Source organism: Hemitrygon akajei, chromosome 15 (assembly GCF_048418815.1).
Source record: "Hemitrygon akajei chromosome 15, sHemAka1.3, whole genome shotgun sequence".
Lineage (NCBI taxonomy): Eukaryota > Metazoa > Chordata > Chondrichthyes > Myliobatiformes > Dasyatidae > Hemitrygon > Hemitrygon akajei.
The window spans coordinates 59,787,513-59,859,601 of record NC_133138.1 but is presented as its reverse complement, the minus strand read 5'-3'; the positions used below and the strand labels follow the sequence as shown (position 1 = coordinate 59,859,601).

The 72,089-nt window shown below is 39.5% G+C and overlaps 1 protein-coding gene across 2 annotated transcripts; it reads left to right on the top strand.

Moving 5' to 3' along the window:
• Nucleotides 1-12,025: 12,025 nt before the first annotated feature.
• pde6a (phosphodiesterase 6A, cGMP-specific, rod, alpha) lies at nucleotides 12,026-67,268 on the top strand. 2 transcript variants are annotated; one of them, XM_073067651.1, is made up of 22 exons: nucleotides 12,026-12,632; nucleotides 15,756-15,908; nucleotides 19,870-19,959; nucleotides 21,935-22,075; nucleotides 22,182-22,256; nucleotides 22,344-22,408; nucleotides 31,204-31,270; nucleotides 31,420-31,467; nucleotides 31,606-31,755; nucleotides 31,834-31,977; nucleotides 32,108-32,173; nucleotides 32,560-32,706; nucleotides 35,040-35,147; nucleotides 43,692-43,801; nucleotides 43,887-43,974; nucleotides 52,610-52,710; nucleotides 52,856-52,963; nucleotides 53,189-53,252; nucleotides 54,499-54,573; nucleotides 54,811-54,894; nucleotides 60,872-61,028; nucleotides 62,439-67,268. In XM_073067651.1, the coding sequence occupies exons 1-22, from the start codon at nucleotides 12,165-12,167 to the stop codon at nucleotides 62,492-62,494; spliced, it is 2,565 nt and encodes an 854-aa protein (XP_072923752.1). In that variant the 5' UTR covers nucleotides 12,026-12,164; the 3' UTR covers nucleotides 62,495-67,268. The 2 variants fall into 2 exon arrangements, with proteins under 2 accessions (XP_072923752.1, XP_072923751.1); XM_073067650.1 differs by having other exon boundaries at nucleotides 62,436-67,268.
• The last annotated feature ends 4,821 nt before the right edge of the window (nucleotides 67,269-72,089 follow it).

Sequence of the window (72,089 nt, the reverse complement as noted above, 5' to 3'; positions counted from 1 at the left end):
AGTTTGATTTCATTTGATTGTTAGTCTTTCTGTGTAGTTTTTCACTGATTCTGTTTATTTTTTTGTTCTACTGTGAATGCCTGCACAAAATAAATCTCTGTAGTATTTGGTGACATATATGTACTTCGATAATAAATTTACTTTGGACTTTGATGTTCCCAATATGCAGATGTGCCTTTCTGTCTTAACTTCCCCTTCCAGATTGCATCTGTCCTTTCCTTCCTCTCGGTGACTGAATATCAAGAATAAATCTATTCTTGAAAGTTCATTTTTGTAAGAGACACTAGGCAGCACAGTTTTCCTCTAAATCTGCAGTTTCCTACCACATCCCAAAACTGTGCAGGTTAGTAAGTTAACAGGCATTTATAAATTGCCCTAAGTATGGAAGATTAACATTGGGGTGTGATTTTTGAAAACAGATGTGGACTAAATGGTTTCAAGTGCACTCATTCCAGGACATTATAAATTATGAAAACACTAACTCTCACCATCTCTTTCTGTAGGACAGCATAATGTGTAACACTAGAGAAAAAAGAAAAAACCAAAGTCAGATCAGCCAAAATGTAAGGCTCCAAATTGTATGAGCGACAACAGGAAAACAGTAGCCTTGCAGAGTTGATAGAACAGAGCATTCCAGATCTGGGGTTTTCCTCAGGTAGGATTTTAGACTGTGCTTCCATTGAACTTCAGAAAATACATTTTGGCCCAGATTGTGCATTAGTAATGATGGTGAAAATATCAGCGATCACTGCTGTGGTATAGTAAGATGAGAACATTTGTGCTTTCCTGGTTTAGCATGGAATTACCTATATTGTTATCAGTGATTCAGCCTTTCATGGCAAATTGTGATGCCTGTATCTTATTCAACAGCCATCAAAGAGTGAAACTATTATCCATACTAGATATTTACAAAGTAGACCCACTGTAAATCTTTGTCTTAGTTGTAGGTCTAAGACAAAGATTGATGTACTACATGGATACAGTGTGTTTCTCTCATTGAAATTATAAAAGATTGGAAAATAAAAATAACATGGGTTATTTCTGTGAAATTTCTGCTTCAAAGTACATTTATTATCAAAGTACATCCTTGAGATTTGTCTCCTTGCAGGCAGCCAGAAAATTATATTGTATGTGTATGTTCCATTCCTTATTTAGCATTCTGAATAATAGGTAAAACTTTAATATTGATTCCTAGTTTATTAAATGTGTAACTTCTTTACTGAATCTAATAACATGCTTAGCTTACTGGCATCATATATGCTGAACATCTGGGGTCTATTGGTGAAAGTGAAGTTCCCACAACAGAGAGTAATTATTTACACTGCTTTATTGATAACTAACTTCAATATCAGACAGTATTCTGATCCTTGCCATTGCTTCTACCCAGCATCTCAAAATCAAAATCAAAGTAAATTTATTATTGAAAAGACTAACAAACAACCAGTGGACAAAAGAATATAAAAAATAAATAATACTGAAAACAAGAGTCGTCATCGTTGTCATCCTTCATTCCTCCATCTATTTATTCTCAGACGTAGTGCCCTGTGCCTTGAAAACAGCTCAGATGAGGGTACAGTTGGCCCTCCTTATCCACGGAGGATCGGTTCTGGGACCCCCAGCGGATACCAAAAAATACGGATGCTCAAGTCCCTTATATAAATGGCGTAGTATTTATCATATAACCTACGCACATGTTCCCGTGTAGTTTAAATCATCTCTAGATTACTTATAATACCTAATACAATGTAAATGCTATGTAAATAGTTGTTGAACTGTATTGGTTGGGGAATAAAGACAAGTAAAAAAGTCTGTACATGTTCAGTACAGACACAACCATCATAGCTCTTCTGGGAACGCTGATGCTGCCTCTGCATCAGCCGAACCCGATTCTCCGGTGATCTTTAAGTTCCTGAGGCTGTAGTGCTTTACATAGCTAGCCAGCCATCCCTTACTAGCCTTAAACTCCTTCCTCTCACTCACAACACAAGTAGCGAATGAATGAGACGCGAGGCGAACAATGCTTAACTTCCGGGTTTTCCCGATCTGCGGTTGGTTGAATCCGCGCATGTGGAACCCGCGGATAAGGAGGGCTGACTGTATTTCCTCAGAGAAATGCTACAAAAATAAAATTCTCATTTTGTCTTAAAGTTCCTGTAAAACCTCACCTCCTCTTACCTCTTCTCAAAACTTACAGTATCCCACCATGTTTATGAAGCTCAGATTTTTGCACTTCCAGCCTTTTGTACATTCAACTTTGCATCCTTCACATTTAGCTGCTTACCACTTAAGATCCAGAACTAATATACTACCCTTCTCTGCTTCTCCATGTTTTTATCCTTCTTTAACACCTTCCTAAAAGCTGCCTCTTTGCTTTAGTTTGATAAACTTCTCTATTACCTCCTGATGTGGCTGAATGTGAAATCTTGTTTAACATGCTGTCATACAATCTCTTTATGGAGCTTGATGTTAAATGTTGATAACTCTCTTGGGATAGGAGGTGAATTTTACTGAATAAACAAAATATTTTTTAAAATTCTGAAATCCCTTATTCTGCAGTAAAGTCATTGTATGAGAAAATTGGTGATTTTGTTCAGATACTGTCACGCTCAGCGTCACTTCTGTACGCAATGACTGGCATTCAGCTGCGTTATATTGCAGGTCTGAGGTTTCTGATTGTGAATGCAAGTCTCTTGCACCTCAGTCTCCTGATAAATCCCGACTAGATGGATAAAAAAAGAATATGTCAATAACTAAACCAGAAACACATTATTCTTCTGTTTTGCTCCTACACTAGTTATACATTATTGGAGAAGAAGCCCTTACTGTTAATGATTCACCTTCTAGCTGCGAAGAACTCTGAAGCTGAAAGAGCAAACATGGATTTTCTGTGATTTCATGACCAGCAGGATTATACAGTTGAATGCCAAACACTACTTACTCTGAATGAATAAGAGGAACCACTAGCTGCATCTCAAAAAAACCTATCAGAGGTAGAATGTTGTGTTTTTTTTTGCCCTGTGGATAATTTATCACAGTCTTTGAACCTTGCTTTTAAGACAAATTATTGCTCGCTTAGTACTTATCTGAGTACTTAGCAATCCATGGAGGTGTTTTGTGTTTTGTGCCAAACTTTTCTGCAACAATGTTCAAAAGTGGCATTAACTAGGTCCTTGAAGAAGACCAAGCTTGCAGATGTTCCATAAATCAGACTAAATGGCCACAAACCAACTGAAGATGGTTGCCTTTATGTTTGACATTCAAAGTGAAATAGTTGACAACCACACACAAGTTACTCTGAATGAAGAAAAAGGCAGACATAGCTGCAGCATAAAAATACCCCTCAGAGGGTGCAACTTGTTGCCTGCTTTTGCTCATTAGATCATCTATCTTTGCCGTTCTCTATCCTAAGGCTAAGATAGACCTGTAGAGTTTCTCAAAATCCAAGGTGGAGGAGTATGCCTCATGATCAACTCCTCTTGGTGCACAAATATATCAGTGCTGTCCCAATTCTGCTCACCAGACCTGGAATATCTCGCAGTTAAGTGCCATCCATTTTACCTACAACGAGAGATGTTGTTGATCATTTTGGTTGCAGTATATATTCCACTTTAGGCCAATGTTAATCAGGCTTTAGATGATCTGAGCAATATGATCAACATGCATGAAACAGCACGTCATCGCTTTGGGGGATTTTAACCAGGTCAGTCTGAAAAAAAATCACTAAACAATTATCATCAAGAGATCACTTGCAATACCAGAGGAAGCAGCACACTGGACCATTATTACACCACCATCAGGAATTCCTACCGTGCTATTCCACACCCTCACTTTGGGAAGTCTGATCACCTGACTGTACTTCTACTCCCTGAGTGTAGGCAGAGACTGAAGACTGCAACACCAGTAGTGAGGACCAAGAGGGAAACACAGGGAAACACTTACAGGACAGCTTGGAATTGGTAGTCTGGATCATATTCAGAGATTCATCTTTGAATCTGGATGAATATGCTGCAGTTGTTACTGACTTCATTAAAACCTGTGTGGATGAGTGTGTGCGTACAAAGACTTGCTCTAGATTCCCGAACCAAAAGCTGTGGATGACCCAAGAGGTGCATCAACTGCTGAAGGCTAGATCTTTGACATTGAAGGCTGGCGACCCAGATCTGACTTGTAGAGGGCTATTTCAAGGGCAAAGAGACAATTTTGAATGAGGTTGGAGGCAACCTTGGACAACTCTGGCAGGGTTTGCAAGACATTTACTCCCTACAAAACAAAACCCAATAGCATGAACTGCAGCAATGCTTCACTACCAGATGAACTCAACGCCTTCTATGCCTGCTTTGAAAGAGAGAATATATCTACAGCTGTGAATATCCCTTCTGTACCCGGTGACACTGTGATCTCTGTCTCGGAGGCCAATGTTGGGCTGACTTTTGTTACGCCTGTGCCCCAACTCTGAGAAGCCGAAGGGTACAAAGTAGCCCCCTCCTTTTTGAGAATCGCAAGATCGCTATTAATTCAGGTCAGGAGACCCAGGAAATGAGAGAAAGACACGCAGAATCCACAAGGGGTTTGGAATGTCCTGGCCCCTCAGCGATACAAAGCCACAGGAAACAGCCATTGTCTCTTGGAGATGGAATTGTGTATTGAGCACTATGCTATTCATCGACGCCCTCAAGGAATGAGCAACGTGGGCTAGTTGGGGGATGGCATCCTCCCAACCTGATTGACATCTGAGACCCCGTGAGTAAGGATAAAAGAGGGTCTAGGGAACAACCCCTTCAGACGCACCAGGAGAAATGCTAGAAATCCCGTGACAGCGTTTAATAGCGACAGCCGGTGAAAGGCCCACGTGCGTCCTTTCCCGTTGCCCGGGATTGAGGCCCTACCATGGAAGGCGGCTTAGCTAAAGAAGAGATCACCACCGACAACATTTCGAAGGATCGATATCATAAAAAGGAAAACGGGCAAGTTTTAAAAATCCGTCTCTCTCTCCAACCAAAAGCTGCAGCCTGAATGAACTGAAGTGACTTTTATATTTCCATCGGACAATACATTATCCCCTAGACAACGATAGAGCTATTTCTAATTGATTATCATTATACCCGCACTTTTAGATTTAGTATTGATGACGTATATTATCTGTACGTTTGCATTGATATTATTTTTGTGTATTTTTATCAATAAATGCTGTTAAAAATAGTACCATCAGACTTCAACGGACCTCTCTATCTTTGCTGGTAAGTGACCCAGTTACAGGGTACGTAACAACTTGGGGTTCTCGTCTCGAGATTTGATACCAAATTGGGGAACCAGTGAATCGGGCTTGTAAGTCCAAACTTGGATCTGGTACGTGGGTAGCCAGACGGGAAACCAGCAAAGATGGACGTGGATGAATTTATAGAAAACCCGACTCTGGAGGTGCTAGAGGCGGCCACCAAATCGGACTTGATAAATATTGCGAAGGGACTAAACCTCGCAGAGGTGAGGTTGTCAATGAAAATGCGGGAGGTGCGAAGGGCCATAACTCAATATTATATTGGGAAGAATGTGTTTGCAGCTGAGGTATTGGAAAATATCCCTGAAAAGGTACCAGCTAGTGGGACGGCTCAGTTAGAGTTGGAGAAATTAAGGTTGGAACATGAAATTAAATTAAAGCAGCTGGAAGCAGCTGAAAAGGAAAAGGAAAGAGCTGAGAGAGAAAAAGAAAGGGCCGACAAGCAAAGGGAGCATGCGCTCCAGCTAAAGGAGTTAGAGGTGAAAAGGGAGCATGAAATTCAGTTAAAACAGCTGGAAGCAGCTGAGAAAGAAAAGGAAAGAGCTGAGAAGGAGAGGGAGGCAGAGAAACAGAGGCAACATGACTTGGATATGGAGAAGTTAAGGCAAGAGCGAAGAGCTCAAGGGTCAGACCGAGAGGAGCAGTTTAATGTTAGTCGGGAGTTGAGGTTAGTACCTCCGTTCGAGGAGACAGATGTTGATAGTTATTTCTTGCTTTTTGAAAAGGTGGCAGTGAATCAGAAGTGGCCCAAAGAGCAGTGGGTGGCGCTGTTACAGAGTGTGTTAAAAGGGAAGGCACAATGGGCATATGCGGCATTGTCCATGGAGGAGGAGGAGTCGGAGAATTATGAGAAAGTAAAGGAGGCCATTCTCCGGACTTACGAATTGGTACCGGAAGCGTATAGACAAAAGTTCAGAAATTTAAAGAAAGGGTGGAATCAGACGTATACCGAGTTTGCCTACGAGAAGGATGTGCTCTTGGATCATTGGTGTACAGCAGAAACAGTGGAAGAGGATTTTTGGCATCTCAGGGAGTTAATTACGATTGAGGAATTTAAAGGTTGTGTTTTGGAGGATACCCGGATGTATTTCAATGAGAAGCCGAATAAGTCCATCTCCGAATTTGCTAGTTTCGCAGATGAATATGCCCTAACCCACAAGACAAAGTTTCCCTTGAATAAAAGTTACCAGAGAGACCGTGGGAATGATAGAGAAAGCCCACCGGCTGAGGCAGAGGTCCCGCCAGGAGCTAGTGGTAAGATTGAGGAGAGGCAAGATGGAAAGGGATTTCCGGGCTTGACCTGTTTTAATTGTGGAAAGGGGGGACATATTGCATCTAGGTGCTTTGCTCCGAGGAAGGAGACAGGAAAATGGAAAGCAGCCGTCCCTATAGGATGTGCCGTGGTGATCAGTAAATCGACAAGAGAGTCCCGGGTAGACAGAGTACGCGAAGGGTCTGAGACTTGTATGTCAAACGGAACCGTGTCTGTGAGAGAGGGAGACCCACCAGTTCCCGTGCGGATCTGGAGAGACACGGGAGCTGAACTGTCATTGATTAGCTGTAAGGTACTGGAATCGCAGGACGGGAATGGTAGCTGTGAAAGGAATAGGAAAAGGGACAGAAACGGTGCCCTTGCATAGGATCATTATGAATTGTGAGCTGGTATCTGGACCAGTTGAAATGGGGGTGCGATCAGAATTCCCGAGAACTGACGCGGACGTCCTTCTGGGTAATGATTTGGCCAGTGGTAAGGTTTGGTCAGCAATGAAGCTAACGAGACAGCCGGTGGAGGTCCCGCCCCTAGATTCCAAGATCTATCCCGCATGCGCGATCACTCGCAGCATGTCGAGAAAGGCAGCTGAGAACGAGAGCAGTTTAAATCCGGCCAGTATCGATTTGGCCGAGATGTTTTTACCGACCCTGTACCATGAGGGTTTAGAGGGTGGTAAAACGAAGAGTAGTAAAGTGAAAGAGAGTAAGGGAGAGGAGGTAGATCTTCCCTTAGTGAGGAGACAATTTATAGAGGCACAAAATAAAGATGAGGAACAGATAAAGCTGTTAAACGGTCCAGGGTTGGACATGGATGATCTGTCTGGTTTGGCAGAACTGTTTGAAGAAGTTGAAAATTCTAAAGGTGTTCCCGATAATTAAATGAGGGCAGTCCCAGATGAAAAGGGTGCCCTTACCTTGAAGAAGTCTGCTGGGTTGGCAGATGAGGTTGTTTCAGCCCATGGGGTTGAGTGTACTCCGGAAGGGAGTTGCCCAGAGAGTAGCTGGGAGGATCAGGGGAATTTAGAATTTGAACAGCGTACGGGTATTGAAAGCCTGGAAGAGGCAAATGTCCCATTTGAGTGTGTCCAAGATGTGGATGCACGTGGTACTGAACCTAGTAATGGAGCTCAGAAAAAGTCTGAGGTATTTGATTCAGTTGAAAAGGAATGCAGTCCTTGTGGGTCAGATGGACTTGGTTCAGTGAAGAAAGGGTTAACCTTGGTAATAGTGGGAAGTGAGAGTTCCCAGGTGTTTGTGCTCGAAGGTATGTTAAAAGTTAGTGAGGAGATAACAGGTGGTGAGGTGAATATTATTATTGAAGAAAAAGGGAAAAGTGTAGTTTCCAAATCGAATGAAGAAAATTTAAAGTCTGGATTGATGTCAGACACAGCAACCAGGCTACAGAGACAATGGCTTGGTACCGTGGTGCCTGTGAATCAATTACAGATTGAGTTGGAAGGTAAAGGGGCCCCACACGCTATTGTTATTCCTGAGTGTGGTGTGAAACCGTAGAATTCGAAATGCTGTTTGAACAAAGAGGGATCGCTGGCATTGAGACCTAATCGCCTGAAGGGTCCTGAAGAGAAAACTAGCAACTTGCATAAAATTAAAGAATTGTGTGGAAATTCGGAAAATGGTCTAAGTTTGGAACACATTGTTGATAAAATAACTCCTATGAAAGGAACGGGCGAAAGCCTATTTTGCCAGGGTGCACGAGCTCACCACGTGGGAATTAACCGGAAAAGAGGCGAGGGTTAATGGGACGCCATTTTTAAATAGCAGAAGCCGGTTTTACGGGATTTCGACAAAGCATGTGAATAATAAAGACAACCCCCATGGAAGCCTGACTGTTAAGTTTGAAAGTAACATAAAGATTAGTATTTGCATGAACTTTTGTAGTATACCCGTAAGCTAAGATCACAACTCTTTAGTTTTTGTTTGCTAAAGAAAATAAGAAATAAAAATAGGTGGTTATTAAATTGGAGTCTGATGCTACAAGACTTTAGTAAGGCACAAGATGTTAAGTTATTAAAGGAAGTGACAATGTAATCGGTAACTGTTTAGATGCTGAATTGAATGTATAACTGTATTACTCCGTAGAGAAAAAAAAACTTTTGTATTGTGTTAGATTCTAAAATCCTGTAAGACTCTGTATTACTTCGTTTTTACCAATGGTAAAAACGCGTTGATGAAAGGGGGTGTTACACCTGTGCCCCAACTCTGAGGGGCCAAAGGGTACAAAGTAGCCCCCTCCTTTTGAGAATCACAAGATCGCTATTAATTCAGGTCAGGAGACCCAGGAAATGAGAGAAAGACACGCAGAATCCACAAGGGGTTTGGAATGTCCTGGCCCCTCAACGATACAAAGCTACGGGAAACGGCCATTGTCTCTTGGAGACGGAATTGTGTATAGAGCACTGTGCTATTCATCCTCTTGGCATCCTCCCAACCTGATTGACATCTGAGACCCCGTGAGTAAGGATAAAAGAGGGTCTGGGGAACAACCCCTTCAGACGCACCAGGAGAAACGCTAGAAATCCCGTGACAGCATTTAATAGCGACAGCCGGTGGAAGGCCCACGTGCGTCCTTTCCCGTTGCCCGGGATTGAGGCCCTACCATGGAAGGCGGCTTAGCTAAAGAAGAGATCACCACTGACGCCATTTCGAAGGATCGACATCATAAAAAGGAAAATGGGCAAGTTCTAAAAATCCATCTCTCTCTCCAACCAAAAGCTGCAGCCTGAATGAACTGAAGTGACTTTTATATTTCCATCGGACAATACATTATCCCCTAGACAATGATAGAGCTATTTCTTATTGATTATCATTATACCCGCGCTTTTAGATTTAGTATTGATGATGTATATTATCTGTATGTTTGCATTGATATTATTTTTGTGTATTTTTATCAATAAATGCTGTTAAAAATAGTACCATCAGACTTCAATGGACCTCTCTATCTTTGCTGGTAAGTGACCCAGTTACGGGGTACGTAACATTTTAAAGAGAGTGAACCCTCACAAGGCAGAAGGCCCTGATGGAGTACCTGGTAAGGTTCTGAAAACCTATGCCAACCAACTGACAGGAGTATTCAAAGACATTTTCAACCTCTCACTGCTATGGACAGAGATTCCCAATTGCTTCAAAAAGGCAACAATTAAAGCAGTGCCTGAGAACAATAATGTGGACTGCCTTAATGACTATCGCCCAGTAGCACTCACATCTACAGTGATGAAATGCTTTGAGAGTTTGGTCATGGCTAGACTGAACTCCTGCCTCAGCAAGGACCTGGACCCATGGCAATATGCCTATCGCCACAATAGGTCAACGGCAGATGCAATCTCAATGACTCTTCACACGGCCTTCGACCACCTGGACAACACAAACACCTATGTCAGGATGCTGTTCGTCGATTATAGCTCAGCATTTAATACCATCATTCCCACAATCCTGATTGAGAAGTTACAGAACCTCAGCCTCCGTACCTCCGTCTGCAATGGGATCCTCGTTTCCTAACCGGAAGACCACAATCTGTATGGATTGGTGATAACATCTCCTCCTCACTGACTATCAACACTGGTGCACCTCAGGGGTATGCACTTAGCCCACTGCTCAACTCTCTTTATGAACATGTCTGTGTGGCTAGGCATAGCAGAAATACCATCTATAAATTTGCTGACGATACAATCGTTGTTGCGAGACTCTCAACTGGAAACGATAGGGCGTACAGGAGTGAGATATGCCAACTAGTGGAGTGGTTTCACAGCAACAACCTGCCACTCAATGTCAGTAAGACAAAAGAGCTGATTATGGACTTCCAGAAGGTTAAGATGCAAAGGAACACATAGCAATCCTCAGAGAGGGATCAGAAGTGGAGAAAGTGGGCAACTTCAAGTTCCTGGGTGTTAAGATCTCCGAGGACCTAACCTGCACCCAACATATCAATGCAGCTATAAAAAGGCAAGTCAGCAGCTATACTTCAATAGGAGTTTGAAGAGATTTGGTATGTCTACAAATACACTCAAAAACTTCTATAGATGTACCGTGGAGAGCATTCTGACAGGCTGCACCACTGTCTGGTATGGAGGGGCTATTGCACAGTACCGAAAGAAGCTGCAGAGGGTTGTAAATTTAGTGAGCTTCATCTTGGGTACTAGCCTACAAAGTACCCAGGACGTCTTCAAGGAGCGGTGTCTCAGAAAGGCAGTGTCCATTACTAAGGACCTCCAGCACCCAGGGCACGCTATTTTCTCATTGCTACCATCAGGTAGGAGGTACAGAAGCCTGAAGGCACACACTCAGCGATTCAGAAACAGCTTCTTCCCCTCTGCTGACCAATTCCTAAATTGACATTGAACCCATGAACACTACCTCACTTTTCCCACATATATTATTTGTTTTTGCACGATTTTTAATCTATTCAAAATATATATACCGTAATTGATTGATTTATTTATTTCTATATTATGTGTTGCATTGAACTGCTGCTAAACTAAGAAATTTCACGGCACATGTCGATGATAATAAACCTGATTCTGATTCTGATTCCTGTTTCTCTGTGAGTGCCCATCCCTCTCTATTGGCGGTGGATAAACAAATTGGGTCAAATTATGTACAGAGTAGCAATTGACATCACTGCACACACTCATCAGCTTCTCCGCATGCATGCATTATACGTGCAGAAGTTTAGAAATGATATTGTGAGCTGTGTCATCTTTGCCGAACAGACAACAGTGTCCAGTGATCAGATCTTAGATTTAATTTCTCTGTTCTGTTGTGATATGCAGAAAAACATCTAGGCCATGGGCCTTCAAAATCTTGTGGTTGTGTTATAAATTAATACTGGTGACGTGAATTTTTTTCAAGGCATATTTAGGAATTAAAATTAAGTAAGCAATTAATGCACTTCTACACCATTGCTCTTACAAGAATAACATTGTCTCTTTAAGGGCCACCCTCACAAGTAATCCTCAGATAAAAGCCTTTTATCCTATTTTAAGTATTTAAATCAACAAGGATGACAGGAGGATTAGCAATGCAACCTTGTTACAAAAACCTGCTATTCTTTGTTTAGTAGATGATGAAATATGTTTTAATTTAAATTAAGTACAAACAAGGTATAAAAATATATCCCGGCTGTCCTTATGTAAATGGCTAACCTTGTTCTAACTTCAATAGATTTCCAAGCAAGGTTACCATTTGCTAGATTAGTGTATTATTGCATGATGGGATAAGTATTATGGTTTAGATATTAGATATATTTACATAGAATTTGTTTCAATATTGGGGTATAACATGGGGACAGCACCTACAATTTGATTTATGCAGATGTGCATATTTTAAATTAAAATTTCGCTTTGATACTTTCAATTAATTGTTGGCTTAATCAACGTCATCCTAATCCTACTTTCACCTTCAGCATCACTGAGCAAATGCAATTGAAAGTGGCACACCTAGCATTAGTCCCAACAAGGGAGTTACTAAGCTTAGTGCTTTCATGAATCCTCGTTCTTCCCTGAAGCCTGGAATGAAGGGAATGATCATACAATATTAGATCACTTCCAACAGTTTATTCTGTTTCCGTGTGTAGAACAGTTGAAGATATACATATTTCAAAATGAGTATGTCTAAGGAAGATGTGGAAAAGTTCCTGGATAATAATCCAACTTTTGCCAAGGAATATTATGACTTGAAACTACGTCCTTTACATATTGCTAACTTGCTGGGAACTCAAGAAACAACTATAGACTGTAGCACCTTCCGCGAGTTAAACAACGTGGAGGAAAGTGAAATCATTTTTGAACTCATCCGAGATATGCAGGATATTAATATGGAGAAGGTAGTGTTTAATACACTCAGGAAGATTGCCTTTCTCATTCAAGCAGATCGAATGAGTTTGTTCATGTACAGATCCAGGAATGGTACTCCTGAACTTGCCACAAGGCTGTTCAATATTCAGAAAGATTCTGTTTTTGAAGATTGTTTCGTCCCACCAGAATGTGAAATAGTTTTTCCTCTTGACACTGGGATCATTGGTTATGTGGCTCAAACAAAGAAAACAATCAACATCCATGATATATCTCAGGTACTGTATGTAGTATTTTAGTTTTGAGAAAACTCTAGCATAATAAAGAACATTTAAAATAGTGAGAAATCATGTATTCTGGTGTATCATCATTTAAAGATTGAGAGAAAGAGTGCTACCAGGTGAGGATTAGAGGATTCTCTGTGTTACTTGGAGAGAAAAATAATGTGCAAATAAATTCTCAAGGAATAAATGACAGAAAACGTAATAAATATTTACTGAAAAATGCAGAGACTGATAAGAAGAAAGAAAAGGGAATAAATTAGAATCAGACTTGTCACTGCCTTAAATGACATGAAACTTATATTTTTTATAGCAGTAATACAGTGCAAAGACAAAATTGCTATCAATCACTAAGATCAATAAATAGTGCAACAAAGGAGGAATAATGAGGTACTGTTCATGGAACATTCAGAAATCTGATAGAATATAACAGAAAGTCTGGCAAAAAATTCTGACACAGAATGCATGTGGAATTAGGAAAGTTAAAAATTGGAGTGGAAAGTGACAAGAAAGGGAGAAAACTGAGAAGGAATTATCAATTGAGAAACATAGAAAGACAATCCCAGGAAGGATAAAATATTTCTGATATTAATTAAAGTGCGACTATATTTATAATACAATGATTTTATCTTTGTTTTTGTATAATTTTGCTGTACAAATCTGAAACCGATAGGTACAGAATATAAGTGTATACAGGAGTTTGTGGCACGACCCAAGTATACAGTAATTGTTTCTTGCAGCCAAGCTTTCGCTGGGACCTGATGGTAGGTTTGATATACAGGAGCATCTTAGTAGCATTTTGACACAGTATGTTTATGAACATCAAATGAAAATACCAGCAAGTTTTAAAACACAGGAGTTATGGAGAACTATGTTTGTTCTATTTTGAGTAACAATGAACGATAGTGATTTAACAACAATAACTTTATGGCTGCAATAAAAAATTGAATAAGTTCATAAAGGATTAGAATCAGAAGATGTAGTAACAGATTTTTGTGTCATTATCACATACAAGAAGATTTAGAAATATAAAGCATTGTTACTTCACTCACTCATACATGAAGTTCTCCATGAAACCTGTTTGTGCATTATATTTCTTCGTGGTTTAGTCATGACTTAAAAACAAACCTATTATTTAGTGACTAATTTTAGTCATTCATTCTATTGAATTCCAATAGTTGAAACTGAGTACCAACTGCTTTTCTTGCAGGTATTATATGTAACAATAATAATCAACTGCCAGTAAAATGAGGAGAAACAGTTTTTGTTCGGAATAGTGCAACATTTCCTATGACTGTACATTTTAGTGGAGGTCCAAGTGCAAAGGGAATGTATATAATAATGCAAAATAATGTATAGTGCTTAAAAAGCAAGATAAATAAACAACTTCTAACATTTGATAAAATGAAAGGTGACAGATCTCTTGAAAATAATCGACTGCCCTTAATTCCTATGATTGGACATGATGCAGCTGCAGTGTTTACCTAGCCACAGTTCATATATACCTGATGCATGCATGAAACTATGTTTGGCTTAGTAATATAATTAGAAAATGTACAATGGAACAACATTTCATAATTGAGATACTTTAGAATTACTTTTGCCTGTTGTCTCGTATGGGCCTTATTAGGGAGGCATGTTTAGATTGATGTGATTACCTCAAAGTCTTATTTTCTCTTTATCACATTTTACTTCAGAAGTTAAATACAGTTTGTAGATAAGTATTAGCTACAATCATTGCAGAAATTAATCCAATATTTGTGCCTCCAAAAACTTATATTTAAGACATAATATAATATAAAGAGATTTATCTGGAAAGTAGCTTACACCAGGAGTTCAAATCACGCTGATAATGATTTCTATTTTCAGTACTGGGCTGTAATGTATTTTTCATGAGAAAGTATCTGTACACTCTGCACCCATCTGCTGTATCTAATAAAGTGGCCACTGAGTGTATGTCTGTGGTCTTCTACTGCTGCAGATCCACTTCACAGGCCAAAGTATTGTGCACTCAGAGACACCCTTCTGCACACCACTGTCATAATGTGTGCTTATTTGAGTTACTGTTATCTTCTCATCAGCTTGACCCAGTCTGGCCATTCTCCTCCGACCTCTGTCATGAACAGGATGGGCTTCACCCATAGAACTGCCACTCACTGGATGTTTTTTTAAATCTTTCACACTATTCTATGTAACTCCAGAGACTGTTGTGCATGAAAATCCAAGGGGATCAGCAGTTTCGGAGATACTCAACCTACCTAGCTGGCACCAACAACCATTCCACGGGCAATGTCTCTTAGATCACATTTCTTTCCCATTCTGAGGTTTGGTCTGAATAACAACCGAACCTCTTGACCATATCCACATGCTTTTATGCATTGAATTGTCACCACCTGATTGGCTGATTATATATTTGCATTAACAAGCAGCTGTACAGGTGTATCTAATAAACTGAATAGAAAAGAAAGGTGCGTGTGGAATCTTGATAAATGACGGAGCTGTTGAATATTAAACTGGTCAATCATTAACAACATTTATCTGTGCAACAAGATAAGGGAGGTAAATGGAATTGCTTCTGCGGAAGATTTCTTTGCTGGGAGGGCCCATTTTAGATAATCCATAAGGTTACGTGCTTTGTTTTGAAGATCACTGGAGGCTTAATTTCACATCCCACCTGGGTAATTTCAGACAGTCGTGACACCTCCATGTTTTTATGCTTTATTATGCTGGTGAATGTAACTAGACCATTCTTAGATATATAACTTTCCTCCTTTTGGCTTCCAATCATTATCATTATCACATAACTTTGTTAATTGGGAGAGTAGCAACTGATTATTCCCATTATTCAATACTGGAAAGCACAGAATGCAATTCATTTGTCCAATGACTTTAATCATTATAATCTCTGTAACGGCTCTGTTTCTTGCATCTTATACTATTTAATACACATATTGTATTGCATATTCTGTTATACGGATGATTTAAATGTTTTGGGATATTCATCATTCGTATTTTCTGTTAATGTTATTATAGGGGAGGGATGAGTGTACCATTATGGACATAGGGATGTTTGTGTACTCCTTATATTGCATTTTGACTGCTTGCTGCTTCTCCTTTCAGGATAGCCACTTCAGTGAGTTTGTGGATGTTCTTACAGAGTATGAAACCAAGAACATTCTGGCAACTCCAATAATGAACGGAAAAGATGTCGTCGCTGTTGTAATGGCTATAAACAAAGTAGATAGCTCACATTTCACCACAAAAGATGAAGAAGTAAGAACATACCAGCTTTTATTTATGCACAATGTATATTTCAAATTTTAAGGCCATGAAATGCACTATCTTTTCCAATGATTATTTTAGCACTTCACTGGTTTCCTGGTTGCTCAGAAAACATGGTGATCGAAAATTCTTCTCACGTTTACCCCCATAATTACTGAAAATCACATTTCCATTGATCCCTAGGGCCTACTTCTCATGCATGCCCTATTTCCGTGGAGCACTGTTTATATTGGACCTGTTCTCACTGATTCTGGTAATGCTTCTTCATACACCCTCAGGGTTAGTTCTCTGACTGGCTACTCAATGGTGTGAGAAGACTTTCTATTGTGACAACTCGTTGCTGGGAGAATGGTACAACTAACTGCACCTTTAAGCTGGTCTGGCAGAACGTGGATGTAGAAACTTGTGCATTAATTGTGTGGGGCCGTTGAGGGCCAGGGTCAATTGCCGAGGCACAGCAGCATTCTAATAGTGTATATAATACATTGTACAGCAGCTTTATTGAGCTTTATTTGGATACTGAAAGCCCTGTGATATTACCTGCATCTGGGCCAATGGCAACACGTAGGTCGCTGTCAAATCTGCACCATCCCATTAGGGCAGCAGTAGATGCTTTCTTAGAGATGGATTATCAGACTCCTCCCTGAATGCTTTGGGGGTGGAGATATCACAGATGTCAGTGCAGCTGGTACATATTCCATTGGTCCTAGAATAAGAAAATTTTCAGGATGCACTCATTCATGATATAGTCATCATTAGCCACCTGTGCTCAGTGTCTGGCCAATTATTTGCACAGAGGAGTGTTTTCTAAGGAACCTATAAGTCCAAACCTGTGAGCAGCCTACCAGTTTGTATTTTCTAGGAAATTGGTACTAAATCATTCTGTGCAGATTTTCCTAGCTCCTTTATGTTCCTTGAATTATCGAAAGTCACATTATTGCTCATTCTTTTTAATTACCCCCTCTCCCACCTCTAGGAGAAAGGCACAGAGTTAAAGCCTGAAAATATGCAAGCAAATAATAGAGGCCCTCAAAGCATGTGGAATGTTTCTCTTGGTCCTAACATTCTCTTCTATTTGTCATCTTTGTCTATCAAAAACAGTTGTCTTCCCTGTATGAAACTTCCTAGGACTGGATTTCCTTTGTGAAGCTTTAGGGGTTAGGTGAAAGTTAAGGGATGAATTCCAGGTAGAATTAGTTAACCAATGTAAGACTACATTCATTTCATCCTCTTGAGTGTTGCAAAATTAATGACCCCCTTTAACTACAACAATATATGAAAGTTAATTGTACAACCATTAACTTTCAAGAATACATAACATCTTGGTGCTCATCATGTGCAAGGAAAAAAATATTTAGTCGATCAGTGCTATGATTTTCTCTCATGGTTACTGCACATCTTTAAGCAATGGCCTGTGATCTAGGAGAGAATGAACTAGCATTCAATACAGCTACTAACTCTCTTTGTATTTCTCCAATATCCTTACTCCAGAGAGCACTGAACAATTCCCCTTCTGTCTGTGGCATTTAGTGAGATAACACATGGTTATTCTGTCCCGTGAGCCTAAAATGCACATTCATTCAGAAAACACACACACACACACACACACACACACACACACACACACACACACACACACACACACACACACACACACACACACACACACACACACACACACACACACACACACACACACACACACACACACACTTCTACCCGAGAGTTCCAGTGTCAATATACTTACCTCGATGTTCTAACCTGAAAAGCAAATATGGACCTGAGTCTCACATATACCATTTGATCAAACGCTTCATTCTTATTCTTATAAGGAAGATGCTTCATAATTTCCAATTTGTATAATTTCCCTCATTATGCCTTGATACCAGGTCTGATCAAAGTCCATTTTGAGTCTCTTCGGCGACCTTGAGTAAAAAATCACAAATATTCACAAGTCTCAACATTTCTCTTCATCTCAGTTAAAAATGACTAATGGGAACTGTAGATGCAAAGTTATGCATCCAGGCCTCTAAATTTAACCCTTTAAGCTTTCCTATCATTCTAGTGTATTTATAAGGAATTTCATTGAAAAAAAGACCTCAAACATTTTTCAAATTGCTACTCTCTGTTGCAGATAGATATCCCTCTGTTCTAATCCTGTGCCTTCTTGTCCTAGCAAACATACTCTACACATCCACTCTATCTAGGCTTGTCAACATTCAACAGGTTTCAATGAGGGCACCCCTCATTCTTCTAAATTCCAGCAAGTAAGGATCCAGAGCCATCAATTAGTCCTCATATGATAAGCCTTTCATTCCCAGAATCAGTCTCGGGAACCTATTCAAAACCTTCTCCAATGTCAGCACATTCTTTCTTAAATAAGAGGCCCAAAACTACCGACCAAGTGAGGCACTGCCATGCCTTATAAAGCCTCAACATTACACCCTTGCTTTTATATTCTAGTCCTCTCAGAATAAATGCTAACATTGAATTTGCCTTTCTCACCACACAACTTGTGCATTAACCTTTGAAAATCCTGTGTGAGGTATTCCAAGCCCCTTTGCACCTCAGAGTTTTAAAATTGCTCCCAGTTTAGAAAATATACTATGCTTTTATTCCTTCTACCAAAGTACATGACCATGCACTTCCTGACAGTATATTCTATTAACTTCTTTGTCCATTCTTCTTATCTGCCTAAGTCCTTCTGCAGCCTTACTGTTTCCTCAACACTACCTGTCCCTCCCCCATCTTTGTATTGTCTGCAAACTTGGCAACAAGGCCATCAATTCCATCATCCAAATCATTCATATATAACACAAAAAGAAATGGTCACCGACCCTTGTGAAACACCACCAGTCACAGGCAGCCAAACAGAAAAGGCCCTCTTATTCCCACCCATTGCCTTCTGCGATTCAGCCAATGCTAGTATCTTTCCTGTAATATCATAGGCTCTTATCTTGTTCAGCAGCTTCATGTGAGGCACCTTGTCAAATGCCTTCTGCAAACCCAAGTACAAAACATCCACCAATTCCCCTTGTCTATCTTGCCTGTATATCCTCAAAGAATTCCAACAGATTTGTTAGGCATGATTGTCTCTTAAGGAAATCATGTTGACTTTGGCCTATTTTATCATGTGCCTCCAAGTATCCCGAAACCACATCCTTGACAATTAACTACAACATCTTCCCAACCACTGAGATCAGGCTGACTGGTTTCTTCTGGCTCCCTCCCTTCTTGAAGAATGGAATGACATTTGCAATTTTCCAGTCCTCTGGAACCGTTCCAGCATCTAGTGATTCTTGAAAAATTATTACTAATACCTGCACAGAACCCTGGTATGTAGTCCATCTGGTCCAGGAGAATTATCTAACTTCAAAACTTTCAGTTTCCCAAGCATCTTCTCCCTAGTAGTAGCAACTACACTCACTTCTGCCCCACTGACACTCTTGAATTTCTGACATACTGCTAGTGTCTTCCACAGTGAAGACTTAAGCAAAATACTTACTCAGTTGGCCCACCATTTCATTGTCCTTATTCCTCCCCACCCCAGCATCATTTTCCAGAGGTCCAATATCTACTCTCATCTCTCTTACTCATTATATATCTGAAAAAACTTTTGGTATACTCTTTGTTGTCCAGCTTACCTTCATACTTCATCTCCCCTCCTCTCATGGGTTATCCTGTTGTTTATTTAAAAGTTTCCAAATTCTTGAACTTCCCACTAACTTTTGCTCTAATATATGTCCACTTTTTTGCTTTTATGTTGGCTTTGACTTTACTTGTCAGCCACGGTTGTGTTATCTTACTTTTAGAAGGCCTCTTTGGGATGAGTTACATTTTCCATCCACTTAGAAAATGTGAGTCAGTAACTAATCTCTATTCAAACCTGCATTGTTTTGACATAATATTTTCTGTATTTTTATATTAAAAATAATTTTGTTTTTATTTGCAGGTTTTGTTACGGTACCTCAATTTTCTCAATTTAACACTCAAGATTTATCATCTGAATTATCTTCATAATTGTGAAACCAGGAAAGGGCAGGTAAAGTTAAACAAAGCTCTTTTGATAAAGGATTAAAGCTCTCTGTGAAAATTCAAGATCTAATGTCATATAATTATATCTTAGCAACTTATCTATGAGAGGGTACCGCCAGCAGCCAGAGTTCTGGACCACTGACCCAGAAACATGAATTGAAAGCCACATTCCACACAGACGAATTTAAATTCAAGTACAAATCCAAAATTATAAAAAAAGTTTCTCTCAGTGACCGTAACCATGAAACTATCAGACTGGTATTAAAAACTTTTTGGCTCACTAACACTCATCAAACAAGGAACATGTGTATCTTTAATCATATTAATGTCTTTTGACTCCACCTGACAATTATAAATACTGGTAATGACAGCAATAACAACATCCTGTACAGGAATTAACTTAAAAATATTTAGTCTCTGATCACATTATTTTCTATTGATGCCTTTGGCAGTATATATGCTAACTCCAAAACAATGAGTTAACAATCAGGTTTGGTGAAGATTTCCTTTTGTTTGTAGCGAAATTTTAAGCTGCTGTCAATTCAAAAGGGGTGTAGCAAATAGCCAATCGGTACAAGAATCATGGGAAATAGAGCCCAGGAAAATAAAAGTGTCTGTAACACTTTTCTGGATTTCCTATCATGTGCCTACATTGGGAGCAATTTAGAGTAAAGGGTTAACCCAATAAACAGAGTACTTTGAGATATGGAAGGAAACCAGAACAACTGAGGGAAATCCATATGCTCACATGGAGATTGTGCAATTTCCATAACAAAGATCGCAATCGAACCCAGGTTACTGGAGCTGTGAGACAAGTGTACTACCTGTTTTCCAATATGCCACTCTTTGCTCTTCTGGAGTGAGATTTCAGGCTAATTTAACAAGCACACAGACATTTGAAGGGCAGAGAAAGATGCAAAGGGGATTTGGAAAGATAAGTCACACAAGTCCAAGAAATAAATGTGATGTTGCATATATTCAGTTCAGTTTCAGTTTATTGTCATTTAGAAACCACAAATGCAATGCAGTTAAAAAATGAGACAACATTCCTTCAGAAAGATATCACTAAAGCACATGACAAAACAGACTACACCAGAAAATCCACATAACATTTGGCAATCCCCAATCCAGAGTCCAGAGAGGCTGCTGTGTATTAATATCACACTACCATTTTAGCACGTTCCCCGGAAAGGAGCTCCAAATCCACCAGACAAAACAAGACCACCCAGACACACCAAGTCAGGAGACCAACTCTAGCACCTAACAAACTCAAAACTAAAGCTACAAGACCTGCACAAAACCACATAGTTACAACATATAGTTACAACAGTGCAAACAATAACATAATTGATAAAAAAAAACATGGGCACAGTAAAAATGGTCCAAAGATGTTAAAAGACTATAAGTTCAAAAGAAACCACCACACATTTTCCACAAGTCCTCAGGGTCCCGATAGACTTGTCATCCCACATAGGTGGCAGAAGGGAGTACCCCCCGCTATGGACTTCCATGGCACCGGACTCAGCCTCACAGACGCAGCACACAATGAAAGCGCAATGAATATATGGATATATGGATGTACAAAAAATTTTTATAGAGTGCCATTATAACAGGCTTTTTCATCAAGACTCAAGTCCATGAAATAAAAGGTGCTCTAGCAACATGGATAAAGAACTGGCCAATCAACAAGAAGCATAGCATAGAAAAGAAAGGCTATTCTTCAGATTGGAAGGAAGAGTATAATGGGCTTCCCAGGAGCTTCTTGCAATACCATATATAGTAAGAAAATAATATCACAGTAAAGTTACTGTAAAGATGGGCAAGAAGCATAATTTCATTAGAATACTTGGCAGAGAGCAGATGTTTTCTGCTATTGTCACTATATGAGGTAGAGTCAGGACAGATAACCCTTCAGTTATCAATACTTATGGATTTACATTACAGCTGAATTACAATGACATCTGTTTGTTTTTATTCTCCAGGTACTTTTATGGTCGGCGAGCAAAGTATTTGAAGAACTAACTGATATTGAACGACAGTTTCACAAAGCCCTTTACACTGTGCGTGGCTTTTTGAACTGTGACAGATACTCAGTGGCACTGCTAGATATGACAAAAGAAAAGGTTTTATTTTTTCTCATTCGAGTTCTGTATCAACTACCTTTATTCGCATGAAGGTTAATATATACAATAAACTTTTTTTTATTTGTTTGGTTTTATTTATCAATAGGAGTTTTTTGATCTCTGGCCAGTACAAATGGGTGAAGTACCAGAGTATGATGGTCCAAGAACTCCCGATGGAAGGGTATGTTTTACAATTATTTCCAAAAAAAGTTCTGTCACAACTTAAATATTCTCATTCTGACATGTCCTGTTGTATTTTTGCCCATAGGAAATAAACTTCTACAAAATAATTGATTACATCCTTCATGGAAAAGAAGAAATTAAAGTCATCCCGTAAGTCTCTAATCAATAGGTTTAGACAAAGATGTCCTTTCCTAAACCAATGCAATTGACTTCCCAGTGACAGAAATATTATCATAAATAAGGTGCTTGAGATATCGCAAGAGGCTGGATAGGTTGGAACTGTGTCTAATTGAATGAACGAAGCTGAGGGGTAATCTTTAAGAGGTTTATAAAACCATGGGGGAACTAAATTATGTAGAATGTCACAGTCTTGTTCCCATTGTAGGGGAGTCTAGAACAATAGGGCAAAGATTTGAGGTGAGAGCTAATGGGTTCCTGAGGGGCAAGTTACCCTAGAGATACCATTGAGCAAATGACTGCCTTTCCCAAGTAATGCTTCAGCTGTCAACAGCTTTGGAGCTGACAAAAATGATGATTATTATTCCATTATGGATTTATTGAGGATGCCCAAAAGAAAATGTATATGGTGACATATTTGTACTACAATAATTCCATCACACAGAACAACAACCTGCCAGAGTAAATGGTAGAGGTGGGCACAAATACAGCACTTAAAATGCATTTGGACAGATACATGAATAGGAAAGGTGAAGACAAATGGGACTAGCACAGGTGAGCACTTTGGTCAGCATCAGTGAGTTGGGCCAAAGGCTCTGTTTCCATGCTGTATAGCTCTGTGACTATGATTCCTAAGCACAGAATGTTCACCAAAATCCCAGTGTAACCAAATGATTTTATAATATCTGGGTTTCTATCTTCATTCTCTTGCATCTCCAACAGGGGCAGGGTTCTCTAACTACTACAGTGAAATGCCTACAATAGGGGTGAAGAATTATGTGACTGATGCTACATATTTTCTTGTAGGCAGACTCAATAAATTCATAATAGAATAATAATCATCATTTTTGTCAGCTCCAAAGCTGTTGACAGCTGAAGCATTACTTGGGATAAGTACTCATTTGTTCCGGGGTATCTCTAGGGTAGGTTTACTCTTCAGTATCCAGATTGTTCAATTGTGCATGGAATTTGGACTAGATCAAGAGCCATGTATGGGAAAACTGTGCTTTGAACTGGTTTGATAAATAAAAGATAGAGGGCATAACAGACAATTATAAATGACTGCTACTCAGTAATCAGATAATGATTCCTTGTCACAAGCTGCCTGTACATTAAAGAAGTGGATTCCCTTGTGTTTATAGTCTTGTGATTCAAGCATGACTTCTTCAAGTGATTTAAGAGCAGAAAAGTTAGATTGTTAACTGTGTATAAGAGTAGCGAGCATCTAATTTTCTGACCTGCATTGTTCGCTGATACTTCAGTTTTACATGTGCAAATAGCTGAGAGTGTGCATTTTTATAAGGAGTATTTAGTTTATATGGGGATTAGATATCTTTAAGAAATTAATGCACCATGTGGTATAATTTTCAATGCACTGAAGTACTCATCACTGGTATTAGTTGGGAATTGGCTTCCTTCAGTAAAAAAATATATTGTTGGTAGTTTCTACTGCTGTTGTTTAGCACTAGCAGCGGAGTCTATGGATGCAAAATGCCCTTCCAGATTATTGTATTTTGTCAAGGGAAGAGGAGATGGATTGTGCCTTTCTTCAGTGATCTAACACCAACTCTACTTTCACTTCAGCAACAGTTTGGACCCTGTTACTGGCTGCAGCATGTAATCGTTCTCCATCAGAACATTCTTATTGAAGTGGAATATCCTGAAGTATTACTGTTTGCTGACATGCAATAGGAGAATTGCTCTTGGAAAACCCTTTGTGAATGTGGTTGTACCAGGGCCTTTTCCTTTGTCAGTTTTTCCTGACAGTTTCTCTCCTCCCCAGCCCCCTATTGTTCTCTTTAACAAACGCCTCAGTATTGGGAGCATCAATATCTAGCTGAAAGTTAGATGTCCAGATATAATTGCTAAATACCTTGCTGTGGGTTTCACAGTTCTGCAAATACAAGCTACAGTAAAAGCTTTGTTCCCTGGTACTTCACTATCCAACATGCCCCAGTATCCACATCATGGCCACCATGGGGTGAATACTGACCAATTTTGGGATAGGACCAAGGGAGCCCCTGAACTGTCATTCATAATTAGCCTATATGATTAACATTCATCTCACATGTTCAGAATCACCAGAATGCTCTCCATTGTACATCTGTAGAAATTTGCAAGAATTTTTGGTGACATCCTAAATTTCCTCCAACTCCTAACAAAGTAGATCCACTGGCTTTCATTCTTCATGCTTGAATTGGTTTGTTGAGCTCAGAGTTAATCCTCTGAGATGTAGGTACCCAGGAGCCCAAAGCTGCTTATCCTTATCATCACCGGCCCCTCAATGAGGACTGGTATAACTTCCCCTTACTGAGGTCCACAGTCGCTTCCTTGGTTTCACTGATGACAGATAAAATGTGACAGATAAGAGAGCTTTTATGGTAGAGTTCCACAGCAACTAGTATGCCCATCAACAAAAAGTATGTGATAATTGGTGATCCTTTCAATTAGTACAGATTGATGCTAAAGCATAGGTGCGCTAATTGAGTTTGATATCTGGCAATAATTACATCACTGAGTGCATGATTGGCAATTTAAATGTTTAATTTTTGATATCAGTGCTGCACCATCTGGATTATTACACAACTATAAAATCATAAAACTGCCGTGATGCAGAGAGAGGCCTTTGAGCCCATCTAGTCTTTATCAGCTCCTGGTAGAACAATCATTTCTGTCCAATTCACTGTTCTTTTTCTTCTGTCCTATAAGTTATATTTTCGAAACTCCTTTTAAAGGGTTAGGGATTTTTCTCTGTACATGCAGTGACTTTCAGATCATCAATAGTTTATGGATTTAAAAAATGCTCACGTTCTATTTGTACCCTGTGTCTATAATTTTAAGTATATTTTCGCTGGTACTTGAATCATCCACTGTTGGGAACAGCTTCTCTTTATTTACTCAGTTTAAACAACTCACAATCTTGCACCTTCATGAAATTTTCTTTCAACTTCTTTTGCTCCAAGAAAAACAGGTGTCGCAGCTCCTCTTGATCTGTGCTTACAGTTCTGGTCAATACAGTTGAAGATATGAGATATACCACATCCCTGCAGCACAATTTGATGCCCATCCACCCAGTCAATGGATACCGCAGGTCTGAAGTATATCCCCCATAATCTTGAAAAACCAGCAGTGTTAAAGACGTACTAAAAATAAATTTTAAGAAGTTTCTTTAAAATAAATTAGTCCTGTCTTACAACACTTCAAAAGTACTTAATTTGCAATGAAGAGTTCACTAATTTCACTTAATATAAATATGTTGTTGTTAACTGTCTTTTATTTTACTGGCAGCCTTTTCCTCTGTGGTAGTTTCTCCATGATTTTTAAGACTTTCTAGATCTTGAGGCCCTCTTTATCACAATCAATACACTCTTCCCCGCAAGGGAAGAGTTAGCTGTTGGCTCATTTGGAGTCTTGAAGATGTATGGGATTACAGAACTAGAATTTGTTTACATGGAATACCTGGAAAGTTTTCATAAAAGGGACTGCTTTTGGGCATTCAGCATAATGTTTCCCCCTTGCTATGAGTAATGGGACAACACTATTAACTCAATTGACTTAGTCCCAATGGTAAAAATGAAAGTTGGAAACAAATCTTCAGAAACATTTAAATCCATTAAGTTTCTTAAGAACAATTCAAGCTAAAATATATTTCTAAAAAAAATAAGAAACCCAATTGCTTCCATTTAGTACTAATATTATAACATCTTAATAAGAGCACCTGGAGGAAACCCACACAGTTCATAGGGAGAGCGTACAAGCTCCTTACAGACGGCGCCAGAATTGAATTCTGAACTCCGGAATGCGCTGAGTGGTAATGGCGTTGTGCTAACCACAGCGCTACCGTGGCGCCCATTTCCTATTCCAATGTGGTAATATCTTGCTTCCTGTCCATCTTTTAATTGCCAAAGTGCACCCATTTGCCTACTTCTGTTCATGTAATGCTTATTCACAAGCCTCTTTATGGAATGCTCACTCCATGTCAAAGATTTATTTGAAACAAATTAAATGATAAGGTTTACAGCGCTTGACTTTGTAATCATGTTAGAAACATGATGGCAATTTGTAACAAAAGTAAATGGATAGACACTAGGAAAGGAGATTACTGTAAATGTCAGCATGTAAAAGTCATTGAATGTGATGAATTCCTATAATGTAATAGTGGCTAAACTAATTTGATTTGCAGCGAGATACAACAGGGAAGGGCTGCTGTGGAGCAGATGTGTCATATAGTGAGAGCTTCTCGAACCAGAGGGCACAACCTCAGAACTGAAGAATGTCCCTTTAGAACAGAGATGAGGAGAAATTTCTTTAGCCAGGAGGAGGTGAGTCTGTGGAATTCATTGCCATGGACAGTTGTGGGACCAAGTCATTAGGTATGTTTGAGGTGGAGTTTGACAGGTTCTTGATTAGTAGGATTGTCGAGGTCTAGGGAAAGAAGGCAGGAGAATGGGGATGAAGAGGAAAAATGAATCAGCCGTGATTGAATGGCGAAGCAGACTTAATGGGCCAAATAGCCTAATTAGACCCTAAGATATAGAACCAGGCTTGGGATGTTTGTCTCATCAAGTCTGCTCCATCACTTCATTATGGCTGATCCATGTCACTCTCAGCCCCGGTCTCCTGCTTTCTCCCCATGTCCCTTCATTCCCTGACTGATAGGGAATCTATCAGCCTCTGCCTTAAATATACATAAATACTTGGCTTCTACAAACTCACTCATCTCTGACACCATGCAATTTGTTTCTATGTGATTGCTGCCCATCATTCTTCTGAATTCCAGAGAGTACAGGCCCAGAGCCATCAAACAGTTCTCATCTGAAAAGCCTTTCAATCGCAGAATCTTTTTCATGAACCTCCTTTGAACCTTCTCCAGTGTCACCACATTGTTTCTGAGATAAGGAGCCCAAAACTGCTCACAATATCTAAGTGAGGCCTCACCATTACATCCTTGCTTTTATATACTAGTCCTCTCAAAATGAATGCCAACGTTGCATTTACTTTCCTCACCTCTGAGTCAACCAGCAAATTAACCTTTAGGGAATCCTGCCTGAGGACTCTCAAGTCCCTTTGCACCTCAGATTTTTGAATTTTCTCTCCATTTATTTTTCTTATTTTTCTTCTGCCAAAATGCGTGACCAAACGTTTCCCGACACTGTATTCCATCTGCCACTTATTTGCCTATTCTTCCAATCTGCCTAAAACTTTCTGTAGGCCCGCTATTTCCTCAAAACTACCTGCCCCTCCACGTTTACTTTATTGTCACCAAACAATTGATACTAGAGTGTACAATCATCACAGCAAAATTTGATTCTACGCTTCGCGTTTCCTGAAGTACAAATCGAAGTAAATGTAATTTTAAAAATTTAAATTATAAATCATAATTAGAAAATAGAAAAGGGAAAGTAAGGTAGTGCAAGTCAGGTCCGGATATTTGGAAGGTACGGCCCAGGTACCTATCTTCATATCATCTGCAAACTTGGCCGCAAAGCCATCAATCACATCATCCAAATCATTGACATTTATGTAAAAAGAAGCAGTTTCAACAGACACCTGTGGAACACCACTAGTTATTGGCAGCCAACCAGAAAAGGCTTCCGTTATTCCCACTCTTTGCCTCCTGCCAATCAACCAATCCTTTAGTACCTTTCCTGTAAACCAATTGACTCTTGTTAAACAGCCTCATGTGTGGCACCTTGTCAAAGGCCTTCTGAAAATCATAGTGCACGACATCCACTAATTCTCCTTTCTCTATCTTGCTTGTTATTTCTTCAAAGAATTCCAACAGATTTGACAGGGAAGATTTTCCCTTGAGGAAACCATGCTGACTACAGCCTATTTTATCATGTACCTCTAAGTACCCCAAAACCATTGCCTTAACAATCAACTGCAGAATCTTTTCAACCTCTGAGGTCTGACTAACCGGCCTATAATTTCCTTTCTTCTGCCTCTCCCCCTTCTTGAAGAGTGGAGTGACATTTGAAATTTTCCAGTACTCCGGAACCATGCCAGACTCTATTGATTCTTGACAGATCATTACTAATGCCTCCACAATCTCTTCAGCCACCTTTTTCAGAACCCTGAGGAATAGACCATCTGACTACAGAAGCTTTGTGTCTGGTTATTTAATCTATCCATACTATCCTTTGGCCTTGGCAGTCATGTACTTACAGATGCTGATTGTAAGGTTTCAGTGGTAGGAAGTTGGTCGGGTTTACTGTTGAAACATTACAATCAGTATCTGTAAGATATGACCGTTGGGGCCAAAGGATAGTATGGATAGAGTAGACCATCTGGTTCAGGTTGACTTATCTCCCTTCGGACCTTTCAGTTTGCCAAGTATCTTCTCTCTAGTATTGGCAACTTCATTCCCTGACACCCTCAGACTTCCGGTATACCGTTAGTGTCTTCCACAGTGAAGACTGATACAAAATACCAACGTAATTCATCCACCATTTCTTTATCCTTCAATACGGCCTTTCCAGCAAAGTTTTCTAATGGCCCGCTATCTACTCTTGCTTCTCTTTTACACTTTATATATCTAAAGAAATATGAAGTGTATTTCTGCTTCTTTGTCTTGTGGTCTTATGACATAAACCCTTTGACTCACCAAATCCACACCAACCACTGACCACCCATTTTTTTCCCCTTGAGTTCCTCCACATTTCTACCATTCACCTACACACTAGCGGCAGTTTATAATGGCCAAGCATCCTACCAAACCACCTCTCTATGGGATGTGACAGAAGATCAAAGCACCTGGAGAGCAAAGGGAGAATGTGCAGACTCTGCAGAGACAGGGTCCAAAGCTTGGGTTGAACCCAGTTCTCTGGAGCCATAAGACAACAGCTGTACCCGATGCACCACTGCGCTGCTGGTGATTAAGCATAATCGGTTGTGAAGTGCTTTGTGATACCCCAAAGTTGATAGGATCTCTTTATCAATATTTATTCGCGTTTGAGTCAACGAGGTTGGACTTTGCCCAGTGTAGGAGGGTGGGCTGCAAATTCAGCTGATGGCACAACAGGTTCTATTATTGTGCAGCAAATATTTAGATAATATTTACTCCTAGAAGGAGATTAACAGCAGAAATTGGCGTAGTTTGTGCCCTTTACACACAAGTTGCGATGTCAGGAATAGGGTGGATTGATATTCTTTCAAACCCCACCAGTATAGCTAAGCCTTGGGTTGTTCATGTAAAGACTGACTCATGTGGAAAAGTCTTCTATGAGAATAAACTCACTGGGGAGGAGTTCCCGTGGATGCTATCACTCGGTTTCAGAGGAATTGAATTGTCCTAGCATCTGGTATCTCCATCATCATATTGTTTAATATCACTTCCCTTAAATGTTGCAAGTAGTTAGTTATTATTATTTTGTTTAGAGATACAGCATGGTAGCAGGCCTTTCTGATCCAGTTAAGCTGCACTGTCCAATTACACATGTGACCAATTAAGCTACTAACCCTTACGTCTCTAGAATGATGGAGGAAACTGGAGCACCCAGAGGAATTGTGTGTGATCATGGGGAGAACATTCCGACTCCTTACAGGCAGTAATGGGAATTGAACCCTTGTCACTGGCACTGTAGTAGCATTATGCTGACCTCTGTGCTACTGTGCTGCCATAATGTCAACTAATGCTGAGTTTAAGTTATGGTGATTGTTGTTGGACTGTAATGGAGATTGCTGGGAGGTGCTGCGACTTGGTCAGTGAACAAGTCTTCTTGGTTTGGTTTCTCTCTGGTCATGAATAGGCCAGGAGAGGACTCGGAGAGCTTCTTATCCTATCAAAAGTTTAATGCTACCGAAGTGTTTTGGGTTAACCAGATGTTGTTGAGAAGTTCCCATAGTGAGATTCCTGTGGATATAATTATCAGATCTTTCTTAAATCAGTCGTGCTTGATGTTGGGATTGCTTTAAGCAGATTTTGGTGCTGCCTTTTGCAGTGTTTGAGGACTTCTGATAGTGCTCATAGCTGGTGTACTTGTTCATAACAAAGTAAGTGAAAAGATCTCAGTCTCAGAACTGGCGGTGGTTGTATATTTTCTGGGGAATATTTAAAGAGCCAGGCTTATCACATTCTCCAGCATAATTTTGCAAACAAGGCACCATCTGAACCATGATCAAGTCAGGTTGCAAAGGTTTTATTCCCTTCTGTGGGAAATTAAGAGTGATCTAATCAAGCAACATTTAAGATGATTAAAATATTTGACAGAAAATCTGAAGAAGAAAGTTTATTTGCAGTGGGGAGTTATAGACCAAGGGGTATAACTTCAAAATTGAGGGAGGGTGGTTCAGGGCTGCTGTCAGATGGTACTTAACACAAAATGTAGTGGAAATCTGGGGAGAAAATTCTTATCTTCCCAAAAGATTGTTGAGGCTGGGTATTAAATTGAACAAAAATCACTTCTGGTGTTGATAGATCTTTCAGCTGTCAGAGACCTTAATGCTATCATGTAATTAAATCACAGGGTAGATTCAAAGAACAAATAGCTGCCTCAGATGTTAGGTTTGTTAACATTGACTTAGTGGGGATTTTTCCCTGCTCTGTGTTTCTCTATTTTGTTCTTTCTTCCTTAAATTGTAGGGTTACATTTGTTACTTTCAAATCTCTGATTTTGTTTTTCTTTCAGTGTTCCAGAAATTATTATTTTTTCTCTCATTAAACATTAGACTTGCTTGACATTAGTGTATTTAGACATTCTCCTGTAAGTGCTTGGAGTCAATTGAACTATTAGCTCAAGCTAATTTGTAGGTATCCTTTTCTTCAGGAGCCCTCCTGCAGATCATTGGGCCCTGGTCAGCGGATTGCCGTCATATGTTGCTGAAACTAGTCTTGTAAGTGCAGTGGTCTTTGACCATGTATAATTTTGTCTTGATGCCATACAAGCACAATTTGTTGTTCCAAAGCAAGTTATTTGCTATGAATATAAACTAGTTTGAAATTAAGAGGAAAATATCTGAATTATATGGTTTTTTTTTTGCAGATATGCAATATTATGAATGCAGCTGCAGATGAATTCTTTGAGTTTCAGGTAGGAAAATGCAATGTATAATGTTATCTTATGTAGAAATAATTTTTTGCGTAAATCTACATAGTTTTTTTTTAATACAGTGCATTAATCGTAAAAACACTAAAAGCCTACTAATCAAATTTTGTTTAACATTTACAGAAAGAGCCACTTGATAACTTGGGATGGACTATTAAGAATGTGCTGTCAATGCCAATAGTAAACAAGAAAGAGGAAATTGTGGGAGTTGCCACATTTTATAACAGAAAGGATGGAAAGCCATTTGATGACATGGATGAAACTCTAATGGAAGTAAGTTTCAAGGCTGTACCATTAGAATTTCAAATAGGAAGCATTGTACAGCTATTGACAATTGTTTATCTATTTCAGGCCTTGACACAGTTCCTTGGGTGGTCTGTTTTGAACACTGACACATATGACAAAATGAACAAGCTAGAAAATCGGAAAGACATTGCTCAAGACATGGTTAACTATCACGTTAAATGCTCTAAAGAAGAAATACAGGACATATTGGTATGTCAGATCAATTGATGCAGAGTTTATTTTTGAAAATATGTAACATTTTATTTAAATGTGTAACTATATTTCCTTTGATTTATGATTTTGAAAGCATATCAGTAACAACATATCACTACTTTATTAGAAAACTAGAGAAAACTATGAGCGGGAGCCAAATGAATGTGATGAAGGAGAACTTCAAGACATATTGGTGAGTAAATAACAAAAAAGGATTACTCGGTCTTTTGTGTTTTTATTTTTGATTAATATTTATATAGAAAATAAAAATAGCTGAACAAAAATGTATATTTAAGAACAGTTGCAACATGTATTCAAAAATAACACTGCTTTGATCATCCAATTGCGGTCTATTTCATTTGAAGATATATTTTTGTTATCCCTGCATGAATTCACCCTTAGCTTACACCATAAAACTTGATATCATATTATAATTTTGGTAGAAAATCAACAGATCCACCTCAGGAACAGAGCAAATTGTTTATGAAAATTCTCCAGGTCCTCAGTAAATGTGGATTGAGATGAACCCTTTAGATACTCGTCCTGCAGTCTATTATTATTTACCTCTTTATTTTAAAGCTTGAAGAACTTCCGGATGCTGAAGAGGCAGAACTCTATGAATTTCACTTTTGTGATTTTGAATGGTCTCCATTGGATCTTGTGAAGTGTGGAATACAGATGTATTATGAGCTAGGTGTGGTTGATAAGTTCCATGTACCTCAGGAGGTAAGTCTACTTATTGCCCTGCACCAACTAAGCACAACACTTGGCCTAGCTTGACTGGCAGTTAAACTGCAAATTCATTTTTAAAGTGCTTTTACTTACCTGATTAAAATCCTTAGCAAAATTTTGATACTGGTAAAAGAAGAATATGATTATTGGGATTTATAAATAGAAGTCTATAATATGAAAGAGAAGTGATTGCGCTAGAAGGCATTAAGTCACTGAATACTACAGACCACTATATATTTAATGCAATACAGTATTTTACACATGAACACATTATAAAAGATGTAGGAACTGACAGTTAGAAGTAATTTGTTTATTATTGTCACATATACAGTGAGATAGTGAAAAGATTTTCCTTGCATACCATTCATACAGATTACTTCATTACAGAGAGCATGAGGTGGTACAAGGTAAAATCAATAACGCTTTCTCTGTAATTGTTGCACAGAACAAAGTGTGACAGCTACAGAGAAAGGGCAGGGCAGGTGAACAATAAGGTATAAGATCATAGCAGGGTACGTTTTAAGATGATGAGGAAAGTGGACAGAGTTGATCAAGAAAATGTATTCGCCTTGGCAGTATACCAATACATACACCAGGGCGGTACGTTAGTGTAGTGGCTAGCATAACACTTTACAGTATAGCTAACCTGCACCTGGGTTCAATTCCTGCCGCTGCCTGTAAGGAGTTCATATGTTCTCCCCGTCATCAAGTGGGTTTCCTCTGGGTGCTCCGGTTTCCTCACACAGTCCAAAGACATACGGGTTGGTAGGTTAATTGTCCCGTGATTAAGCTAGGATTAACTCAAGTATTGCTGGGCAGTGTGGCGCAAAGCGTCAGAAGGACCTATTCCGCGCTGTATCTCAATTTTAAAAATTGAAATAACTTAGATCGACAATATATCTCAATAAATAAATAAATAAAGGTGTGTTAGGGAAATGAAGGGATTTTTTTTCAACAGAAGAGTTGTAAGGACTGGAATGTTCTACTGAACAAGATGGTGAAAAGCAATTCAGTTAGAATGGATTAGATAGGTACTGAGGATGAAGAATTTTTGAGGATGTGAATACTTCGCATACCTATTAGAAATAACCATGTCTGCTCTCTCAAAATAACAGCCTAATTATCATAGCTTGAATGATTCCAAAATCATAAGATCTTAAAATTCCCCAATACAGCTCATGTTTTTTTGGGTGCTACTGGTGCTGATATAGTTATAACACAGTATCCAATGTCTGTAGGTGATTGTGCCAGCTGTGTTGTTATTCATGCTATTAGCAACTAACTGCTGTGTGGGGTGATTTTGTATACAAAGTAGAAAGCACAAGCAAATCTCACCTAACCCAAAAATCCTTTCCAGGGTTGGCACACACATAGGCAATAAATATAATATATAATTAAGGCTTAAAAGATACTTTTCAAAGCATCAATGCATCTGAAACTGCATAGCAATCAATGAAATCCTTTCAACCTCCAATCAAGAAAGTCCATTGCTAAGTCTTCCACATCCACATTCTCAGTTTCTATTGACTAGAAGCTCAATCAGACCTGTCATCAAAATATTGTAGCTTAAAGAGCAAGTGAGAGACAACTTACTTCCTGACACCCCAACGTACTTTTATCATCTGTAAGGTGGAAGTCGGAAGTTGACTTTCCTGCATAATTGCAGCTCCAAAAACGTTCAAGAAACCTGAACTTATGCAGGTTTCTTATCATATATGCAACTTAACACAACACAACTTATCCATATATGCAGAACATTTGTTCCCCATTCAGCACTCAAAGCACCCATTGCCTCCAAAACTGGTGCATGGACCGGTACTTGGTGGCATGAATATACCACCTAAAAGATACACTGTGATAACTTGCCTTAGCTTCAGCAACGTCTCCCAAACTCATAGCCTCTATCACCATGAAGGTCAAAGGCAATACCCGTGTAGGAATACCACCAGCAGGCTCCTTTCCAAAACTGAATCCTGTATTAAAATGAGAATATATCACCATATCTTAATCACCTATGGAACCCCTACCTTCTTACCTTAAGGCTGTGGTGAAGTACCTTCACCAGTAGACTTCAGTGGTCCAAGAAAATAACTCCCCACCATCAACTCGAGGAATTATAGATGGGCAATAAATATTGGTCTTATTAGCAAAGCTCAGGCCCACAGAAAAATGAATTAATGAATAAAAGCTGCAGCCAAGAGATTTGGAATATATCATAAGTGATGACAAGAATAATGTACATATATTTGAATTTAAATAGTAACTACTTCCAAAATTACTACATGAATTAAACGTATAGTACTGACATAGTTTCTGCCATGCTGCAGGTATTAGTTCGTTTCATGTATTCACTGAGTAAAGGATACAGAAAGATCACCTATCACAACTGGCGGCACGGCTTCAATGTTGGACACACTATGTTTACACTTCTCACAGTAAGTATTTATTTTGTAGGCTTTCCAATAAAGAAAAACAGCTTATTTAAATTCCATCCAGCATGAATTAAGCTGTTGTGTAGAAATGAGCGGTACTCTGTATTATAACTGTTTCAGTTCAATCTGATGGAAACTCAATTCAGTAGAGGAGTACAACGTTTCAGATACTGAAGATAAATTTCTGTCAATCAGAGAAATGAGAGGTGAAGCCATTTCTTTGGTAATTTTCATCAAAATGTCAAATGAATTTCCCTGCTACTTGAGAGCATGCCTTGTTGTAGTTCACAGATTTCAAAGCTGGGAACTGGGCTTTGTCTGTCAATCCTCTTTCGTCAGTTTAATGGGCAGGGCTGGTTCTAATCCACTCATATGAGTGGATTGCAGCATCCTTCCATCATGCAAAGCCTTGCAGAATGGATGCTTAATTCTTTTATCCAGTAGGTATACCCTTTCGAACAAGCATCAGATAAATGCATGAGCTTGGCACTGTGCACAGTCTCTGAGGTGCTTTTGACAAGCTTTGAGGCATTACATTATGCAGAAATTAGTTTCGTCTAAATTCCACCTTTTGATAGCATTCGTAGATTCCCTGGATATTTTCAGTGTTGGCTGCATAATTATCTCCTGAAACAGATGGAGTCTTTATTGGATTAGTTAGAAGATGAGAATGAAGAAAAATAATATGCATGTGTAGAGACATATATAATGATCACATCACATTCAGATATATCAGATACATTATAGATAGTTTTTGCAGTTGGAACTCAGGTAAAAATGTTTATATACATATATATATATATAGATAGATATCTATATCTACACACACACACATATATATAGTGTCATCTTTAACTTTATGCCTTTTGAAGATCAGGTCATCTTTTACTCGCTCATATATATATGAGAGAGAGTATATGCTCATCTTTCATCTGACATCCTCCATAATCCTTCATGCATCTAAAATTTAGCTGTATTCTGATATTCATTGTCCTGTTCACATATTGCCCTCTTCCAATAACATCCACATATTAACATTCTCAAATTTATTTTCAATTCGTCCTTCTTGTTTATGATAGTGACACTATTTCAAACCTCCAGTTCAGCACTTTTTCTGAGGCTTTGCATTATATGGAGGGCCTTGCACAAGACTGGTTTATATCAGATTTATCTTTTCTCAAGAAGCCTGAAACCCTCAAATCCCTAAAACGGATAGACTGTGAACACAGGCGGGTCCCCTGCATTATGGTATGTTAGGTAATGGAAATTCCCCCTCACAGAATTCACAAATCCTACCTATAAAATCTGAGATATGGAATAAAACTCATTTGTCTGAATTCAATAGCGTGAAATACTTGTGAAAAAGATTTAAAAAATAAAACACCACATTTATTCCTTTTCAACTCTTATTTCTTGATGCATGCACAGATGGTGCGGCTTCACACTACAGAAATTTGCAATATGGGTTGTTTCCAGGACCACAGTCTCACCCTGTAACATCTCAAGTGTCAAAACAGTATTTCTTAAAATCTAAGTGGAACCCATTGTATTTAGATGCAGTAACAAATCTCTTCACCAAGTTCATACTGGATTGGTAATGAAACATGGATCCATTGAGACTTGCAGTATTGTGGTTGAAAAGCATCTGAATGAAGCAAATATTAGACTTTGGAAAACTGAACTAATCTATGCCTTAGAACATAGAATGTAGAACAGGAAAGCACAGGATAGGCCCTTTGGCCCACAATGCTGTGCTGAACAAATTAAATTAGTAACCACATGGCTAACAGAACTAATTCTTTTGGCACACGATGTCCATATCCTTCCATTTTCCTCACATTCACGTGTCTATTTAAACGTATCTTAAAAGTCTCTAATGTTTCTGCCTCTGCTAATCCCGGGCAGTGTATTCTAGACACCCATCAAACCCTGTGTTTTAAAAAAAAACCTGATTCTCAAATCTTCTTTGAATTTTCTCCCTCTCACCTTCAATGCATGCTCTTTGGTACTGGGCATTTCAATCCTGGAAAAGGAAATTATCTGCCTATAATCTATGCCTCTCATAATCTTATAAACCTCTATCAGATCTCCCCTTAGCCTCTGTCACTCCAAAGAAAATAATCCAAGTTTGTACAACCTCTCATTATAGCAGAAGCTCTCTAATCCAGGTAATATCCTTGTAAAACTTGTCTGCACCATTCCTATAATGGGGCAATCAGAACAGTAAGCAATACTCCAGATGCAGCCTAAATAAAGTTTTTAAAAACTGCAATGTAACTTCCTGAAGTTTGAACTCACTGCCTCTACTTATAAAGGCAAACATGCCATATGCCTTCTTAACCACCCTATTACCTGTGTAGCCTCTTTTAGGGAACTCTGAATTTGGACTTCTGCTCCTCAACACACTTTACAATGTACTGTCTCTTTACATTTGACCTACCAAAGTGCAACTGTTCACACTTGGCTGAGTTAAACTCCATCTGCCATTTTTCTACCCATATCTGCAACTGATCTATATCCTGCTGTATTGTTTTCCCATTGACTGCATGAAACACAACACCACCAGTCTTTGTGTCATCTGCAAACTTACTAACCCATTCATCTACATTTTCATCCAGGTCATGTATATACTGTACATCTCAAACAGCAGAGGTCCCAGGGCAGATCCCTGTGGAACACCAGGAATCACAGACCTTCAGCTAGAATAAGTCCCTTTAAACACAACACTCTATCTTCTATGGGCAAGCCATTTCTGGATCCAGATGGCCAATTCACCATGGATCCCATGCATCTTAATCTTCTGGAAGTGTCTCCCATGAGGGACCTTGCCAAATGCCTCAGTAAAATCCATATATACAACATCAATAGCTCTACCTTCATCAATCACCTTTGTCACTTCCTCAAAGTCAGTCAAGTTAGTAAGACAGAATTTGCCTCACACAAAACCATGATTGCTGACCCTAATTAGGCATGGTTTTCCAAATGTTGATAAATTCTATCTCTAAGAATTTTCTCCAATAACTTCCCTACCACTGATATGACACCCACTGGTCTTAGTTTCCAGAATGATCCCTGGTTCCTGTCTTGAATAATGGAAAACATTATCTACTCACCAGCCCTCCAGAAGCTTGCCTATGGCCAATGCAGACACAAAGATACAGTATTGGTCAAGACCCCAGCAATCTCTTTTCTTGCCTCTCTCAATAATCTGGGCTATACCTCATCAGGCCCTGGGGACTTACTCACCTTTAAGAGACCCAACACTACCTCTTCCTTTACCTCAAAATGCCCTAGCATACGAATACTCTCAGCACTGATCTGATCCTCCACACCCTCTCCTTGGTAAATACTGCTATAAAGTACTCATAAAGTATACCTACATCCTTCGCGTCCAAACAAATATTCCCTCCTTTATCCTTGAATGGCCGAATTCTCTCCCTAGTTAATCACTTGCTGTATATGTAGAGAATGCCTTGGGATTCTCTTTAATTCTACATGTCAAGTACTTTTCATGGCCCCTCTTGGCTTTCCTAATTCCCTTCTTAAGTTTATTTTTTATGGTTTATTTTATAATCCTCAAGGGGTTGGTTAGATTCCAGCTTTCTATGTCTTGACTGAATTCATCACCTCTGTCAACATCCAAGGTTCTCTTACGTTGCCATCCTTGTCCATCCTTTTGACTGAAACATACTGGTCCTGGACTCTGTGCAGGTTGTCTTTAAACACCCTCCATGTGTCAGATGTGGACATGTCCAAAAACAGCTGTTCCCAGTTAATGCTCCCATAATTTGCCCTGTTTCAATTTAGTACTCTACTGCAATAATTATCCTTATCTGTGGTCCATAGTCACCTAATACTCTACTGTATAGGCAAATACCTATGCTTATCTACAGCTGTCTTAAAACTTAAGGAACTGTGGTTGTTGTTTCCTACTGTTCACCCATTGAAAGGTCAGTCATCTGGCCATGCTCATTACTCATCACGAGGTCCAGCACAGCCCCTCATCTTTGACTATTTACATACTGGATTAAGAAACCCTCCTGGATGCTCCTAGCAAATTCTCCTCATCTAAATCTCTTGCAATCAGAAGGTCCCAGTTTACGTTAAGGAAGTTGAAGTCCCACATGGCAACAATCCTATTGTTTTTATGTTTCCTGTATTTGCATGTACCTATATATTTTCCTCAATTTCCCTTAGCTATTGAGAAGGGTGTGGGTCTGTACTATAATCCCATCAGTGGTTACACCCTTCCTATTTCTGAGTTCTACTCATAAAGAATTATTACATATCCTCTGAGTGTAGCTGTGATATTGTTTCCGATTAGTACAGCAACCCCACTTCGTTTACCTCCTGCTGTATCTTTTCTAAAACATTGAAACCCTAGGACATTAAGCACCCATTCCTGTCCCGCTCTCAACCAAGTCTCTGTAACGGCCACAATACCATTGTTCCGTGTACTGATCCATGCTCTAAGTTCTTCACCTTTACTCATAATACTCCCAGCATTAAAATACACACACTTCAAACTATCTGTCCCATGGTATCTATTATGCTGCTCTTGCCTGTTTTTACTGGCCTTGATATCAACTTTCCTCTCCGTCCCTCCACTTTCTGATCTAAGTTCTGTTTCCCATCCCCCAAGACTCACCACCATTCCCCCCCCCCCCCCCCCCAGTAGCACTAACAAACATCACAGCCAGGATAATGGTTGCCCTGAAGTTCAGGTGCAATCTGTCCCTCTTGTATAGGTTACTCCTGCCCCAGGAGATGTTCCAATGATCCAAGAATATGAAGCCCTGCCCTTGTACCAGCTCCTCAGCTACTCATTCATCTGTACTGTTATCCTAATCTTGCCCTAACTGGCATGTCGCACTGCGAGTAATTCAAAGATGACTACTTCAGAGGTCCTGCTCTCCCCTGACACCCTATGCTCATGCGTAGGACCTCTTCTCCCTTTCTCCCCATGTCATTGGTGCCAATGTGCCCACGACCACCAGCTCCTCTCCTTCCATCTTGAGAGTATCCTGCAACCACTGGACCCCAGCATTTGAGAAGCAACACACCAACTTGGCATCTCTTTAGTGGTCACAGAATCATCTGTCTGTCCCCTAACCGTCGAGTCTCCTATCACTATTGCTCAGCCTGGCTTTACCCTTCCCTGCTGAACCTCAGTGCCATTGCCTGGCTGCTAATGCTGTGCCCTGAGAGGTCATCACCCCACTAGCAGTAAACAAGTATACTTGTTGATGAGGGGAATGCCCACAGGGGAATCCTGTGCTGACTACTTATTCCCCTTAGTTCTTCAGTGCTTAACTATCTACTATTGGAAGCCTGCACTTTGGGAATGATCACCTCCGTAAAAGATTTTCAGCTTCCCAGATGGTCCTAAGTATATCCAGCTCCAGTTCTTTGACTTTGTTAGTCAGGACCTGAAATTGAATGCACTTTCTCCAGATGTAGTCATCAGGAAGACCATTAGGTGCCCTGCAATCCAACGTCTCATAGAAGGAGCATTCCACTGCCTTAATTGACATCCTGCCTACACTCGATATACCTTTGGCTCCAACTTCTCAAGCCTGTGTTCTATCCTCTTCCTATTCCTTGAGCCAAAGCCAGACCACTATAACACTGGCCCACTCAGACAATGGCCGTTCCAACAATAGCTGCTCTGCTTAAACCTTGCGTCTTTTTACTGGGCCTTGCTAAGTTACTAATGATCCAAGCAATCTCCTGCTCCACAGATAGTAATGTAGTCTTTTCATTACATTGCAATTATCAGAGAATTCAAATGAACATTAGGGATTCAAGGAATCATTTTTGAATCTGGATGAGTATGCTGCAGTTGTTACTGACTTCATTAAAGCCTGTGTGGATGAGTGTGTGCCTTCAAAGACTTACTCAAACCAAAAGCCATGGATGAACCAAGAGCTCTGCTAAAGGCTAGATTTGTAATATTTAAGTCTAGCGACCCAGGTAGGTACCAGAAAACTAGATATGATTTACAGAGGGCTATTTCAAGATTGAAGAGACAATTTCAAATGGTTGGAGGTGACATCGGATGTATGACAACTCTGGCAGGTCTGCAAGACATTACTTCCTACAAAGCAAAACCCAATAGCATGAATGGCAGTGATGCTTCACTACCAAAAGAGCTCAATGCATTCTATGCCTGCATTGAAAGGGAGAATATAGTACAGCTGTGAAGATCCCTGCTGCACCCGATGACTCAGTGATCAGTCTCAGAGGCCAATGTTAGGCTGACTTTAAAGAGGGTGAACCCTCGCAAGGTGGAAGGCCCTGCTGGAGTACCCAGTATGGCTCTGAAAACCTGTACCAACCAACTTTCAGGAGTATTCAAGGACATTTTCAACCTCTCACTGCTGTGGGCGGAAGTTCCAATTACTTCAAAAAAAGCAACAATTATACCAGTGCCTGAGAAGAATAATGTAAGCAACCTTAATGACTACCACCCAGTAGCACTCACATCTACAGTGATGAAATGCTTTGAGAGGTTGGTCATGACTAGACTGTCTTATCAAGGACCTGGACCCATTGCAATCTGCCTATCGTTATAATAAGTCTGCAGCACACACAATCTCAATGGCTTTTCACACAGCCTTCGATCACCTGGACAATACAAACACCTATGTCAGCATGCTGACCATTGACCATAGCTCAGCATTTACCACCATCATTCCCACAGTCCTGATCAATAAGTTACAGAACCTGGGCCTCTGTACCTCCCTCTGCAATTGGATCCTCAACTTCCTAACCGGAAGACCACAATCTTTGCGGATTGGTGATAATATCTCCTCCTCAATGATTGGTGGTAGAATCTCAGATGGAGATGATAAGGTGTACGGGAGCAAGATATACCAACTAGTTGGAGTGGTGTTGCAGCAACAACTTGTCACTCAATGTCAGTAAGATGAAAGAGCTGATTGTGGACTTCTGGAAGGGTAAGGCAAAGGAACACATACCAATCCTCATAGAGAGATCAGAAGTGGCAAGAGTGAGCAGTTTCAAGTTTCTGGGTGTCAAGATCTCTGAGGATCTAACCTGGTCCCAACATGTCGATGCAGTTATAAAGGCAGAAAGTGACTATACTTCATTAGAAGTTTCAAGAGATTTGGTATGTCAACAAATATACTCAAAAACTTGTTTAGATGTACCGTGGAGAGCATTCTGACAGACTTCATCACTGTCTGGTATGGGGGTGGTGGGGGGTGGGGGCGGCTACCGCACAGGACCAAAAGAAGCTGCAGAGGGTTGTAAATTCAGTCAGCTCCATCTTGGGTACTAGTCTACAAAGTACGCAGGACATCTTCAAGGAGCTGTGTCTGAAAAAGGCACCGTCCATTATTAAGGACCTCCAGCACCCAGTGCATGCCCTTTTCTCATTGTTACCATCAGGGAGGAGGTACAGAAGCCTGAAGGCACACACATTCACCAATTCAGGAACAGCTTCTTCCCCTCTGCCATCCGATTCTTAAATGGACATTGAACCCGCAAACACTATCTGACTTTTTAATATATATTATTTCTGCTTTTTACGTGGTTTTTAATCTATTCAATTTGCATATACTGTAATTGATTTATTTATTTGTTTATTTTTTTTTTCTTCTTCTTCTATATAATGTATTGCATTGAACTGCTGCTGCTAAATTAACAAATTTCATGACACGTGCCGGAGATAATAAATCTGATTCTAATTCTGATTCAAAGCAAAATTTATTAGAAAAATTTTTAATTTCAAATACATGCTACTTTTTGTGAGGATTTGTATTACAATACAGTATATTTTTCACTTTCACCTGTTTCTTAAACAAAACATTGTTCATCATGCTGTTGTTATGTGATGTCAACTTCTATTTCACTGTTATTCGGCTGGTAAGGAGTCTATATATATTCATTTGTTGGAACAGACTGGTCAAAATTGCTGGGAAAATAGAATCTAATGAGTACAGTATGAGAACTGTGTAGATCAAATAATCTTTAATATGGAACAGATGCCCTGGGTGTTTCGAATCATCACAAATTGCAGAACGATTTGTTCTACCTCACAACTAAAAACATCTAAACATCCGCTTAACTTTCAAAGTATTACTAGATTTGCCCAGAAATTGGAATAAACTGGCAATAAAATGTTGAAGCTTTACTCAAGTCGAATTATTTTCACATCAGCCTCTTTGTTATAGTTTGGGAACAGAACTATTAAACCATTTATTTATGCATAATTTGTTCACATTTGCTCCTTTTAAATATATCTTGTTAAATCTTTTCTTTCTTTTCCTCTGTTATGTTTTACTTCTGTCTTTGGCTCATCTTTAAATTAATTTCTCTCTGCACTAAGGTGTACTTCTGTCTTCCCAATATTAGGTTTTTGTCTGTTCCTCATCAAAATTGTTTATTGCTTTTTCTGAACTATAATCAGTTTGCATTTCCACTGTAACATGAGTAATTTCAGCGCGATGATAATTGGCACATCAAGAGATGTTCTGTTGCAGCAGAATTTGCATCATTAACCTTGTTTTCTGATCATTTTAGACAGGAAATCTAAAATCGTACTACACAGATCTGGAGGCATTTGCCATGGTGACAGCTGCATTTTGCCACGATATTGATCACCGAGGAACAAACAACCTCTATCAAATGAAGTGAGTAGCCAATACCGAAGGCACGTCATGTGGTACTGGATTTCTTGTGAGTAACACTCATTAATGCAATGCATTGATTCAATAGGTCACAGGATCCATTGGCAAAACTTCACGGTTCATCGATTATGGAGCGACATCACTTGGAGCTCAGTAAAACTCTGCTCCAAGATGAGGTATGTTATAAGTGTTGTAATCCACACCCTTACTATAAAGACAGAAGGAATAATAGTAAGTAGTTGGAAGAGGACTTGTCTGCTGCTAGTGGGAACAGTGAGTTGAACAAGCTGGTTTTCTGATTTAAAGTATTTCATTTACATTAAAATTATTAAATATAAAATATTATGTAACTCTGAGTATGAAATGCACATAATATTAATTAAAATTTAAAACAGTAGCATAACAATGCACTGATGGTTCATCTAGTGACTGGTATGCTTGTAATTATTTTCATTAAAATTGGACTAATGACTATTCGCTTACAGAGGAATATATGGAAATCTGACTTTCAGTTTTTAATGAAATGTCATCAATTTGACATCTAATGTCATCTTAAGACTATCTATCAGCACCTTTGCCACTCTTTCCATATATAACCATATAACAATTACAGCATGGAAACAGGCCATCTCGGCCCTTCTAGTCCATGCTGAACACTTACTCTCACCTAATCCCACTGACCCGCACTCAGCCCATAACCCTCCATTCCTTTCCTGTCCATATACCTATCCAATTTTGCTTTAAATGACAATTCTGAACCTGCCTCTACCACTTCTACTGGAAGCTCATTCCACACAGCTACCACTCTCTGAGTAAAGAAATTCCCCCTCATGTTACCCTTAAACTTTTGCCCCCTAAGTCTCAACTCATGTCCTCTTGTTTGAATCTCCCCTACTCTCAATGGAAAAAGCCTATCCATGTCAACTCTATCTATCCCCCTCATAATTTTAAATACCTCTATCAAGTCCCCCCTCAACCTTCTACGCTCCAAAGAATAAAGACCTAACTTGTTCAATCTTTCCCTGTAACGTAGGTGCTGAAACCCAGGTAACATTCTAGTAAATCTCCTCTGTACTCTCTCTATTTTGTTGACATCTTTCCTATAATTCGGTGACCAGAACTGTACACAACACTCCAAATTCGCCCTTACCAATGCCTTGTACAATTTTAACATTACATCCCAACTCCTATACTCAATGCTCTGATTTGTAAAGGCCAACATACCAAAAGCTTTCTTCACCACCCTATCCACATGAGATTCCACCTTCAGGGAACTATGCACCATTATTCCTAGATCACTCTGTTCTACTGCATTCTTCAATGCCCTACCATTTACCATGTATGTCCTATTTGGATTATTCCTACCAAAATGTAGCACCTCACACTTATCAGCATTAAACTCCATCTGCCATCGCTCATCCCACTCTTCTAACTGGCCTAAATCTCTCTGCAAGCTTTGAAAACCTACTTCATTATCCACAACACCACCTACCTTAGTATCATCTGCATACTTACTAATCCAATTTACCACTTTCGTTCCTGATAGTTCTCTTTATCACGTAGCCAGATCAATGATCATAACTAGAGTGAACATATTTGCACTATGTACAATGAACATTCAGGCAAAAGAATGCCTTATGACTCAAGGCTGGGCCCAGTGCTCAATTCACATAACAAGTTCTGGGTTCACTCAAAACAAAGATGATTCAGCACAATCTTCAATCTGTTAGTATTGGTAGTTCCATCTTGTAGATGGGATGCCAAACAAAAACACTCTCAATTTTCTGAAATAAATGTTAAAAAAAATCCCGGGTTAAGCAGATGAGTCACTGGACTGGTTAATATTTATCGCATGAATGCCTCAGGACAGTCTATTATTTAAATTAGACCTACTCGAGGCAGATATCCAATGGTCAATTTCGTATGGTGCAACTTCCATAAGCAGGTTACCCTTTAAGCTCTGCTGAAGCAGGTCTCCCAAGCATTGTGAAGGGATGATTTGCTACGTCACTAAAGACACTCGCAAATTTCCACAGCAGTATGCTGGGGGGCATTCTAACTGGCTGCATTACCATCTGGTATGGAGGGAAGCCACTGGCCAGGATCAAAATAAGCTGCAGAAAGTTGTGAACTCAGTCAGCTCCATCATGGGCACTCTCCTCACCAGCATCCAGGACATCTTCAAGGAGCAGTGCCATCTATCATTAAGGTTCCCCATCAACCAGGATATTCCCCCTTCTCATTACTACCATCAGGGAAGAAGGTACAGGGGCCTGAAGGCACACACCCATTTCAGGAATAGCTTCTTCCCCTCTGCCATCAGATTTCTGAATGGACAGTGAACTCATAAACACTCCCTCACTATTTTTTTCTCTTTTTGCACTACTTATTTAGTTCAGCTTTTTAAAAAAGTACATATATAGTCTTATTGTCATTTACAGTGTTTATTATTATGTATTACACTGTACTGCTGCCACAAAACAACAAATCTCATGACATATGCCGGTGATATTAAACCTGACTCAGATTCTGCTATTCAAATAGCTTGCTTCACCCATGCTTGCAGGAAATTTCTGAAAGTTAAAGGCAATAAGATGTTGTGGCCATTGACAAGCACTGTCCATGCTGGGCTGCTCAAAGCATTAATACATCCAACTTGTATAAAGTCACAGAATCAGAGATATGTTGGCACTGAAGGAATCAAGGAAAGGCACAGTACAAAAGTGTGCACAGTAGGCCCTAGTCCGTACTGACTGTGATGCCAATCCATGTGCCACAGCAGCATCACAGCGTGACGCTACTACAGGCTGGTATGTAGTAGTTCAGAGTCCAATTCCAGTGTCCTCTGTAAACAAGTTTGGTGTGTGTGTGTGTGTGTGTGTGTGTGTGTGTGTGTGTGTGTGTGTGTGTGTGTGTGTGTGTGTGTGTGTGTGTGTGTGTGTGTGTGTGTGTGTGTGTGTGTGTGTGTGTGTGTTTCCACCGGGTGCTCCGGTTTCTGCCCACAGTCCAAAGATGTACCAGTTAGTAGGTTAATCGGTCATTGTAAATTGTCCTGTGATTAGGCCCAGGTTAAATCAATAGGTTGCTTGAAGGACTGGGATAGCCTGTTCCTCACTGTAGCTCTAAATATATAAATACATAAAATAATAATTTCATTTGCCAACATTAGGCCTACATCTTTCTCGGCTTTTTTCATCCAAGCAACTGTCTAAACATCTTTTCAATGTTGTATTATAGTTACTTTAAGTGCAGCTAGATTAATATCCATATTCTGTCCATGCTGGCTCCCTATAGAGCAGTTCAGTAAGTCTCATTCTCATGATCTACGTATTGTGTATGTGGCTCTGGATTTCCAGCACCTGCAGGGTCTCTTGTGTTTAAGGTAGATCATGGAGCAGATGCTTTATATAGATAGACACAGCATCGTGGGCTGAAGAGCCCTTACTGTGCTGTGCTGCTCTATGTCCTGTGCTCTAAAGGGAGAAAAAAGTCACCTTGCATGTTTAGGGTGTGGAATGTACCACCAGGGGTAGAAATGGAAACAAATTCAATTATGGCATTTAAAAGGGAAAAAGGTAAGCATCTGAAAGAAAAGAATTTTCAGCTTTATGGCCGGAGTTCAGGGGGGATATGACTAGTTGGAATGGTCATACATGGAATCAGCCCATATTGCCCCAGGTTGAATGGTCTTTTGCCATGTTGTAACTATTCTGTGTTTGCATCATTCTGTGAATTCTCTTCTGTGCTTTTCCAAAGTTGTGGTAACCAGAAGTGGACTAAATAATCTAGCCGTGGTAAAGTCAATAGTTTCTAAAACTGCAGTCAGGCATATGAATTAGGAGCAGGTTCCGCTCCATGATTTGATTATATAATCGTTGAACTTGCTATAATTTCAATTACATATTCCTGTCTACCCATGGTGAACAACCACCCGTTGCTTATCATGAATCTATCTCTCCCTTAGAAAATATTCAAAAGTTCTGCGTCCACTGTTCTATGTGGAAGAGAATTCCAAATATTTACTATCCACTGGGAGAAACAATTTAGCCTCATTTCTGTCTTCCAAGGGCTATTTATAAAGCCCAAATCCTATGTGGAGTAAAACGGGAAATCCCAGAAATGGCACATCAGGCAGCATTTGTGGGAAAGGACAAGAGTTAACATTTCACGTTGGTCAATTTTCAAGGGTCATGGGCCCAGAACGTTAACCTCTTCTTGTTCTTGCTGCATATGCTTTTGCCTGCCAGGTATTTCCCATACGTACTTTTTAAATCTCAGGTTTCTAACATCTGTGATATTTTTTTAAGATCCCATAATGTTTCCCCCAATATTCATTGCCACCTTTAAAGATCAATGCAATTGAACCCTGGGCCCTGTCACTGCATGCCCTTTAAAAATGTGCCATTGCTATTATTCTTCCACCATTACTTCTGCAAAATGCATCACTTCACACTTGCATTAAATTCCATCCGACACTGGCCTAGCCATTCTGCTGGACCTTGTCCTGTTGTGAATGACTTGCACTATAAGAAATAGAAGCAGAAGTAGACCAGTTGGTTCTTCAGAAGTTTTGAGGTTGTCATATTTAACTCCAATAAATGAAATTATTTATTACATTTTATATAATAGGATGGCATCAGCATACATCAGCAAATCTCTGTGAGCTGCAGGAAACTGTACCAGTTTTCCTCTTAAATATACTCCTTTTGAATTACTTCTACTGCAACCTGCAGCTTGTAAGTTTCCTCTTAACAATGGATTATGAAATTACATCAATGATCTTCAGATCTCACGTTTGATGATTAAAAATGGCACCTTTAAAGGTCAACACCAAGGCCAAAAATGTGGCAGGAGAGGCGAAATTCAAACCAGACTGAAGCATAGAGTAATGAGGCCTCCTCTGCCTTCCATCTTGGAACAAATGTGCAGACACTGAGGAATAAGATTGATGGTCTCAGGGCAAGGCTGCTGTAGCAGAGGCAGATGAGGCAGATAGCAGTTGTTTGTTGCATTGGGACTTGGTTAACGGTGAACACACCCTTCTGACCAGAAGGGTTTACAATTTTCAAAATGGATCGAAGCTTGAATTCTGGCAAGGGCAAAAGATGGCAGCATAAGCTTTTTAGACAATTCTTGTTGGTACTTGGACCAGGTTATCTCAACTTTTTGTTCCCCTGACTTAGAACAACTAACAATTAAATGTAGAGCATGCTACTTGCCTCAGGAGTTCTCATTTGTCATCCTGACTGCAGATTACGTACCACCAGCGGCCGATTATAAGCAGGCACTTGCAAAACTGTACGATGCTGTCTGTAAACAAGAAATGGGTCATCCCAATGACTTTAACCAGACCTGTCTGAAGAAAGTACTGCCTAATTATCACCAGCACCAAAAATACCAACGCACTAGACCACTGCTACACTATGATAAGGAATGCCTATCGTTCCTTCCTGAGATTGCATTTTGTAAGTCAGATCATGTACTTCTTGCGTACAGACAGAATCTAAGGAGCAAGGCTCCAGACATCAAGACAACTAAGAGGTAGTCACAAGGTGGTCACAATATACCAAGTAGTCTAACTTTTAGGCTTATGACTTTGGCAAGACTAATGTTATTAGTCTCGTGGATGTTGTTCTGGATAGTGACTTACGGAGAATAATGAAATGATTCTTGCTGGAAATGAAAGTACCATAGAGAAAGCTAACTTAGATGTGTATTGAGGGAAAATAACTGATAGAACTTGCTGCTTATTTTACATATCTCCTATTTGACTTTCCACAATGGGAAATGATCCAAACCAGTTGTAAGAAGACCAGCTGTTAAAATTCTGTGCAGTAGGAATGCTAGCATGGGCAGAGTTTTACCTGAATTCCAAATGCTATCTGTAATCAGTAATGCTGTGTGAACAGGGAATGCATTTAGAAGTGACATGGTTCTTATGTACATACAGAGGAACTGTGCTTGTCTGCTATTGGGCATGCGGCAGGGATGCCAAACATCATGCATCAAGCAGTTCACATCACTGTTGCAAAACTAGATCAGGAGTGCACGTTCTGCTATTGGAAGAACGGCTCTTCAACTGTCTGCTTATTGAGAAGTCAACTGTGAGTCAGCAGCTTGGTTCATCTTGAACTGAAGTAAGAATGCCATTCTGTGAAGCAAGTCTTCTTTCTTGCTGGAAAGCCCAGACCACAATTATCCCTGTGCTGTATGTCTCTCTACATGGAATACACTTCCAGCCATTGGAGACAGTTGATCCCCATCCTCATTATGCAAGGGCAAATTTATCAAAAACTGGTCCCATTTCTTGAAATAGTGAATCCCAATTCTGTAAGCATGCATGATGATAAAGATGTTTTTCTTTATAATTATGTATAGAAATCCTATGAATTGTAATTTTTCTGTGCATAGTTGTTGCAGACCTTGTACAAGATATATATTTATATATATAGAGCAAAGGACAACCACTTATGACACATGCTCTGCCATGTGTTGCATACCTCCTTTGAAATAGCCCTGGGAGTAGAAGCCTTATTTCACCTAGCCAATGCTCCGCTTCATTACATTTCACATGTTAATATGGGATTTTTTTTGTATGCATGCTGCCGACATGTTCTATCCCAGAACTATGAGTAGTCATGTTATCCACATATAGCCTTGGTGTCCAGTAGCCATCCTCCTGTTTGTCACAATGGCTCCCATGCAGATGTCACAATGGGCTGCCAAGTCAACGTGACAGCTGTCATGAAATCATGCACTGAACTTCATGATAGCTAAACACCAGTTATATCCTATTGGAGGTGAATCCTCCAAATCAGAATTGACAAGAGGTGCCTAAAAGCAATGTGCATATATTCATTGACACCCTACACTAAGCAGGAGCCAGCTATCAACCGGAAGTTGTGCACTGTCTCTAACTGCTGTTCTCTAGCTCCTTTTAAATAATTTGTGTTCCTCATCTTCCTCAGGAAATGTTTCAAACTGAGATTTTTTTTAGTTTCAGAAATGACCTCAACTGTTATTCCTTCACATCTACTTGCAATTTAGTGATAAATTTGTTTGATCAGTGTTTGAAGCTCTTGGCATATTTCAGTGAAAGCTTCCTTCCTGAAGCACAAACATCTTGTAGTCTGTTCTTTACAGAGTTTCCTTAAACCTTCCGGGTTGATAGGATTTTCTGTTATGAACCTAACTGTCTCTGCACATTATTCTGGCAGTTCATTCATCTGTCATGCTGCTCACCCATTATCTTGTGCATACTTTATTCTGTGGGGAATTTTCTGAAGGTGCCCATGTCTGGGAGCAACTGGTCTGTTCATAATCTTTAACAGCAATACACAGTCATTCAGCAGCACCTTCCCAACCAGATTTTGTAGATTTTTTTATATATTCATTTATAAGATGTAGGCATCACCAGCTAAACCAGCTTTTATTGACAATCTCTAGTTGCCCTTGAGAAGGTGGTGTTGAGCTGCATTCTTGAATGCTGCAGTCCCTGAGGTACACCTAGGTACACTCCGATTGTAGTAAACATAGAAAATAGGTGCAAGAGTAGGCCATTCGGCCCTTCGAGCGTGCACCGCCATTCAGTATGATCATGGCTGATCATCCAACTCAGAACCCTGTACCTGCTTTCTCTCCATACCCCCTGATCCCTTTAGCCACAAGGGCCATATCTAACTTCCTCTTAAATATAGCCAATGAACCGGCCTCAACTGTTTCCTGTGGCAGAGAATTCCACAGATTTGAATAACTTTGTTTATTAGTTATTTGAATAGTTTGAATAACTTTGGAAAGTACCAAATATTCAGCCATTGCAAGGGAGATTATGTTTCAATTAAAGTTCAAAAAAGTTCAAAGTAAAATTTATTATCAGTGTACATTCATGTCACCATATACAACCCTGAGATTCTTTTTCTGCAGACATACTTTGCAAATCTGTAGAACAGTAACTGTAAACAGGATCAATGGACAATAAACTGTGCAAATGCAGATATAAATAAATAGCAATAAATAACAAGATAAAAGAGCCCTTAAATGAGTGTAGTTATCCCTGTTCACTCAGGAGCCTGATGGTTGAGGGGTAGTAACTCTTCTTGAACCTGGTGGTACGAGTTCTGAGGCACTTGTACCTTCTACCTCATGGCAGCAGTGAGAAAAGAGCATGACCTGGGTGGTGAGGAGCTTTGATAATGGACTCCGCTTTCCTACAGCAGCTTTTCATGTACATGAGCTCAATGGCTGGAAGGATTTTACCCGTGATGTACTGAGCTGAATCCACTACCTTTTGTAGGATTTTCCACTCAAAGGCATTGGTGTTCCCACACCAGGCCATAATGCAGCCAGTCAGCACACTTTCCACCACACATCTATAGGGTATCTAAACTGAAAGCATTTGCTCATCCCTTCAATAAATAGTAATAATAATGGTAACATTACTTATAGAGCACTTTTCATATAGATGATATACTGGAATTCAAAGTGTTTTACAATGGGATAAAAGTATAAACATGAAAATATAGTGAAATATAAGATCCATATTAATGCACCATATATTTTGTCCTTTCTTTTTAATTAAACATCATTGTCAAACTAATACATTTTTAGCATCAGCCTGATTTACTGGTAAAACTCAAGTATCATCATACAAAGGTTTAATCGGCCAAATGGATAAAGTAAAGACATTTTAATCTCCTTATTGTGTAATAAACATCAAGCTGGAGATTCCAAAGGGGTGAATAATAAGAGAAATGGAAGCAATGTGATTATCATAGTGTTGATTGTGTTTCTTTACTGTTTTACTTTTAACAGGATTTGAATATCTTTCAAAATCTCAACAGAAGGCAATATGAACACGTACTCCATCTGATGGAAATTGCGATCATTGCTACAGACTTGGCACTATATTTCAAGTACTGACATTTTGAGAATACTTTATTATATAGTTAGATTTTGGTTTTGCTATTTTTATTATCATAATCAATTAAATGCAGCTCAATTGGTTTAAAATACAATAGTCAATGAATATGTCCTGTTAATATTTTTATTACATGACAGAAAACGGACAATGTTTCAAAAGATAGTCGACTTGTCTGAAACATACGAGAACTTTGAAGAATGGGTACAATTTATGATCCTGCAGACAACAAGGAAAGAGATTATTATGTAAGCTCATGTTTAGTGATTTTATTTGTGGAATCATTTTTAAATTCCAAAATATATTATAAATTTTTGATGGAAGAACGCTGGTTCAATTAAATTTGTACAATTATGAAAATAATGCCATTAGAATTTTTGCTATACTTTTTCTTCTGTGCTTACCACGTTTAGCTTATCATGCTTTGTGAGAATTGTTACTGATTGCTGTTGTGTTCAATCTCATTAATTAAGGGCCATGATGATGACTGCATGTGACCTGTCTGCCATCACAAAACCATGGGAAATACAGAGCAAGGTACATATATTTCATTATTCACGCCTGATTTAGTTTACGTTCTGTAGGATAATCTGCTAAGGCATTCATTAGTACTATAAGTTAGAATTATCACAGTAAGGTTTCATTTAAAACATGGTACCTACTTATATCAATCTTACCTAGTAATCAACACACTGGCAGTGACTGGAATTTACATTTTGAATCATAAACCTTTGTCCCAACATGTCACGATAATCTGCATTTCAACATGGTGGTTGATTCAAACTAGACAGAGGTAGGGTTAAGATTCTGAACACAAACTTTCAAGCATTCTTAAATATAGAAATTTTGGCAGAAAACTGGAGCAAGGCCAAGAAAATATTTCTTCAGAAATAGGTAAGCGAGTAATTCATCCTTCATAGACTTGCAGGATTCACAAAATAGGATAAAAATTATCTGCGGAGTCATTGGTAATTTGGGAATACTCTGCATGTGTATGGAAAAAGAAGAAAAAATATATATATATTAGCAGCTTCTAAATTCAATCTCTATAAAGGTTTTACTTCCTCCTATCAAACTCACCTTCATTGTTGATTATGAAAAGGGTTAGGAACCCACATTGACTCCTCTTTCTCAGGTGCTTAACTAGCAGCAGATGAAATGAGATAAATCAGGGGAGAAGTGGAAGTTCACAGTACATGAAAATGCAGTGTGCAAACAACATGACACATTCAGCGAAAGCATTCAAATAGCAGCTGAAGAGAGGAAGTACGTGAGAAGAAAAGTATATGTTTGTTACTATTCTCCTTACAAAAGTATAACAAATAGATTGTTCTTCTGAGAAAAGATTCATGATAAATAGGCAGGCAGTAGCAGTTCAACTCTAGATTTCCACCATCTTGTCACGATGGAGATTATTAGCTCAAAGCAAAAGGCATCCATTGAATGTTTTCCGTTACCCAAAATATCCCAAATTTACTGATAGGCATTAAATTACTAGAGTTCCCATTCCAAATCTTTGCCATAATTCTACTTTATGTAAGTCATCATGACCAGATTATTTCCTGGCACTACTGAATGAGGAAAGCTCAGTGAATTAGCTTTTTCAGTATTTTCAGTACTCAATAATCCCATTAATAACCAATAATTAGATAAAGGACTAAGCATCTCCCGCATGTTATTAAAATGTGCAAGTGTTTTAAATAACTCTTTATGCTACATTAAAATTAATAGGAGCTGTTGAACTATAATAAAAAAAATCTAATATTTCTTTCTTCCATTTAAGGTAGCTCTTTCTGTGGCAGCTGAATTCTGGGAACAGGGAGATTTAGAACGGACAGTTTTAGAGCAGCAGCCAATTGTAAGTTTTGAATAACTCAAAGTACAAATAATTTTAAATGTACATATACTTCCTTCTAAGATATTTCAATAAGATTTTTATTGTGATCGGCACTTTGTAGGTTGCAATTTAATGAATCTCTAAAGAATGTTTTCTAAAGATCTTGAAATAACTGGCAAATGTCCAAATTAACACATTTTTAATCATAAATTGTTTCTTACTATTTAAAATGTTTCCTTGTATTTTTTATTCTTTCAGCCTATGATGGACAGAAACAAAGCTGATGAACTTCCAAAACTTCAAGTTGGTTTCATTGACTTTGTGTGCACTTTTGTGTACAAGGTAAAGAACCGAGGTAGTGACCGTACCCAAGGATAGATGTACCACAGAACCAAGAATAGTACAACACAACACAAGCCCTTCGGTTGTGCTGACCTTTTAACCTACTCCAAGATCAATCTAATATTATCCTTCTATGTAGCCCTCCATTTTTCATTCATTATGTTCTTATCTAAAAGTCTCTTAAATATTGCTAATGTATTTTCCACTCCTAAGCATTGCGTTTAAAAAAAAACTCCAACATCTCTCCTGTAATATCCTCTAATCACCTTAAAATTATGCCCTCTTGTAATAGCCATGATCGTGAAAGGAAAATGTCTCTGCTGGAACACTCTGCTCATGCCTCTTATCATTTTACACACCTTTATCAAGTCACCTCTCATTCTCCTTCGCTCCAAAGAGTAAAGTCCTAGCTTTCTCAAGTTATCCTAATCAGACATGCTCTCCAATCCAGGCAGCAGCCTTTTCACTTTTTCTACAGCTTCTATATCCTTTCTAAGATGAATTGAACACAATAGTCCAAGTGTGGTCAAACCAGAGTTTTATAGAGCTGCACCATGAGAGCTTTGCCTCTTGAACTCAATTCTCCCAATTAATGACGGTCTGCACACCATATGCCATACACCATCAATTGTGTAACAACTTTGCAGGGTCTATGGACAAGACCATAAGACATAGGAGCAGAATTAGGCCATTCAGCCCATCGAGTATGCTCTGCCATTCCATCATTTTTATTGTCCCTCTCAACCCCATTCTCCTACCTTCTCCGCATAACCTTTGAGGCCCTGTTTATTCAAGAACCTATGACACTCTGCCTTAAATATACCTAATCAGAATCAGCTTTAGTATCACTGGCATATGTCAAGAAATTTATTATCTTGTGGCAGCAGTACAATGCAATACATAATCATAGAGAAAAAAGACATGAATTACAATAAGAATCTATATATTAAATAGTTAAATTAAATAAGAAATGCAAAAATATATATGTATTTTAAATATATTGGGGTAGTGTTCATAGGTTCGAAGTCCTTTAAGAAATCGGATGGCTGAGGGGAGGAACTGTTCCTAAATCACTGAGTGCGTGCCTTCAGGCTCTCTGGCCTCCTTCCTGATGGTGGCAATAAGAACAGGGCATATCCTGGGTGATGGGGTCCTTAAAGAGGCATTGCTCAAAGTTTTCCTGGATTCTATGAAGACTAGTGCCCATGATCGTGATGACTAAGCTTACAAGTCTCTGCAGCTTATTTTGATCCTGTGCAGTAGTGCCCCCCCCACCTGTCTAGTAAACCAGAGGGTGATGATGCCAGTTAGAATGCTCTCCATGGTATATCTGTAGGAATTTGCAACTTGGCCTGCACACATGTCTGTGGCAATGAATTCCACAGACTCACCACCTTCTAGCTAAAGAACATTTTCTTCACCTCCATTCTAAATGGATATCTGAGGCTGTGCCCTCTGGTCCTAGACTCTCTCACTATAAGAAAGATCCTCTCCACATCCACTCTATCTAGGCCTTTCAGTATTCAATAGGTTTCAATGAAATCCACCTCCCCCGCCCCCCGCACCCCACATTCTTCGGAACTCCAGCAAGTACAGGCCCAGAGCCATCAAACACTCCTCATATATTAATCCTTTAATTTCCAGAATCATTCTCATGAACCTCCTCTGGATCTTCTCCAATGCCAGCACATCTTTTCTTAACTATTGGATCCAAAATTGCTCACAATACTCTAAGTGCAGTCTAACCAAAGCCTTGCAAAGCCTCAGCATTACATCCTTGCATTTATATTCTAGTCCTTTCCTTGCCTTCCTTACCACTGACTCAACCTGCAAGTTAATCTTTAGGGAATCCTGCACTAGGACTCCCAAGTCCCTTTGCAACTCTGATTTTTGAATTTCCTCCCCATTTGGAAAATAGTCCACACTTTATTCCAAAGTGCATGGCTATGCACTTCCAAGAACTATATTCCATCTGTCACTTCTTTGCTCATTTTACCAACCTGTCTAAGTCCTTCTGTAGACACCCTGTTTCCTCAATATTACCTGCACCTCCACCTGTCTTTGAAATGACTACAAACTTGGTGACAAAGGCACCAATTCCTTATCTGAATCATTTACATATAATGGAGAGTGGTAGCTGTGTGGAACGAGCTTCCGGTAGAAGTGGTAGAGCCAGGTTCGATTTTGTCATTTAAAAACAAATTGGATAGGTGTATGGACAGGAAGGGAATGGAGGGTTATGGGCTGAGTGCAGGTAGGTGGGACTAGGTGGAAGTAAGCATTCGGCACGGACTAGAAGGGCCGAGATGGCCTGTTTTCGTGCTGTAATTGTTATATGGTTATATGGTTAATGTGAAACAAGGACCCCAAGATCCTTCCAGATTTCTCCTGGTGTAATTGAACTGTGGGACAATCAAAGGGAAGTTAATAAGCACAAGAGAGAAGATGGGCTACAGGAAAGTAGTTGAGAGAATGAGATTGATGGGATAGCCTGGATGAGCTTAACAACCTCTTTCTATGTTGCAAAGAAATATGAGTTCATTTTTAGTAATAAACTGGAAAGGGATTAATAATTTACTTGATACTTGATACCTTAATTGAAATATTCCCCATTCCCAACTCCAAGATTTGCTTAGGTGTGACACAACACATAATAGAGTTTACTTGCTTTGTTAAACTAGTTACCCTGTTTTGGCTCATATGAACTAGCAAAGAACTATCTCCATTAAATTGTATGTATATCTTGCAATGGTGTACACTGCAGATGGATTCTTGCACAGAACCAATGCATCTCATATATTTTGCAGATATGTTCATCATGATTATTATATTTAGTCTGGCTGCATTTACGTCTCAATTGATGCTGTGACATTTCACAAAATTGCACTACAAATAATTGTGGTCAGTATTAATTTATTGCATAGCAAAATTATGCAAACAATTTAACCTGATAGACTTTTATAATATTGGAAAATAATTTTAAAGTACTGACGGAAGAAAATAAGTAATTTAGAATTTGGCTAATTCTGGTGTTCCTTCTAAAATATGGCATTCAGACAGGCCTTATAAAATAGGCTGAAACTGTAAGTCTGAGGAAGATATTTTACCAAGATCAGCCCAACAGCCCGTAATTGAGCTACTCCTGAATGTATGCTAATCTAAAGCATGTAAGATCCTGAGAGATCCCAGCTTCCTTGCTGGCTTCTCTTGATGGGAGAGCACCAGAATGCACAGGCTTGTCAGCCCTTAAGTTGAGTAATCTGCCTGCTGAACCTTTGCTGGGTCAGCAAGGTGAAGGTTCTGTTAAAACTTTTTGATGATATCAGCTGGCAGGGGAAAAGTAAACACATTTTCATTCAATTTAGTTATTTAAAATATGTTAAACATTTTAAATAAGATTGTATCTTATTTTGAATAGTTATTTTAAAAGTATTTTAGTCCTGAGAGCTTCTTGGTGTATTTTAAGCATCAAATTCATCCACAAATATTTAAAGTGAACTGCAGACAGTGCCTCACTGGCTATAAAAGCTATCCTGAGAGTACAGATGGTCAGCTGCACTGTGAGGGTCTCTAGGCCTCGCCTATAGCTTAGAACTTGCCTCTCAGAGAAAAGCTATGTCTAGACCTCAGCGAGAAGTGGCACTAGGGGCAGGTGGCCAAGCTTGTAGTGCCAGAAGGTCAGCACAATTTTGTCAGAGATCAAAAATAAACAAAGAAAAATGGCTTAATTAATTATTAAGCCATTTGTTCCGTATCTTCCGTAATCTATCGCAATAATAGTTTCCGGCAGTATTAACAAACAGTACGTAATTTAACAATAACAGAAAGCAACAGCATGTTCAATAGAAGTTATGGTCTTTGTCTAGAAAATCATTTGTTTTCTGGCATAAATTCAATAATGTGACTCACCTTTAATGGAATTCTTCAATAACTATATAATAAGATCACAGAGAACAACTGTTGTCACAGTTGTGTAAATGTTTCTCATTTTAAAGACATTGGCCCAAGTCTTTTGGGCTCCAGCAAGCAATCAGTCACCTACTCAATAAACCTGTCCTTGTATAGAATATAGTGTCAAGTTCCACAGGCAGGCTGACTGAGAGCTGAACTCCTCAACATCTTGGCTACATTAACAACTTGTCAAGTCTGCATTAATGGTTGACAAAATTATAAAGGATTGAAAGTTTGTCAATGTCTCTGGTATCTGCAGGCATTTCAAAAGATTCACAGACTATTAACGACTAAGCACTTTTAATTTTTTTCAAAAACATTTAGACAGACATTGAACACTAGAAGTTAATTAAAACCATTAAGTTCCAATTGATTCAGTTAAACAATTAAAAAAGGACTTTATAGGACAGATGCTTCGTTGCCAGAGTCCATATGAAGCATGCCTTCAGAGAAAATTGATGAAAGATCATCTGCCTGAAATGATAATTCAGTTTATACCCCTCTAGATACTGCCTGACCTGGCAAATGTAATCTCTCAGTTCAGGTGACATTCTAATAAATCTCATTTGACCCTTCTCCAGACTCTCTGTATACCTTTTCTTAAAATGTGATGTACAGGGAGGACAGCAAGGAGTTACATGATGAAAGAGGTGGTGGAGCAGAGGTAAAGAGTGGTAAAGGCATTTAATGGATAGTGGAAGATGGGTCTGGAGAAAGAGATAAATTATAGAAGTCAAATAAGTGTGACTTTACCAACAGGTAAGGAAATAATAAAAGGCAAAATGAAGCTTATGATTGTTTGAAATGTGAGGCACAGAAATGTCTGATGATTCAAATTTATTGAAAGAAATATTCAGTTCAGAAGGATATAATGTACCTAGCTGGAACATGAGAAACTGCTGCTTGAGCTTGTGTTATGTTTTGCTGGAGCAATGCGGAAGTCCAACTATAGAGAGGGAGTGTGATTTGAACATTAAAGTGACCAGCAACATGTTAGGGTTATTCAGCAAAGCAGTCACCCCTTTTCCACATTATTTTCATATTTCTCTGTGATGTAGAAGAAGGGAATTTGGCCTTTTGTGTCAATGTTGCCTCTAACAGCATTATCAATCACCACACCCTACCCCTGCAACTGTTTCCCTGTTACCTCTCACCTGCCCATTAAAAACCTAATGTTTCCTTCACCACAATCAACATCCACAATCGCCAATTAACCCTCCACCCAACTCAACTTTGGAATGCGGCATTACAAGAATAACCAGGAAAAAACCAGAAGTCACAGCGAGAACACAGAAACTCCACACAGACATTGCTAGAGATCAGATCTGATTGCAGGAGCCCTGAGAAATCAGCTCTAGTGTTGCTGCACTGTACGGCCTCTGTGTGGAGGTACTGTCCCCGGTGTGGAGGTACTGTCCTCGGTATGGAGGTGCTGTCCTCAGTGTGGAGGTACTGTCCTCAGTGTGGAGGTGCTGTCCTCAGTGTGGAGGTACTGTCCTCAGTGTGGAGAGGCTGTCGTTAGTGTGGAGGTGCTGTCCTCAGTGTGGAGGTACTGTCCTCAGTGTGGAGGTGCTGTCCTCAGTGTGGAGGGGCTGTCGTTAGTGTGCAGGGGGCCAGACTGTTAACAGTAAAAATTGTATAATAAATTGGAAGAAATACAAGTAAAGTATTGTTTTAACTTTAAATAGTTATGTGAGAAAAGAACTGCAAAGGGAGCTCCTCATTCTGAAAAGGGACAAAAAGATGAGAACAACAAAACCAAACACAACTGTAGGTCCTGTCAATTCCAGTCTGGGTAAAGATGGAGAAGATGGGACCGTGCCCTTTTTCCAGTTTTTTAGTCTAAACTACTACTTTTTATGACTTGCATATCCGTACTGGAAGAATAGTGGGTTCTGTTTAGACACTTGTTTTGATGTCTAACTTCCCAACAACGTGTATCACATCGCACTTACTGATCCTGACATATTTTAGATGTGTAATTAATGAATGTGGTGAACTAACAATGGTATTTCCATTTAATTAGGAATTCACTAGGTTTCATTCTGAGATTGAGCCCATGTACAGAGGCATCCTGAACAACAGAAAGGAGTGGAAAGCACTGGCTGATGAACACGAGGCAAAAGTGAAAGCGATTGAGGAAGAGAAACAGCGGAAGGAAGAAGAAAAAGCAGCAAAGCAAGGTGAGACATCTGAACATGAATTAGTAAAGAGAAAGATGCATTGAACTGGTTAGATAATGAAGGGCAAGAGTAGGTCCATCTAAAGCATTGACAATAACACGGACCAGTTAGGCTGAGCAACCTACTTATAGGTTTAAAATCTGTCTATAGCATAATAATTTAATGCAATTCATTTTTTCATTTTTTCCTACCCCTCCTCTCTTCTTCTATTCTCCATTCTGGCCTTTCACCTCTTCTTAACTGCCCATCACTTCCCCCTGAGACCACTCCTTCTTCCCTTTCTTCTTTGGTCCACTCTCCTTTCCTATCAGATTCCTTCTTCTCCAGCCCTTTATCTTTCCAATTCACTTGGCCTCACTTATCGCCCTCTAGCTATTCTCCTTCCCCTCTCCCCCACCTTTTTATTCTGGAGTCTTCCCATTTCCTTTTCAGCTCAGAAGGGCCTCAGCCCAAAACGTCGACTGTTTATTCATTTCCATAGATGCTGCCTGACCTGACAAGTTCCTCCAGCATTTTGTTTGTGTTGCTTCATTTTTATAATGTCTTACATAAGACATATAGGACAAGATTTCCACTGTTCGTGTATCCAAAATCTGCCCCACAGTTTACAAAGAGAAGAAGGATAATTCCTAGAAAAGTCAGAGGGAGGAGACAATTCTATAGAAGGTGAGGGGGTGGAGAATTTTGACCCCAGTATGAATTGCTGGTAGTCGGCTGGTGGCATAGTGGCATCAGCGCTGGACTTCGGAGCAAAGGCTCCCGAGTTCGAATCCGGCCGGCTCCCTTGCACGCTTTCCATCCGTGCTGGGTCAAGCATCGAACTAGCAACTCGGCCTCGTAAAAATAAGAAAGCCTGCGAAAAAAACGCTGTCACGATGGCGTCCTGATGACTCCACTAAGAGTTAAGGACTTTCTTCTTCTTCATGAATTGCTGGGGCAGATTCTTAAAAATGTTAAAAGGGACTTCATCTCGCAGGTCCTTTGCCCGGTCGTTTGCAGGTGGAAAGAAGTCCAAAAGTGGCAGATAGCCTCTTTTGATTTGATAAAACCCCACTTTTCACCTTGAACAGGCCTATTAATGTCTCAGCAATATTTCAGCCACCCAGTGGAAAGCTGTCAGTATCATTATGGCTGCTGCAATAAAACTAACAGGATGCTTAGAACTTTCAAGCTGCCAGTGGTACATACCTTCTGTTTAAAAGGCTTAAACATTCATTCTATTTTGTGTTTAAAAGATTATAAACTTTCAGAGTGGAAATGGAGGACCAAATATTTTGGGATTCTGACAAGATTTGGTTTATCTGCATTATAAACAATATTTGTAAGACAAGTTCATAAATTACAATTTTAAACCCGTAACAAAAAAATTAATGCAAAATGCTATTTTCATTCTTTCTCAAACTGCAGCAGCCATTGCATCACAAAAGGGACAAAGTTCTCAGTCTTCAACGTGTCAGCTCTTGTAAAGTGCGGCAGAAAGAAACCATGAACAAGCATTTTGAAGTCTTCACGGGCACTTTGACATTTGGAGAAACAGTCGGCTGTTTCAAAACAAATTGTATCTCTGAATATGGGAGTTAATATACAGTTAAGCATGCCAGATATAGTTAAAAAAATGAACCTCATAGCGCATCTATAAAAAATCATTTTTATATTTGCTGCAAACAAATTGTTAATGAGTAATTGTATAAACTGTAAGACACCAAATTAAAATCCCTGTGTAAAAGAAAGACGATAAGTAGCTTTGGACATTTTAGTGAGTAACAACATGATTATGTATCAATTTTTGAGAATTAGAACTTCTTACTGAGGTATAGATTTTTACGGTACTTTTAAGTTTATGACTCTTGCTTGGGATTTTCACATTAAGACTTTACGTCTGTCGATCTCAAAAACTCCTATATTGGTAACTGGTTTAATAATGTCACAAGTACCAAAATACGGGGAAAGGCTCTGAGTTGCAAGCCCTCTGGATAGCTCATTACAAACATAAGTACATTCTGGTCGTACAAAAGGAAAAGCAATGACAGAGTGCAGGATATAATGTTACGGTTACAGAGAAAGTGTAGTTCAGCTAAATAGGTAAGATGCAAGACCCATAATGAGGTAGACTAAGAGATCAAGAGTTCATCTTTATTGTACAGGGTGTCTATTCTTAACTATCTCAGTCTTTAGTCTCCTGTAATCAAAAGAAAATAAGTCTAATCTATGGAGTGAGTGAGTGGAATATGAATGTGAAGTGTTCTACAACAACATGGGACGATTGCAACGACTGACCTTTCACATTTTACTGGTTTCTTGGGCCTAAGCTTTAATAGGCTGAGTCTGAATTTTATCAGAGTGGAAAATAAGATGAGAGAAAACTTTATATCCCTACCTACCACATCAGCATGGTTTTACTGTTGTAAACATAATCTCTCACAACAGCATGAAGAACAATATAAATAAGATGATAAGCCAGAAAGTAACGGCTTCTCTTTGATCTGCATACTGTGCCTGGGAATTGTTCCCAGAGCACAAAACAGGAAAAATTGACAGCACAGTTTATTCCTGTCTGTTTACAACACGAGTCCACAGTTCTAGTTGCATATTACTTTTGTAAAGTTTTTAGCTAGCAAATGAAGTTGAAGATGGTTGCTCAGAGGCTGTACTTGATCTGGTATTGGGAAATGAATCTGGTCAGATGTCAGGTCTCTCAGTGGGAGAGCATTTTGGAGATAGTGATCACAATTCTATCTCCTTTACCATAGCATTGGAGAGGGATAGGAACAGACGAGTTAGGAAAGCGTTTAATTGGAGTAAGGGGAAATATGAATCTAACAGGCAGGAACTTGGAAGCATAAGTTGGGAATAGATGTTCCTAGGGAAATGTAAGGCAGAAATGTGGCAAAGGTTCAGGGGATATTTGCGTGGCATTCTGCATAGGTACGTTCCAATAAGACAGGGAAAGGATAGTAGGGTACAGAGACCGTGGTGTACAAAGGCTGTTGAAAATCTAGTCAAGAAGAACAGTAAAGCTTACAAAAGGTTCAAAAAACTAGGTAATGATAGAGATCTAGAAAATTATAAGGCTAGCCGGAGGAGCTTAAGAATGAAATTAGGAGAGCCAGAAGGGGCCATGAGAAGGGCTTGGTGAGCAGGATTAAGGAAAATCCCAGGGCATTCTACAAGTATGTGAAGAGCAAGAGGAGAAGATGTGAGAGAATAGGACCGAACAAGTGTGACAGTGGAAATGCGTGTATGGAACCGGAGGAGACAGCAGAGGTACTGAATGAATACTTTGCTTCAGTATTCACTACAGAAAAGGATCTTGGCAATTGTAGGGATGACTTAGAGTGGACTGAAAAGCTTGAGTATGTGGACATTAAGAAAGAGGATGTGCTGGAGCTATTGGAAAGCATCAAGTTGGATAAGTCACCGGTACTGGATGAGATGTACCCCAGGCTACTGTGGGAGGAGAGGGAGGAGATTGCTGAGCTACTGGCAATGATCTTTGCATCATCAATGGGGACGGGAGAGGTTCTGGAGGATTGGAAGGTTTCAGATGTTATTCCCTTATACAAGAAAGGGAGTAGAGATAGCCCAGGAAATTATAGACCAGTGAGTCTTACTTCAGTGGTTGGTAAGTTGATGGAGAAGATCCTGAGAGGCAGGATTTATGAACATTTGGAGAGGTATAATATGATTAGGAATAGACAGCATGGCTTTGTCAAAGGCAGGTCGTGCCTTATAAGTCTGTCTGAAATTTTTGAGGATGTGACTAAGCACATTGATGAAGGTAGAACAGTAGATGTAGTGTATATAGATTTCAGCAAGGCATTTGACAAGGCACCCCATGCAAGGCTTATTGAGAAAGTAAAGAGGCATGAGATCCAAAGGGATCTTGCTTTGTGGATCCAGAATTGGCTTGTTGCCCACAGAAGGCAAAGAGTGGTTGTAGATGGGTCATATTCTGCATTGAGGTCGGTGACCAGTGGTGTGCCTCAGGGATCTTTTCTGGGACCCCTTCTCTTTGTGATTTTTATAAATGACCTGGATGAGGAAGCTGAGGGATGGATTTGTAAATTTGCTGCTGACACAAAGGTTGGGGGTGATGTGGATAGTGTGGAGGACATTAATGGGATGCAAAACTGGACTGATAAGTGGCAGATGGAGTTCAACCCAGGTAAGTGTGAGGTGGTTCATTTTGGTAGGTCAAATATGATGGCAGAATATAGTATTAATGGTAAGACTCTTGGCAGTGTGGAGGATCAGAGGGACCTTGGAGTCCGAGTCCATAGGACACTCAAAGCTACTGTGCATGTTGACTCTGTAGTTAAGAAGGCATACGGTGCATTGGCCTTCATCAACCGTGGGATTGAGTTCAAGAGCTGAGAGGAATGTTACAGCTATATAGGACCCTGGTCAGACCCCACTTGGAGTACTGTGCTCAGTTCTGGTCACCTCACTATAGGAAGGTGTTGAAACTATAGAAAGGGTGCAGAGGAGATTTACAAGGATGTTGCCTGGATTGGGGAGCATGCCTTATGAGAATAGTTTGAGTGAACTCGGCTGTTTCTCCTTAGAGCGACAATGAGAGGTGACCTAATAGAGGCGTATAAGATGATGAGAAGCATTGATCATGTGGCTAGTCAGAGGCTTTTTTCCAGGGCTGAAATGGCTAACACGAGAAAGCACAGTTTTAAGGTGCTTGGAAGTAGGTACAGACGGGATATCAGGGGTAAGTTTTTTTTATGCAGAGAGTGGTGAGTGCGTGGAATGGGCTACTGGCGACGGTGGTGGAGGCAGATATGATAGGATCTTTTAAGAGACTCCTGGATAGGTATATGGAGCTTAGAAAAATACAGGGCTCTGGGTAACCCTTGGTAATTTCTAAAGTAAATACATGTTCGACACAGCATTATGGGCCGAAGGGCCTGTATTGTGCTGTAGGTTTTCTATTTTTCTATGTAAATACCTATCCTGCACTGTGTTGTTCTCATACACTTCCTAATTATCAAAAGAAGTTGGTATTTTTAAAAATCTATCATACTAAATGTTCCAGCAAGTTTTAAAATTTTCATTTAAAGTAATTACAAATGTATAAATAAATGATTAGAAATCAGAAAACATTAAATAATGTTCTAATGATTGTAGTTCATAGCTTTGTATATGAATTAATAGAACAGATGTGATTAACATTGTGATGGGTATTCACTTACCACGGCCCAAGAGGCTTATTGCGATCCTCAGCTTTCCAGCAAGGCAGCACATAACCTTTCCAAAGGGTCAGAGTTGTCTGTGACAAAATTAAGCTTCTAACCAATATTCCTTGCTCAACCTCTTGTTGTAAGCAAGTAAACAGTGAGGTCTTGTAGGCTCATGTTTAATGGGGTTATGTTCATTGGCCTGCATCAAACCAAGATAAGTTATTTGCACCATTGTAAATGAGTTTAAGCTGGCAGACGAGACTGATATTATCACATGGCATAACAAAGGTGGTCATAGTTATTGATATAGTTGGGATATTTGTGTACTCGAAGAGTCTGGTCTCACAGTATTAATTTTAGAAGTCTGGGATCTCTGTCCCTTGAAGCTTTTAGATCATCTGTGTGAATTACTTTGCCCAGCAAAGGTATCTGAAAAACATCATCTGCAGATAATGTCGACTAGTAGCAAAACAATGTAAATGCTATAAAACAGTGGGGATTGTTAGGAATGACAAGGGGAATGACAGAAAGACAGGGTTACAGCAAAAACAGCTAGTGTTCATTCTTCAACTTGGGTTTCTGTGATGAGCAACTTGTTTTTCTGTAACTCGTTACTATGTTCTTTTAGTTTGTCAGAATTGTGCTCATGTTTGGAAATCCTTTGTAGTTTATAAAGCTTTTGTAATTCAAAAATCTTTCAATAATCCTCTGTCTTAAATGTATGTTAAAAACTATTTGTCTGAATTTAGAAGTGTATCCTTAAAAATAAAATAAACTGTCTTTAAAGCGCTTAGTTAGCTGCAAGTATCTCCTTGTAGAGAGAGGTAACCTATCACGCAATTAGCAGGTAGTCGCAGAAGAGTGGGCGGTTACAGTATAACCTCCCTCTAGTGATGGTACCTATAGATTATGTGGAAATATAGCTTAAAATCTCCTTATCAGTTTAGGGCTTTGCAGACTCTGAATCCAATACCATCACAACATATATTCAGACTTGGTGCTTAACTTTGTTTCATTGTATAATATTAAATAAATTTTAGTTTAAATTACACACATTTTCTTGTCATTTGTTGGTATTTATTGCTTACAAAGATTTTAGGGATTCTTAAACTTCTGCCAATATAAGGAGTTGAACATTTACTAACCTTTTGTCATGTGATCAAGCAGTGTGCAGACTTTTTTTATAGTGAAATTTCTAAAGTGCATCTGCACTTGGGTACCACACAAACTAAGATTTACACAGACCTCCATTTATTATATGTGGTCAGTCTTATTTAAATTATCCAGTAATAATTCAATCGTTTTGACCTTACAGAATGGAGAATAGGGCAACAATTTATTTGGGACAACAGGACCCTGGTCAGACCCCACTTGGAGTGCTGTGCTCAGTTCTGGTCACCTCACTACAGGAAAAATGTGGAAATTATAGAAAGAGTGCAGAGAAGATTTACAAGGATGTTGCCTGGATTGGGGAGCATGCCTTATGAAAACAGGTTGAGTGAACTCCGCCTTTTATCCTTGGAGCGACGGAGGATGAGAGGTGACCTGATAGAGGAGTATAAGATGATGAGAGGCATTGATCATGTGGATAGTCAGAGGCTTTTTCCCAGGGCTGAAGTGGCTAACACGAGAGGGCACAGTTTTAAGGTGCTTGGAAGTAGGTACAGAGGAGATGACAGGGTTAAGATTTTTTAGCAGAAAGTGGTGAGTGCATGGAATGGGCTGCCAGCGATGGTGGTGGAGGCGGATACAATAGGGTCTTTTAAGGGACTCCTGAATAGGTACATGGAGCTCAGAAAAATAGAGGGCTATGGGTAACCCTAGGTAATTTCTAAAATAAGTACATGTATAGTGCAGCATTGTGGGCTGAAGGGCCTGTATTGTGCTGTAGGTTTTCTTTCTTTCTAAGTTTCTAACTAAAAATCTAAATTGAGAAAATAGCCAGGTTTCCCTTCATTAACTTGGGATAATATGCTGTTTAATTGGGGCAGGAAACTGTTGCTGAACAGTTTCTAATCAGCATCGGTCAAGTACACTTGCATGGCTGCTAGACACTACACTATGCTTAGAGCAATCAGTTTTAAAATAGTACCAGTTCCATAAGTTTGTGTTCAAAAAGCAGTGATTTTTGTCAGTGATAGTTGGTGTGAAATAAACAGTAAGACAGTTTGGACCTGTTGTGCTCACTGTGGTTTCAAGCATTCGGGCTTGGAGATGCCAAAAACAACTGGGAGTGAAAATGAAACTATTTCACTCTTTCAGTAATTTAGGAATTACAAAGGTATCGACAATCATCTTGATTGTTACAATGAAGATGAAGATTTGGACGATGCAATCATCTAAAGCATTCTATGAAGGTTGTACAGTATCTGCACTTGGTGTCTGCGTTGATTTTGTTCATTTCCACAAACTTTGAACACAAACTTACGTAACTGATGCTAGTTAAAAACTGCAGATGAATCAGAATCAAGTTTAATATCACTGGCATGTTGCGAAATTTGTTGTCTTTGTGGCAGCAGTACAAGGCAATACATAATAATAGAAAAAAATGTGAATTACAGGAAGTGAAGTAGTGTTCATGGTTCAATGTCCAATCGGAAATCAGTTGGCAGAGGGGAAGAAGCTGTAGCTGAATCATTGAGTGTGTGCCTTCAGGCTTTCCTGATGAGAACAAGGCATGACCTGGGTGATGTGGGTCCTTAATAATGGATACCGCCTGCTTGAGGCATTACTCCTTGAAGGTGTCCTGGATGCTACAGAGGCTAGTGCCCATGATGGAACTGACAAAGTTTACAACTCTCTGCAGTTTATTTTGATCCTATAGGGTAGACCCTGCCCCATATCAGATGGTGATGCAGCCAGTTAGAATGCTCTCCACAGTACATCTGTAGAAATTGGCAAGTCTCTTCAGTAACTTATCAAATCTCCTCAAACTCCTAATGGACTGCAGCTGCTGTCATGCCTTCTTTGTAGCTGCATCAATATGTGGGGTCCAGGATAGATCCTCAGAGATATTAACACTCAGAACTTGAAGTTGCTCACTATTTTCACATCTAATCTCTCTAAGAGGACTGGTGTGTGTTTCCTCGTCTTGCCCTTTCTGAAGTCCACAATCAGTTCTTTAGTCTTACTGATAGTGAGTGCAAAGTTGTTGTTGTGACACCACTAATTGGCATTTCTCACTTCTGTACGCCCTCTCGTCACCATCTGAAATTCTGCCAACAACATCAGCAAATTTATAGATGGCTTTTGAGCTTGCCTAGCCAGACAGTCATAGGTGTAGACAGAGTAGAGCATGGATTAAGCACTCATTCCTGAGGTGCTCCAGTGTTGATTGTCAGCAAGGTGGAAATGTTATTTCCGATCCACACAGATTCTGGTCTTCCAGTTAAGGAGGTACAGAGGCCCAGGTTCTGGAGCTTTCGATCAGAACATTAGGAATGATTGTGCTAAATGCTGAGATGTGGTCAATAAACATCTTGACAAAGGTAGTAGTATTGTCCGGGTGATCTAAGGCCGCATGAAGAGCCAATGAGATCGCATCCACCTTAGGCCTATTGTGGCGATAGGCAAATTGCAGTGGGTCCAGGTCTTGCTAAGATGGGAGTTAATTCTAGCCATAACCAACCTCAAAAAGCACTTCATCACTGTAGATGTGAGTGCTACTGAACAATAATCTTTAAGGCTGTTCCCACTGTTCTTCTTGGACACTGGTATCATTGTTGGCCTTTTGAAGTAGGTGGGAACTTCTGACTGCAGCAATGAGAGATTGATTGAAAATGTCCCCAGCAGTTTGTTGGCACGGGTTTTCAGAACCCTTCTAGGTATTCCATTGGGGCCTGTCGCCTTACAAGGGGTCTGACGTTGTCCTCCAAGACAGAGATCACAGGGATCCTTATCACCCTAGTTTTATTCTCCCTTTCAAAGGGTGCATAAATGAACATACTCCCCCTCTTCTCTGCCTTTGAAACACTCAGCAGTCCTATCTCAGTGGTGTACATCGAGCTGTATTGCTTCATCCAGAATGCCAGAGGATACTCTGTGAAGCAAAAAGTGCAGCAGCTTTTAATGTCCCTCTCGGACAGCAATCTAGCTCCGAGATCTTCAATTTTACTTACCAGAGACTGTACATTTACCAGCAAGCTGGTTGGTATTGGTAGCTAACAGCCACACCACCTTAGACAAATTTTTAAACCAGTGTAGCATCCTCTCTTCCTGCTGTCTTAAAGGGGAACTACGCCTGAAACCAGAGTCTGTTCAAGTTCCGTTGACTTTGAGTGGTAATACAGCAGATTTATCTTTATCACCTTGTTACTAACTCTACAGACCTTAGATATAGTTGTGATTCTCAGCTGTAGCAGGCTGAAACGGGAATATTTAATGATTTCCATTGGAACTTCTCATATCAGTCTCCTTCCCGATGGCACCCCAGAAGTTAAATCCTTCATCAATAACTTTTAGGAGCTAATACACAGTTTTATTGTACTGCGGAGGAATTGGTAATATTCTAATTTGTTTTCTGTTTCATTTAAATACATAAATAGTTGCTCAGTTAAATGGTAATTTGCTTTTTTATGCATTTTAACGACTTCCATGAAACTTCAGCTAATTGGGCCAAAATGTACTAATCCTGAGTCTACTGTAGTTTGAGAATGCAGGAGAATGTTTGTGGAGCAGCACACAAATAAATAGGAAAATGCTAAGAACAATGATTACCAAGGTGCTATAGTACATGATGTGTTTTTGTTTAGGCAAAATTAAGGTAGTACATTGTGAAATTGGGTTAGTTTTCTATTTGTATTTGTTTTAAATATAATACCTATTTCAATATGGTTCACAAGTACAAGAGTCTATAGCTATTCAAGAAAGGGTTGCTTGTTTTCATGCTGATTTTTTCCAATTATTTATGACGTGCACAGCACAAAGAGACAATAGAGTCTTATGTAAAAGGATAAAAGGGTGGAATTTTCATGTAGAGCTTGTGTAAAACAGATAGTTGATGATTGGCTATTCGTTATAAGACAGCTGGCTTCCCACTCCACCTTTAAAAGTCTTCATTTACAACCTACATACTGAAGCATTTAAGTTGGGTTCTGCTCTCTTGCTTTCCAATCCTGATGAAGGGTCTCACCCCAAAATTTCAACTCTTTATTCACCTCCATAGATGCCACCTGACTTGATGAGTTCCTCCTGCATTTTGTGTCTGTTGCTCAAGACCTCCAGTGTATTTTATGTTCATAGTTTACTGAAACATTTATCTGGAAGCTTTACTGTGACCATAAGAATGATCATGCCCACCCAATCTTTGAGCCAATATAAAAATATAAAGCTATAAGACCCTATCAATCTCACAACAGAAAAATCAATCAGGATTACACGTTTGAAGACATGCTAGTTACTATTACATACCTGTTTCAAATGTAACTTTGACACAAAGTTTGGAAGGGATTGTTATTCTTAGAATCACAGCAAAGTTTTCAAATGTAGGTTCTAAAGGATGTATGCATGAGGGCTCTTAACGTAGTCTTCATGTGTTGCTATGGGAGTTTGGCATTAGTTTTGGATGAATGGAACATCAGGAACAATGGATCAGCTGTCAGAGGTGCTGTACTTGGTGAGCTGTTCTCTCTCTCTCTCTCTTCCCTTCCCCCGCCCCCCATTCCCCTGTCTCTCGTTGGTTGGTGAGAGATTGTTGCCAATTCATCAGATGGAGAACTTGGAGGGATAAAAAGCAGCTCAATAATACTTTAACAGCGTAAATCAGTGAGTTGTTTTGTTATGTCTCCCCTCTCGCTGTGAAAGGGGGCGCCTCTTTCTCCCTTATTAGGGAGAGAAAGCCTGTGGCTTGTTGAATTGTTTGTGAATGATTAGT

What these genes read in the sequence shown, in the direction of transcription:
- pde6a (XM_073067650.1), top strand. Translation starts at nt 12,165, where the DNA reads ATGAGTATGTCTAAGGAAGATGTGGAAAAGTTCCTGGATAATAATCCA. An exon ending in AACAACCTCTATCAAATGAA is followed by an intron (nt 43,802 to 43,886) that starts GTGAGTAGCCAA and finishes TTGATTCAATAG; the next exon opens with GTCACAGGATCCATTGGCAA. An exon ending in CATGGGAAATACAGAGCAAG is followed by an intron (nt 53,253 to 54,498) that starts GTACATATATTT and finishes CTTCCATTTAAG; the next exon opens with GTAGCTCTTTCTGTGGCAGC.